Source organism: Spinacia oleracea, chromosome 5, assembly GCF_020520425.1.
Source record: "Spinacia oleracea cultivar Varoflay chromosome 5, BTI_SOV_V1, whole genome shotgun sequence".
Classification (NCBI taxonomy): domain Eukaryota; kingdom Viridiplantae; phylum Streptophyta; class Magnoliopsida; order Caryophyllales; family Amaranthaceae; genus Spinacia; species Spinacia oleracea.
In genome coordinates, this window is record NC_079491.1 from 43014647 (window position 1) to 43086735 (window position 72089).

Below are 72089 nucleotides of genomic sequence, written 5' to 3' on the forward strand. Positions count from 1 at the left end.
ACGCCAATCGACAAGCAAGCACGCAGCCAGCTGGGCCATGGGCCGCGCGCTGCTGCTGCTGCGTTGTCGCCTTTGGCCCGCGCGCACACGCAACCGCTTGGCTTTGGGCCAGCGTTGCTGTGCCATGTTGCTGCGCACCATGCGCCCATGGGCCTAGAATGCTTCGTGCATTCGGCTCGTGGGCTGCTCTTCGTATTCGCGAGTAATATCGTTCCGGATATTATTTATCGTTTCGTATACGACGACTCACCGTCGTACGATACGATTTATTCGTTTCGCCCAGCTTACGAATATTCGCGATACGATATACGATTCCGATGCAAGGTCGTATAGTATAATACGTTTTCCAAAACTAATTCCCGAAAAGTTATTAAATGAATTTCCGATTCATTTAATCCGGTGATCTGTTACGTGCCATTGGTGTGACCTTGTAGGTTCAGTCAAGAGTAAGTTGTAAGCTTAATATTCATTAGAACTCACTGATCGGAAGCATTGCTCCAGCTAGCTGTTCCGATCACTTGATCTCACTGAATTAATTATTCGCAATTAATCTGAACCTTGGTATTAGACTTAATGCACATTGGGTGAAGGACATATTTTCTTCAACATATAACTAGCAGGCTCTCGCTATGTACTAGAAACAATTCCTATCTAATAGCCACATATCAAGAACATCAGATTTATACCTCTCGGCGCATAATCTAAGATTCATCAAACTCAATCAAAATAGTTCGGCCGAACAGAATTGACGAACAATTATAACAAGCTATAGAAATCATAATAAAAAATCAATAATTTAATCCAATCCAATCCCAATCACACATTCATGGATCCCCTAGCCCTAGAATAATAAACTACTCACACATGCTAAACATAAAACAAATTATTGATATTAATGAAAACATGATTATAAGCAATCAATAGAACAATTAAGACAATTGTAATTAATTAATAAAGTTGAGAATGAGATAATACCTAAATGAAGAACGGAAGAATGAATGAAAAATTGAAGCTTTAATTGAAAATAAAAACTAAGTGTTTAACAATTTGAGAGCATAAAACTAAGTTAAGAATAAAACGAAGTGCTGAAAATAAGAGGTCCACAAATAACTAAGGGCTTTAGTTTATATAGTCTTGCCCAAAAACCGAATACAAAACGAATCATTAAAGCCAAAACACGCGCCCAGGTTATCGTCGTCCGATGGGGAAGAAGCTCGCCCGATCGGGCATCCTGCTCGTAAACAGGTCGATCGGAAAGGAATCCGCCCGATCGGGCTCCTATCCGCCCGATCCGACAGCCATTCGCCCGATCGGGCGCACATTCAAACTACACGATCTTCTATCTTCAAAATGCCATATCTCCTTCGTTATTTGTCAAAAGTAGGCGAGTGACCATTCGTTGGAAAGCTCTTGAAGTATAAAATCCAACCCAATTAGAATCACTTTATTTGGAGTTGTAGAACTTGAGTTATGATTAAAATAGTGGACTACAGTCATTTTTCTACTTCTTTCGTTATTCGCTTTGCTTCAAAACTCTTCCAACTTAATGTTTGTGCTCTCGAAAGTACATAATCTCTTGTATGGATTCAAATGAGTAGGAAATGCACACAAATATGCTAATTTCTACAATGATGAACCCGAAACTACAAACACACTACAGAGAGCACATTAGTACTAAGAATCGCTCCGAAGAGCTCATTTAAGATCGAAAAGTACTAAGGGACGGGGGTAAAAACACTATAAAATATGAACATATCAACATGCACCAACCACCCAATATTAAAAAAAATAACACACATAAACATATCCTATTACCTAAGACTAGCCCGTGCCTTGCACGGGTCAGACGACTAGTTTAATATAAAAGAACATAGAATAAAATTTATATATCAACGTGGATTTACATCAATAATAGTTCAATTAATTTACATGAGTCTGCTTAATAACGAGTAAAACTGAATAAGACTCATATTAAATTGGATAAATTTTATCTCGGGTGGCGTTCGTTTATCGAGTTAACCCGAGTCGGATTATTTTCCGATATCGGATTAAATCTGGCCGGATTGACAACAATTTGGTTGAATTCGGATACGGGTCAACGCAAATCGGGTTAAATCAGATATCGTTGTTTATCGTATCAGGTCAATTATGGTTGTTGTCAGGTAAAATCGATTTTCGGTTTCTATCAGATCAGATCAGATGGAGGTTCGGTTCAGTTAAAAATTATTGGATGCAAATCGGATTACATGTCTCCTCCGATTGATATGGTTTAGATATTGAAGTCACGAGTTAATCCGGACTAGATTTAAAGCCCATGCAATGCACGGTTTTGCAAAAGTATACAACTAATATACTAAATAGTTGTTTGATGTAAATTAAAAAAGAAACTAATTATTTTTTTATATGGATTACAACTCATTTGATGTTGTTTTGTCATTAGCTTAACTAAAGCTAAAGATATTTTTATCTTTTTTCAGTCCATCCTTGTCTTTTTTACTGAAGATAATTTTATAAAAAATATCTATCTCCTTTACTATTTTATTTTATCATGGACTCATTTTATCTTTCTTTTATTAATTATAATAATAATATTGTGTGACTGGACATTCCTATGTGGACGTCTCCAATACTCTTGACAAAACTTCCCTTTATATATATATACTAGATTTTAGCCCTGCGATACACGGATTCTAGTAAATTGTTAAGTTAAAATAAAACTGTTATATATATCAATTGCTATATTTTATATATTAGATTAGATAAGTGTTTGATGTTGGATTGAATTTCATTTTAGATTTTTTTATAATTGTTAGAGTGGTTGATTTTGGATGGAGTTGTATATACGTAGTATTCGTAATTAATTAATAAACATATCTACGTGTCACCTAATTATTTATCTATGTGGCACTCGACTTTTTTAATTCATAAATAATTTTGAAATCTTATTTTTCATTCGCAAAGAAGAAAACCATTAGATTCGTGACGCTCTAATATTGGATTAGTGTTTGATTTTGGATTGAATTTTATTTTAGATTAGTGTTTGATTTTGGATTAAATTTTATTTTAGATTAGTGTTTGATTTTGGATTGAATTTTATTTTAGATTTATTTTTTAATTATTAGAGTGTTTGATTTTGGATGGAGTTGTATATATTAGTAATTAATTAATTAAAATATCTATGTGGCATATAATTAATTATCTACGTGGCAATCAAGTTTTTTTTAATTCAAAAATAAATTAGAAATCGAATTTTTCATTGGTCGAAACCATTAGTAATTTTACGTGACGCTCTAATAATTCAGCAAATATACCTCATTTGTATACACATACTAGATTTTAGCCTGTGCGATGCACAAATTTTATTAAATTGTTAAGTTAATTTTTTTTTTGAGGGGAAAGTTAAAATAAAACTCCTATATATACCAACTGCTATATTTATATATTAGATTAGATTATTTTTCATTTTGGATTGAATTTCATTTTAGATCTATTTTTTAAATATTAGAGTGTTTGATTTTGGATGAAATTGTATATTCGTAATTTAATAATTAATTAATAAAAATATATACGTGGCGCCTAATTATTTATCTACGTGGCACTCGACTTTTTTAATTCAAAAATAGTTTCAAAATATTATTTTTCATTGGCCGAAAGCATTAGATTTTCTGCGGGGTGCTCTAATATTGGATTAGTGTTTTATTTTAGATTGAATTTTATTTTAGATTAGTGGTTGATTTTGGATGAATTTTATTTTAGATTAGTGTTTTATTTTGGATGAAATTTATTTTAGATTTATTTTTTTAATTATTAGAGTGTTTGATTGTGAATGGAGTTGTATATATTAATAATTAATCAATTAAAATATCTATGTGACACCTAATTAATTATCTATATGACACTTGATTTTTTTAATTCAAAAATAAATTAAAAATCTTATTTTTCAGCATATATACATCCTTTATATATAGTGTGGTCGATTTTAAAATATTATTTTTCGAATATATTTAGTTCGTATATCGGTCGATTTTGATAGGCTTCTCTTCGTCACTTTCTGAGCACTAGCAAGTAAAAAGTAAAAAACTCGCTGTTTACAACTATTCCTGTATCCCACTCCTCCTCCTTCTCCTCCTTACGCCCAGAATCCAGAACTCCAGAGAAAAAGTGTGCTTGAGAAAGATGACGATGTTTCACTTCTTGAATTGTGCGATACTCACATTCGGTCCTCACTTCGTCTATTACTCTGCCACTCCCTTGTAAGTCAATTTTTCTCTATTCCAATCTTTAGCTTTATCATCTCAAATTTCTGGGTTTATATCTACCTTGGAATCGTAGATCTTAGATAAATGTATTAACTTTATCACCGACTTTGATTGGTTTTTTCCTGAAGATTGTTCAATTGATAACGAGGCATACCCTTAATCGCTATTGTTTAGGAATCTAGTTAGTGGGGGATAAATTAGCTGCAATCTTTTTGCATTCTAAGTAGTATTATGTTGCATTAGCTTCAATTATAATGAAGTTGCGGATCTGCTGATTTTTTACCACTCGGGCAATTTGCAAAAGGCTGTGGGCTTTTAATCGAATTTGTTGTTAGTCAACGTACTCTTCAATATGCTTGTGTACATATACAACATTGTTTTTCAGTAGAAGATTTGTTTCAGTTTTATGTTTTCTTATTCGTCATTAGTGCTTTTAGACCTTTAGTTGGTGTATGACCGTGTGTGGGAATTTGGATTCACTACTTTTGGATTCTCATTACTCTGAAGTCTAAACTAAGCTAATGAAGCATGAGTCAATGCTGTACATACACTATTTTGCGGCTTTTCATGTGCAATTCATCTAGGAAAGGAATGTCTTGGGTTAAGGCTCCGCGAATGCCTACTTGGATTTTGTTCTTTTGACCTGGATTACACTGATCGAAATTTATGTGACCTTATTCGCAATCAGCAGAACTTATTTGAACTTATTGGATTAAAAAGGATTGTAATTGGGTAGCCATATTTTGAACTTATTGGAACTGATTTGAACTTATCTTAACTTGTTAGTAAGTATTTTTCCTGAGCTAACTATGTAAGGTGATGATGTGTACAACCCTTAGTTTTGTAAATAAACATTTAGTAGATTTTCTAAATCAGAATGAATTTAGTAATGCATGACAAAATGACACGGTTATTGGTGGAAATAATGTTGTATTTAGCTTAGTGTTTTCATATTTAGCTCCTTATTTACATCCCTAAGGGCTGTCTATATGACTTTCCAAATACTTAAGGTGAAAATACAATGCCTATGTTATGCTATGTGAATCTGTTTAGAAAGTGTGTTGGGGTTATTATCGATAAGTATGTTTTAGTCTGCTGGTTGCTCACCAACTTGTGTTTTTGCGCAAGGGTTAGTGTTCAAGGATAGCACGGAAAAGAAACTGTATTCAAGTTTTCTAATCGCGACGAAAAAACTGTGGCTGGCTTTTTCTGTTTATGAGAATGAGACAGGGAAAGAGTACAGATGTGGAAATTGCAATCCCTAATTTGGAAACTTTTGACTAACTGTGCATTAGATTAGTGTGTAGTGTTGATTTTCACAATGGTCAGGTTACTTGTGTTCCTAATTAAACGAGTCTAGCAAAGGCAAATCTTAAGGAGCCAAGATTTAAACATGCTTTTACTTAAACTCAAATCGGACTTCTCTGAGGACATAAAAACCAGGCCAAAAAAGTGGATAAAGCGACATTAGTTGGTACACAATTGACACCCTTACTTACTTTAGTGACACTTTTGTTAATCAAATCTGATAACGCTTTGTGTTTATATGATATACTGAGAATGTAGAGATGTCTGCATAGACCAAGCAAGATGCCATGGCAATTTCAAGTGCTTTAGTTGATTAGAAGATCTTTTGTTAGAAGTCAGAGCCCATTAGTTTCTTGTTAGTTCACTTTGTTTATGCTATGCATATGTCCATTTTGTTCTAGTCAAGAACTATGTCAAGCATGCTAAACTAAATATCGGTTAATTATAACAGGGTGTAAGTATTTTTATCCAGAATGTTGGTCGTGGTGTCTTTTATGAAATTTGGCATTACTGTTCTGTGCAGATCGGAGTACGACACACTTGGAACATCCATCAAGACTGCTATTGTTTATCTTGTTACAGCGTTGGTGAAGGTTTGTAAACATTTCCAGACGCAGTTTCTTTACTATGCTAACCAAGGTTTTATTTTTTGTTATTAATTACTGATGCTTTCTATGACTTGGCAGCTTGTTTGTCTGGCAACATTTCTGAAGGTTTCAGATAGTGAGAACTTTGATCCATATCAGGTATGGTTTGTCTCTTTCTCCCATGAGCTTAGGAATTAAATGATGATACGTTTGCCTCTCTCTTCTGTGTAATCATACGTGGCAGACATATTCATGCAGCGGAAGGGTACAAGAAAGTATAGGAAAAGAGGATTAGTTTCTCATTTCAAGGGTCTGTCCTGGATAATTTGGATGCATTCTAGCTATTCAATTTGTCTTTTTTCCAACATATGTTTTGATTGATCATATTCACATATCCGTGCCCTTTTGAATTGCAAATTTGGTTGATATGGTTCTGGTATAAGATATTAAAGAGTTAGATACGTCAAAATTGGAACGCTATTTTTCTTAAGAGATGCTAATGAAATGCTTATTAATTTCAAAGGCTTTTCTGTTGCTGGCTTGCTACATCATCAACTTAGATTTTCAGTTTTCATGACATAATGCAGTCGTATGGAGGACGCCACATTCTAGATTTATGTGTTTTATGGAAAATTGCAAGGGTGATTATCGCACAGTAAACTGTAGACATTTTCACCTTTAGGGTCCAACTACCTTTAACAGTTGTATTTTTGGAATCATGTAAACATGTACACACTTAACTACAACATCTTTTATGAATTTTAATCAAACAAGTGAATAACTAACCATATAACCCATTTATTCAAACAACTACCCTTTGTAATTTTTTTACTTAAATGACTACCTTTTAAGTCACGAAATTGTTACCACTTAACATATTCCATAATAAAACTTAATCTTCCATTAACGTCCTTTTCCTTTTCTCCCAGTTTGACCTTAACTACATTCAAACCATGACATCAATCCCGTTAGTTCCCCCTCCTCCGCTCCTCCGACGACCTTCCTTCCTCCGTCCCTCTTGTGATGATGACCTCTCCCTCCTTTTCCCTTCCGATGACCTCCGCTCCTTCTCATGCTCTTTTCGGTTCTTAGATTCCACTCTTCAATTAAAAGCTGTAGGATCCATTGAAATCTTTATCTTCATTACAATCTTTGAAAGATGGGGATTAAACTTAATTGGGAGAAGGAAAATCTGTATCTTCTCGGTTCTTGTGTGGGACTTTATGTAATCCTTCTTAAGAAATGTAGAAGAATTTATTTTTATAAAGGAAATTGATAACAACAGTCCAAATATTGTCATCTTCTTTATATAATCCCAATTTGTAATACTCAGAGCAATCTCAACTTCAATGGGTATTTTATGAGATTGGTCTTAGACAAAATATGACTTGCTATTGAAGGTTAACTCGTGACTAGCTAGTGATACATGTACATGGCCACTAGGGTTAATTACTCCACCACCGTCAACCAAAATGCTAGAGTTGGCAATGGGTTGGGTTGGGTCAAAATCAGGTCGACTCATTTATAAACGGGTTGAGATATGTAAAACCCAACCCGACCAAACGGGTTGAGATTCTCAACCCAACCCAACCTTATTATAAACGGGTTGATCCGAAGGTTGACCCTTTTAAGTGTTTTTTCCCCTTTAAGTGTAAATCAACTTGACTTAAAACTAAAGGGGTGATTATGTCGAGGCAAATCTCAAAGAAAAAACTAATACTCCAATATGTATTTTACAGGAATCAAAACCTCACATAATTATTCCATAATGAAAAAAATGACAAATGAAATTTTCAAATACTACATATCTATATTACATCCTTGTTTGAATCTTGAATAGTTGGTGAAATAATTTAGCAATAATTTTTTTAATAAATGAATGAAAGAAAGTCAGATGAGTAAAAGTTGGTCATCCAAGTCTAAGAAGAGGCCGCGCTCATAGGCTAAGAAGGGGCTTATTATTTACTTTTTCTTCTTGCCTTCCTTCATTGTTATTTAGGAAATGACCATAGGTCCGATGCTTTATTTTCTGATGTAGAAATACATACGCAGGGAACAAATCTAGGTTGATAATCTTTGAGATGAGTTAGAGAAAATAGATATTGAGAGAGAAGAATAGTTTAAGTTTTTCATATTTATAATTTGTAAAAAGCTAAAAAGACCCAAAATTAAAGTTTTTCATATTATAATTTGTAAAAAGCTAAAAGACCCAAAATTAAACTTTATGTGGGTTGAGCAGGTTGACCTGACCCAATTAGTTAAATGGGTTAATCGGGTTGCTTTCGGGTTGAATATTTCAACATGACCCTAATACTTCCTCCGTTCTTATTTACATGACACAATTGGGTTTTGGAAACTATTCACACAAGCTCCTTTGACTTTCTTTTGTGGTTTATACTTAAGAAAAAACATAGTCGTGTGGGGTCTTGTTAGATTCGTCTCAATAAATATTTTTTAAATATCAATTTTTTATAATTTTTTCTTATCCACAATTGGAGATATTAATGTTTGAAATCGTGCGTTGGCAAACGTGCCTAAATAATTGTGTCATTTAGAAAAGAACAAAGGAAGTAATAGGTTGGGTTCGGGTTGGGTCAACTTTTGTCGGCTCTACAAAATGCTCCCTAATCAAACCCTACCTAGTACCCTCCTTCACCGCTACATGTTGGTTAGCACACAACTACTTTACCCTCGATATCCCCTCTCTCTCCTACCGAACTTGCCAACTCCCTTTCTCCCCCTCTATATCCTCCATGGACCACCACTTAAAGAACCATATATACCACTTTGTTCATGTGCAGAAAATTCAGCTTGGGATGCAAATTGTTTCCAAGTTAGGCATAAATGTTATGGAGATTTATTTTGGGTTTGTAGACATGAATTAAAGGGAGGAAGAATAAAATAAAAAATTGAATTGGTGGGGTGGGGTGGGGTGGGGCTGCAACTAATTGGTTTAGTGGTGCATCAAATTCATGAGAAGTAAGCTATGGTTGTAGACCTTTTACACTTCCTGTTAAATGCAAATCATAAGAATGGAATTGATGATGGATTGGGTTGACTATGGGAAAATTCTTGTTGAAACAAAAACAGAGGGTAGCGATACTGAATTGACGACGATACTGATGAGATAAATGGTGATGAAAGTTTGTGTTGGTCATGAGTTTCTGCAATTAGGGGACTGCAGTAGCCCAAGTTCAGTGTTTTTGCGCTGGAACTAGGGATGACAATGGAATCCGAAACCGACCCGAATCCGAAGCCGCTAGAAAAATTCCTAGTCCGAATAGGAGGCGGGTGAGATTCAGACCCTGCACAGGATTCGAAAATCTGACCCGAGTCCAAATAAAATAAGAACATTTAGTTTTGATATAAAACCCCAGTAAAACCTAAATTTAAAAGTCCCAACTGCTCATTTCCTCAGTCGCCACCCTTCCTCTCTCTTCCTTGCTCCTTCCATCTCCCTCATGCAGTCAAGCCAGTGATGCTTACTTCTTCCATCTAACTTTTGTACTTCTCTCCTCAACATAAGAATAAAAACAACATAACAAGTGTATCTTTGTGAAATCAAGACCCACATCAGCAAGGTTAAATCAACAATTGCAGAAAACATCATTTCTTTGTTCATTTCATTTCTTAATTTAATCAATTGATTTGTCATGCAAATTAATGGTTGGTAGATAGTTTTGAGAATTAGATGTATGTGTAAGTAGATATAAATGTTTCCATGTTTATTTTAAAATCAAATGCGTAAATCCCCATAACTATGCTTTGATTCAAACAAGAATTTATTTATGAAGTAATCGTTATGTTTGATTTTGATTTGAGTTTTTTTTTCTTCTAAAAAATGAAAGTGATTCTCATTTCGTTGGATGTGAATTTGTGATACATGAGGAAAATTTGAGTGAAATTCCGGTGTAATGGGTTGGATCGGATTAACGGATTTGAAGTCGGAGATTATGGAGTGTCGCGGACTCGGATTCGGACCCGAGTCCGACCCATTGCCATCCATAGCTGGAACTGGGTTGTAATCAGTGTAGTGTCTTCGTTCTGTCGAAGATGGTGGTGGGTCAAAGCCATGAAGTGGAGCCGGGGAACAGTGATGGCCGAAGGAATTGATAAAGGAAACTTAAGAAAGAGAAGAAAAGAATATTAATTTTGAGTCTAGGTCATGTATCACGTGCTTGTCACTTGACGCAAATTTACCTCCAATGGCAGGTCACTTTTTGTCAAGAACTAGTGACTACACTTATAAAATACCCATTGAAGTTGGGACTACTTTTAGTTAATTAAAATCTGGGACCGTTTAAAGAAGGAAGACAATAGTTGGGGCTGTTATGAATTTTTCCTTTAACAAGTTTCAAAGACTACTCTGTCACTACAAACATAATCAACTTGAAATTTCAGTTTTCAGCAAACAGTGCAGTAGTGTAGAGACCATACTCTAGATTTCTGCATTTTAGAGAAAGTTGTAAGTCAAGTTATTGCAGTAGACATGTTTAAGCCTTTTTGGGTCCAATCTGTGTTCTAGTAAGCATGTTTTTGTTTCTGTTTCCCATCTGTCTGCTTGTGAGAAGAACAGTAGAACACATGTACTAGTAGGTTTTAACCATATAACTATTTTTGACATCTAGTATTACTTGAGAGCGTATCATTTTTTTCTCCTCCGTGAAATAATTTCCCTCATTCTTCACACTTTTCTTCAAGGGGGGATAAGAGCATTCTTTAACTTTATGTTATGTCATTTGATATCCTCTTCGCTCTATATTAATATAATAGCTTTCTCATTCCATACTATATCTTGTATATCAATGCATGTTTGTTTGTATCTGAATATCTCCACACTGTTATTTGCTAGTTTAAAATTCTAATGCAACAACAAAAACTTACGCACTTTAAATGGTGTGCATAGCCTTAGAGACAATAATACATGGAACGGATACCACAAAGGGAGTACTATCTGAATCATTGTGAATAGCTAGTCATCAGTTTGCTAAGCATCATGGGATTGAGGCACTTTCAGGAATACAATGTACACTTATAATTAAGGGCTCGTTCGGTATCACCGCCAGTTTCCAGTTTTAGATTTTGTAAATTTGTAAGTAATGTGCCTTAAGGGGAATCATGAACTAAAAGTTAGTCATACCCATGCGGTACGAGTATGGATACGCGATTCGCTACCTAATTATGTTAAATTAGTCCAAAGTGTTCCAAAATACTAATACGCAGTACGTAATACATGTATACGGTAAATGATTGTGTTAGGTAACAATGGTCGTACCCATAATAATCATGTATATTTTGAAAACTGACAACAAAACCAGAAACTACTTTGCGTGGTTTCCATATTTTGGTTTTCAGTTTTCTAAAAGACAAAATTGGAAACAAAATATAATGACGAACGGAGCCTAAATTGTTTGTAGCTTGAAAAAGATAGTGAGTTAGTGTAGACTATGTAAATAAAGAAAATGAAAAAGAGACAGAGAAATCATATCGAAGATTGATGGAGTTTTACTTAGCTTTAAGGTTGTTACTCCCTCCATCCCCATCAAACTCTCCATTCTTTCTTGTGGGTGACTGGGTGGGTCCACAAAATAAAATATTGTTTTCAATCCTCTCACTTCCTCACTTTGGGTCCCAACTTTCTCTCACCTCGCGTTAAAAACATTGAACTATAGCCATAACCTTATTTTTTTTATTCACCTTTACAAAACAAAACCCACTATAATCTCTCTCCTAAAGACATGTTCCCACTCCCAAGGGAAATTGATGTTTAATGGGTGACGAAGGGAGTAACTGGGAGAGAATCAAGGCTCTCATAAGCTTGATATTCTTTACTTTTTCTGTAATTTTAGATTATTAAGCAAAATCACCTTCTTCTTCCCTTATATTCTCCCATTAATGGTGTCCAAGCTAAGTTGATTCGTAGCCATTTGTGCTTAGGATTTCAGCTATATGCGAGCTTTCTTTTGTGTGTGGATGTTCGTTAATATTATTTTTCCTTTAAGTTTGTTTGGGAAAAAGGGAGTAGTTCTGATATTCAAGTTCGGGACTTCTATATCTTGTGCCTTATCCCCTTTTATTATTGGGGCGTGAAAACTGGGTTGATGACTGGCACTTTGCCGGTAAAGTAACCAGATATTTTTCTTTATTCCTCTCTTCTTTTCTGTTTCTTTTCCTTTCCTGGTCTGCATTTGATAGGAAGCTCACTACTTTTGCATTCATTTTCCAGGAACTATTAAAGGCATCAATCGGTTTTGTAGATGTTGCTGGCCTATACTTTGCGTTGACTCAATTGACACACAGGAACATCTCCCAAAATCACAAATTTCAAGCTGTTGGTCTTGGTTAGTGATGTTTTACCTTTCTGTTTCTCAACTTTGTGTCCTCTATAGATTTGCATTAAATATTTGTAGTTGATAGAGTATCTTCTTATGTTTCAAAGATCAGCATGTTAGATCCTTGATGCTTCCTTCTGATATTATTGGTAGATTATGTTTCAATTTATACAGTTTTTGCTCCAGTTTTCTTAATGATTTATTTAATCAAGCTAGCTTTGATTTGACTATTAGTAATGTAGGAATTTACATTTAACTACGACACTTTGACAAGTCCTTGTTCGAAATTCAATTATCCTGTCTTCACATATTTGTAGACAAGTGTAAAAAATAGAGGGAAATCAGAATAAATTATGCGATACATGCTTATAGAAGTGCTTGAGATCAGAATTTCGCATGATTAACCAAACACATCAGTCTGAAATGTGTATATATTGGATATTTGAACTAGTTCATGTCTTTCTCTTGCCCTCCCCTCCAGAATGCTACCCCAAGGCACCTCTTATTTGCGATCCCAATTATGGGGTTCTTACCTCTCTCTTTCCTCTGAAGAACCCCGCCTTATCTTTTGTGGATAAGTTTCTTAGGTTTGGATGAAAATGTAGTTTATGGAAAACGTAAAAGGATCTATACACATGTTAATTATGAATCTATCATGATATTAATATACCTCTTGTAGCGTGCTTTCTGCTTCCATTAGCCGATTCAATCAGGTGACATACGAAGTATTGAGAACCTAAATTGAAGCTCCTTTAACTGGTATGAACACCGTACGGCGTACGATCAAACCACAATAAGAGGTGACATATTATATCACAAAGCATGAAGAGACTTTCATGTTGCTTTGTGTTTCCCGGGGAAGAATGGAGTGAATGTGTCAAGGTTGCTAAATGTGATATAACGTCCTTTAGTGCATGTATGTCTTGGCTCTAAGCCCAACATTCTTAGCGATTCAATCTGTGTAAGAGGATTTGTTACGGTTAAGTCGCTAGCCTAAACATATCAATTGGTTAAAGTTAACTATAGTTTTTAGGATTGGTTGTAGATGACAATAAATTAGTTAAATTAAGTAACCGATATGTTTAGCTTGGAACCGCTATCAATTAGCATGAAAAATGTAATTGAGCTAGCGGCCTAACCGTAACTAATCATATAGGGTCACACAATATAGTACGGATCAAATCGCTAAGTATGTCGGGCTTAGAACCCGAGACATACATGCTCTAAAGGAAAAAGCAGACAATGGAGAACTCGTTTGAAGTAGAATCATCTTGTGGGAGAGCTCGGCTCTGAAGTTAACCCTGCAGAAACTGTGAAGAACAACTGTGATCCCGTATGAGATTTTTAGGTTTGTTTTTTAAAAGAATCCTTGGAGTAGCTCCGGTGAAACGTCAGATTACATTGTCTTTCGCTGATTAGCAGCAGAATAAGATATCTATAGGCCAAAGGTTTTTATCTGTGCAAGATGCAACCGTGTCACCTATCTCTCAAAGTTGTAGCTACAATATTAGTCATGTTCTAATCTGCATTGTCTAAATATGGTGAAAACTGTTATGATTATATATATATATATATATATATATATATATATATATATATATATATATATATATATATATATATATTCCTGGATTGGCTGTTAAAATCGACTTCCTCTGTTTTTCTTTTTACTTACCTGTTTCATCTATCACGCTCGCCAGCGCATAAGTTTAAAAATTAATATCTTTAATTATCAGTGAGTAAAATTATAAAAATAGATATTTTGATAGTATTTATCGAGACGCAGTAATAGGATAACACAGGCCCATGTGGTCAAAAGAGAGTGTGAAATAATACAAAAGTCAAACTGGGTCAAGTAAAAAAGAAGGAAGTATGATGTTCCGAACCTCTTTGTCTGAGTTCGTTTGTTCCAATAGCTTGCCTTAACCAGTCCAATGAATGCAAGACTTACCCGGGTGATTGGTTGCTGTTAGCAGGTGGTGAGCTAATCAGCTTAACTAGTTGGCTGTACCTATTGAAGAACTTTGCACTTGAGCATGATGATCTTACCAATGATAAGAGTTTCCTTAGACATTTCAAAGCGTTAGCAATAACAATTTAGATGCCAAACCGGGGACCAATCAATATACCTTTATAGTGTTGTGGGTTGGATCAACTGATTAAAGACTACTCAGATGATAAGTCTCTTTATATTGATGACGCTATGATTATTTGCTGAAATCAGCTAAAAAGAATTTTAAACTTATTGTAGGCTTAGTAAACCTCACCTTCTCCAATTCCCCAAATTACAAATAAAAAACCGAATTGTACCCAGCTGATCTGGTTTGAAAGTTTATAGAACTGTCATTTTCCAATCCGTTGATGCTATCCTTTCGAATCAGACTCCTGCAATCATCACAATTTCCATGGGAAAACCATATCCCTGTATAGTTTCTATAAAATCTCCTAAAGTTAGCGTAGTCAGCATCAAATCCTAAAAGCACTAGTTTCCCAAGCTGATATACGATCCTTAACATATGATTGTCATGGGCTTGTTGTCCTTTTGTAGCATTGCATATGGCAGTCTTTCTGTTTCTGTCATGTTTCTTTGTGGCTGAGGATACATTTGGGTGTTTGGGCTTCATCTGCTTTTGGAATTTAATTGGTTTACTTCTTCCTATATGCAGGATGGGCTTTTGCGGATTCTGTTCTACACAGGTTAGCTCCTCTATGGGTGGGTGCGAGGGGATTGGAATTCACATGGGAATACGTTCTGCAAGGTCTTGAAGCAAATGCCAATCTGGTATAATTTCTTTTTCCTTTACTTTGAAATATATGCATTGCAATTTTCTTGGCTAAAAAATAAGCTTTCATTTTCCATGGAAGGCTAAATAGAAGTCAGTTAATCAATTTCAAGTGCCATGTCATTTTAATCTAAATAACTTTCATGAAAAACGCAACTCCTGTCATTGGTTGGGGAACACATAGGTATTATGTTGGTCTTGGGAAATCTTTGATTGGGTGGCGGTGTTGAGATGGTTAGAAGTTAGAATACAAAGGCGTCATGAAGATTTCCCCTGCAAACTGGCCCCTGGTATTATAATCACCATTCCAAAATGGTTCAATCTTTGAAAGGAAAGGAATAGTCTTGTGGAGGCTTCACTTTCACAATGACCATAATTTCTTTTCTCCTTCATTTGCTTCACTGATTCAAGATTCTTCTTCAGGTGTTGTGCATTTCTCTGGCTGCATTGGGGTCCTTGATGTGGCTCAGGAAAAACAAGCCAAAGACGTTGATACCTATAATATACTTGTGTGCTGGGATAGTGGCCACCATGCCGTCTATCACAAGGTTTGTTTGATACTCTTTCTTGATACTTGAAAGCACAGCATATATGACATTGGTCTCGATGCAGCAACTTTTACTCCAACTATCCATATCAAGTTTCTTTAAAAAAAGTTGGAAGATAAAGAAAATGCATAGTTATCCATTAAAATGATTCTTTTGGTTGATATTTCTCAAATCTTCCCCCCACCCACCCTCCTTAAAAAGGTATCAATCAGCATAACATATTTTGAGATTAATAAGAAACAACTTTTCTTTCCAACATTTGCAATTTTAGAACCTTACTTAAAACCAAGGTTGACTCCGAATACTAAGTGGTGAAGTCTCCCCGGCTAGTGGCAACATTGTAAACAAATACTAAGTGGTGAAGTCTCCCCGGCTAGTGGCAACATTGTAAACAAATTACCACCAACCAGCAGGATACTATATGATGACCGATGAGTCGGTGACTATGGAATAGAAGGTGGCTCTAAAGCCTCTACAAACACCTAGATCTGAGTCCAGATAAAAATGCACATATGTGCAAATGGCTCTAGAAACTCCCTAGAAACACAACAGTATCGAATTTTTCTTGTACGCCACTTGAGAATAGGAAGAAAGCCACGTTTTTCAATAAGCCATGTAGATTGCATTTCAATATTCTTGATTGCATAATGAACTAAAATATCAGACAAGTACTAAAGCAGTAAAGCTAATGTACATATATAAAAAAAAAACCTTGATTTGCCAAAGCTTGCTGCTGCATTGTTCGTGCTATAACTTTTTCAGTGATCAGGTAGGTATTCTGCTAACTCTTCCTTATGTTTCTGCTGTACTGCGAGTTTCAGCTATTTACGGCGAGGTATGGGATGGAAACTTCCAGAAGTTGTCGGCTTTCAGCTGCTCGCTTCTTTGGTGATCGCTTTTATTAGCTGGCAACTCTTTGCAGCATGTCAAAGACCATCTTTTTGATGACATTTAGATACCAATTGTTCTCCCAGAGATGGTTTTACCAAGATTCATCAAGGGAATTAATTTCTTGAGGAGAAGCCAAGAATCAGCAAGGGAATTAATTTCTTAAAGCAAAGCCATTTCAGCATGTATCCTTTTCTTTGAAGCTTATTTTATTTATCACATTGACTTGGTAGCAATTAGTTAGTTCTGGCTACCACTAGAATCTCCTTTCAGCATTCGACATTTTGTAAGGTGGAAGATAAATAGGCTTATTTCTAAAAGCATTGGGTGTATGAACGATTTTGTAACGGAAATATATATCCAACGTATTTGGAAGTGGTGAGTCGTTGAAATTTTACGCGCACAATCCTAACCAATTGGGGAGCATACTGTTTTGACTGTTGGTTTAATTTTTGAATGTTCTCTCTATTTAGGCACTGATTTGTCTCATCCCTTTCAAGTGATGCACTATTTGTTTTTGAGATCTCTACTGTAATTGAAATTTTGGGCACTAAATTAGCATTATTCTATTGCCTCCAGGAATCGAATTTTAAACTAGTATTTTTGTATGCTGAATTATACTTGCACCTGATGTACCAGCTCTGGCAAAACTTAATTGCGATATCAACCGATGTCCTATATTAAAATGAAAGAAACAGCAACTGTATATTCAGTGGTTTTCAGGTATGCAGTCAGGTGTGACTTATTCATAGTCTCAAACTCCACAATATTTTAAGAAGTTTTTACTGTAAACGCGCAGATTGGATTGGAAGAAAATGCTTATTTTCACTGATGAAGATGATTATCCATTCAGAGTCGGCCAATCTCAGGTGGTTTTATTCCCAAAATAATGTCAGAATTTCCTAAAATTTCCCGAGTGAACCGAACCATATTCGTCAGATGAATGGCCTCTGAAAAGATGTTCCTACTTGTGAAAGATTGGAGGTTACATTTTGAAAAGGGAAATATAATGCTATGAAAGGAAAATAATGCAGGAGTTTGAGGTTTATAAATTGAAGTTACAAAATGAACACCAGTTCCCAATTCATGAATCAGGGAGGCACAGTGGCGAGTTTATATAACTATATTCAAAGTAGAAAATGATTAAAGTTTACTCTGCCTCCTCTACGGTGGCCTCAATCCGCAGAAGAACGAAACCAATAGCAACACCAACAAGTGTAAGTCCATTCATAACAGCAGCAATCCTGAAAATCTCAGCAGCAGCATTGCAGGTAGAAGTCAAGGCACCACCACCAGCACCACCACCACCACCTGATCTTCCTTTCTTGGTAGCAGTACTCCTCAATGAACTCACAACATTGGCGAAACACTGCTCGGTACATACTGCCTGACCGAGGCCGAGCACAGCATTGTTTGCCTTGAGACCTCCATAGGAGTTTACTCCACTCATGTAAACAACTTTGTTCATTTTCCTCTGACCCCTGCTGCCTGAGATTGCCGGTACAGCTGCGGAGGACAAAGTAGTTGATGCAGCTGCTGTTGCCATCTTTTATTTTTATCTGAAAACAAGAATTAAACAAGAAAACGATGAAATAACACAAAAGATAAACAAACACAGGATGATTGTAACAACTTTAGAGCTTGTTATGGTGGGAGATTATTATTATTTGGTTAAACGAAACAGAAGCATAGACAAACTTTTACTTGTGAAAGTAACAAATTGTTGAGGTGTAACTTTTATTTTTTGAAATAGTATAGATACCTTAGTGGTGTCAGATTGAGTGATTGTGCAAAGGAAAATGGACGAAATGAAGGAGTGGTGCAAGTAATGAAGAGACTAGAGAGTGTGGTGAAGGTGGGTTACTTAGGATAAGGTAAGATGAATAGATGATGTTTGGTTGGCTGATAGAGTTGATGCTGCTGTTTTTGTGCCACCAAATGAAAGTTGGTGGGGTACACTTCATTTTGGTTCGTATCTTTCCATGTGGCCCATGGGGTCCTAGACCCTAGTGTGATAATTTGATGCCCAAAAGAAAGGAAAATTTATACTTAGAAGAGGCAAAACTGGGTGGAAGATGGATTTTGCCCATTTAACCGTTTCTGTCCAAAAACCACTTTGTCATTTATCCTTCTATTTTTTCACTATTTTTATTCGTTTTTCCCCTCAATTCATACACAAAAATCAATCTTCCGCCTTCCCTTTCACACTTACTAGTGTTTATGCAAGCTATGCGCGCGTGACATTTTATATAAATATTGTTATCTATTCAGCTAGAGATGACTTTGAGGCGGGGTAGGGCCTCCACACCCGTATCCGCTTAAAATTCTCATCTCCATCCCCCCACCTACAATATGAATGATACATACCCCGACCCTTCCAATCTCTGTCTTGAGTGTAAAAAGTAAAATTCGAACCCGCTCCATCACAAGCCTTTTATCCACACCCATCTCAAACCCACCCTCTAGATTAACATTTATTTTTTCTCTTGTAAGATATTTTTGAATTTTAAAATTATATTCTAGAGTGTTTGACATTACAGTTGTTTGATTAGAGTAATTGAGTAAATAAATAAAACATTATAATATGTAGGTTAGTAGTAAAAAATGTGGATATTATTCATAATCAATCAGATGAAGGATAAACGAGACAGGCAGATCCAATCAAAAAGTCATCCTCGCCCAGTGACCCGCATCAAATATTTTTTTTTAACCCTATCAGGCTACCATCCACCAAACTTTCCTCCATCCCCACCCCATTCGGGGCGGATGTGCACGGGATCTCCCAAAAAACCCGTCCCATAGACAATTTGACATCCTATAATGCTTTGTTTATTTGTACTTAAGCCTCTTAGGTTTGATGATGACATGCAATTTTTACTAATGGTTTATCAAGTAAATGTGCAAGGTGATCATATTGTTTGTAGTAAGACATGCAGATGGTCAAGCAAGGAACTTGGAGAACTATCAAATAATCAAGAGTGTTCTACGTTCCAGAGGAGGAACTATGAAGGGGTAATGTAAAGGAATACATGACTTAAGCTGCTACAAATGAGCTTCAAGATAAGAAGACTGGATACTAAAAATAGAGTTATTTTTAGGATTTGTGTAAGTGTTTAGAAAGAAAGGCTGACATGAACTTTGTAGTATCTGATCTCTATGAGCAAAGAAGCTTCGGAGTATTTTGAAATTAAATAAATTTGAATTATTATTTTCTGGTCGTATGTTTTTAAATAAATTTCAGTTCGAAAATGATGAGTTTTAATCTAAGAAAAAAGTTTAATTGTTTTTATAAAAATCTGATTTGTTTGTTCTTGGATTTACTTGGGTCATCTTTCTATCAAGTAAAGATGAAACCTTTAATGAGTTTGTTTAATAGGATAGTGGGTCATATAGTATATTAGATGTATTATTTAATTAGATGGTGGGGTTGATAAGTTACTAAAAATGGCAAGTGTATCTCTTAAATAAATACGGCCGGTAAAAACAAGTGTATCTCTTAAATAAATACGGCCGGTAAAAGCAAGTGTATCTCTTAAATAAATACGAAAAAGACAAGTGTATCTCTTAAATAAATACGGAGGAAGTAAGATAATCAGAAAAGTATGATAATAAAAATAAAATTAAAAGCTATTGAAATTAAGTTTAAAACGTCAAATACCAATATCAAACAAAAAGTAAGAACACATAACATTTTGGGTGTAAAACAAAATTTTAAGTTTTGTAGTATATGAGTATCAAACTCAGGACATTGGGTACCCAAATCTCCAGTGATGTATCTTCCAACTCGTCCAGCTTCTTACTTGTTCAATTTATATAGAAGATAATTGTTAACTATAGATTTTGTTCTTCGACTTCTCGACCACCCCCACCGCCTACGCCTTCGATCTTCACCATCGTCTTCCCCGACCACCAGCCGCCGTCCCACTTCTCTCCCCCTTAACTGACCACCCAATTGCCGCCCCTTCTCTCTCCCCTTTAGCCGACCACCAAATCGTCGCCCCTCCTTTTTCACTATTTTCCTTCCCCGACCCTCTTTCCCGATCTCCCCTCTCCACCGCCCCTTCCCTCTCTCCCTCGTCCCCTTCCCCGACCACCAGACCACCAAAGCCACCCCTCCTCTCCCCCTCCGCCGACCACCAAAGTTACCCCTCCCCTCTCCCCCTTTGCCGACCACCAAAGCTACCCCTCATCCTCTCTTTTGCCGATCTCCGGCCACGACGGTGGTGTTCCGGGCCGGATGCAAATTAATTAGAGCGGGGATTAGTGTTTTTAATTTTTTGGGATTTTGTTTTTACATAAATATATGTATTTTAGAATATTTTTTTTCAAATATTACAAATCATTTAACAAAAATAAGAAAATGTATTTATTGAAATAAAATAAAATAAAATAAAATAATAAAAAAAATACTATGGTAATCCTCAATAGGAGTATCACCTTAGAATTCTCAGGAATTCACATTATTACTAGTATTTGATTTTGTTTATTTTGCAATAGTACAAAAAAAAAAAAAAAAAAAGGAAACGGCCTAATTATTCTTTTATTCACGTGTGCACTGCATCATCATGACAGACAATTTGGTCTTTGAACCACCAACTATAGGGAACTGCCGCCATGAATCCCTAAGAATTCGCCAGAGTAGCCTTATATACAAGACGTTGTCTTAGGGGTGATGCAACCAAGTTTGCACTTGAAATTCATCAACACTACTACATTACACTGAAAATACTGAACAATGCAGTTCACTTTGCTCTTGATAGAAAGTACAACTGAGCAAAGAATATACTATGGTGTCCATCAAACGACTCCTAGAAAAATAAACCCCGGAACAAGATTATCAAAGGATACCCTTACTCATGACTTTGAATCATATTCTTCAGGTTGAAACTTGGATAGTGCCCTACCTACACATGCAGAACTTCATCATTGCACCAGTGGAGATTCTCACAGGATACCACATTTTATTTTTATGTATCCGGAAGAACACCACATTCTGTAGACTCAACCGAAGCTGTTGAGTCATCAGCTATAACTTCATCATATACACACTCTGGTCCCTTATGGCTACCCTTAAACACACGCACTTGCAACACCCTCTCATCAAGAAGTTCAAAGACACATATATCCTCAAGTTTCACATCATTCATAGTTACAAATGACATCCAGCCTCCATAAAACTTTGTCCGCTGTCCATAACGAGCTGCAATAACATTCCAAGAGTCCCCTCTCAAATTGCACAGAACTACCTCCGCCTTACAAGACGGAAGATATTCAGCTGCAAACTTATTAGGGACAGCCTGTTAAAGAGAATAAATAAATCAAATATTCAAACCTTAAAAACAAAGGAAAAAGAAACAGAAATTTAAACAGAGAGTGAATATAATAAAGTATTCCGTATCTATGTTACATGGACTCTCCATTTTACCTCAAGTACCCGTGTCGGATCCTCGACACCCTGACATGGGTATGGAGTGTATAGACCCTGGACACTTCATTTAGGACCGCATCATGAATTGTTTTAACAAAATAGTCAAGTCGGACACTTGGACACATACCTGTGTCTGACACAAGTACCCGAGTTTGAATAAAATAGCTCCGTAGTTATCTAATTAGATTTTAAGATGTCCTCATTCTTGTTGAAAAAACATCGATCTAAGATAAAGTTGGAGCTGAGTGGCCTAAGTGAAAATGGAGAAACAAGAAAACAAAGTATCTTGTTATTGGTCATCCTGATGTTGTGGTATTTATTTATGTATTTCATCTGAAAAGATGATTTGGGTTGGAACTTCTTAGGCAGTTTTTTTGTTTCCTATTCGAGAAAAAAGACATTGTACATAAAAGTAGGAAAGGAAATGCTGCAAGAACAAAAAAACAAAGGTGGGTAACCAAAAGATAAAGAAAAATTAACCATTTGTTTAGATTAAATCCTAGTACATTGGGATACTACATATGAGTTCTGTATTCAAAAATTCCTTGGGGAAAGTATAGTTATCAGGAGCATAATTAGCATGTCACACAGAGCAAGAGAACAACGAACAACAGGCATAAAGTATATCCTGAAAATTGAAAGGTTTTGGACAGTCTCAGCATAAGTACTAACCATTGTGAATGATCCACCAACATTGGAGCTCGTCATAACCTTCATAAAGCTAGGGAAAGGGGAAGTAAAAGATGGGGCATAACTGCCTTCTCCAGCTGTAGGCTGCATGTGCATTACCTGGTTGTTTCCGCTTGTTTGATATGACATAGTTCCACCAGCATGACATACTAGATGCTTATCTGGCAGCATGAATCAACAAGAATGAATTTGGAGGAAGACAAAATTATAATGAATTCATTTACATTTTTTTTTTTTTGAGGGGAAATGGATTCATTCACATAACCACAAACTATTGACAAAATGTTAATAAAATCACACAATGTCATTACTAGTATGTACATATATCATGTGGTAATCATAAAATACCTGGCGTAAAATCATAACTGGTACCAGTGGATGATGCGGAAGCACAAGCAGGAACTTGTACTGCAGTAGAGTCATCAACTGTACAAGCGGAGGATGCTGCCTCTTGCTGCATGTAAGGCAATTCGTCTGTTATATTTCTATACTTTTCGTTGGGAGTTGTGCATGGCTCATTCGTTTGATCCGTATCTTTTAAAAGACGGGCTCCTGTATCTTGTGCTACATTTTCAGCTGTTTCAAGGTGCCTTCCACCCAATCCAAAGCCTTCAACATCAACAGAGTTGCTTTCAATTTGACAACCTAACCCTTCCAAACCATGCCGTTGAACATGTACACGCATTTCAAAATCACCCATGAGTTCAAAAATACACACATCTTCTATCTTGATACTGTTACCACGAACAAAGGCTAACCAGCCACCACAAAGAGTATGTAATGTCGTCTGTCTCTTCATAGTTGGAATTGAGTTTACCATCCAGCAGTCTCCATTTAGATTCATGAGGGTGACTTTTATTCGGGATTTTGGAAAATGTGCTGTTGAGAAATGAGTAGGAACTTTCTGCAGGAAGGTTAAGCAAAAATAGCAAGAAAAATCTTCAAATATAGGCAACAATAGCAAGAAAAAACTTCAAATATTTTAGTAAATCTAGCATGTAAGAATCCTGAAGGGCAAGGGTCAAGCAAACAAGTCCGATTCTACACGCTCCCGTCACTCGAAAAGACCACAGAAATATTATTCACTTCCCATGACATACGTCAGAAATCAACACGAGAACACAATGTGGCCCTTTCTCATTATTTCCCAGCGGACAATCAACTTCAAAGTCTGCAAATTTGATCCCACCTATTGATCGGTAAACTAAGATATACCCACGGTAATAGACTTCCAGTGGGTGAAGGAAGCAACACTGACGTAGAAAAAAACCACCAACAGGAAAAATACTCACCATTGTACCGTTGCCACTGATATTTGAATAACACATAACTCTGGCAAAATATGGGAAAGTGGACGTGAAGTGATGAGCAACTCTTGACTGTACGAACTTTGATATGCTGGCCATTTTTTGGATGTCAGTCCCTGATTCACATAATATGATAAGAAGAGTCCTGTTAGTGGGGAAAAACAGAAATAAGGCAGTTTTCTCATAAATGAAGTAAATGGACTAATATGTCACATCAGAAATTTTCAGCATAGTTAAAATTCCGCTCAGCAGAAAAGGGGAAGTCTACTGAAACAGACTGGCATGATTCGGGTGTTCAATAATAAAAAGCTTACAGAAGTCCATGATAACCCTTGGATCTTTTGAAAACAGCAGAGAAGCAAAATATTCATGAAAGATATGAAATTTACAAAAGGCATAAGAAAAGAAATCCTCGTTTCCTCTTTCAGCCTTCATCCTTCTCTCCTCTGCTACTCTAGTTACCCTAGATTCCTCAAACCTCCCTCATCTCAACCAATTTGTACTGAGGATGACATCAGTAACTGACCTTACAGTGCGGTTTGTGAATTCTCATGAATTTCAGCCACATTTTTTCTTGAGTTCGTTCATATATATTACTTTGATGTGATTCTACGTTAATATCTTTGAACAGCTACAACATCTGCTCATCTCCAGTAATGGGACCAGCAAATTTAAAATGGCAAACCCAATGGGAAGTTGACGAAATGAAGAAATTTGGTTAACCCTATTGGGAAGACGAAATAAACTGACAAAAAACAGTTAAATGACAGTTCTAATTCTCAAATCTGTAAAAAAAGGGAAAAAAAGAATATCAATCATTGATGCCTCAATGGCTTTATGGCCACTGCTCGGCCATTCTATTACGAAACGAGAAAAACTAGGTAGTTTTTTTTCCTCTTTAGTAGTCGTTTATGCCTCGTCATTTTTTATGATAAAAACAATCTCAGCCATTTACTGGAGATCCAAGGATATCACTGTTCATTCCGCAGTGCTTACTTAGAAACCCCCTTCTCATTGATGTTCCTCGTAGACATATGTACATATATTTATGGTTGATTACAAACTAAATTGGAAACCATGTGCATGAGGCTCCAGTCAAAAATCAAGGTTTGGGAATCAGAAGCATCAACAAACATAAGCAGCCTTACCCATACTCTTGTGGAAGCAGATTCTCTAACTTGAATCTCAATGGGGAACCTCTCCATAAACAGAGCAACCTCTTCAAAAACTAATTAAATTTTATTCTAAAATTCTGAAAATAATATAGCTTAGTGTTTAGTTTTGTGTAAAATGCTTTCCCGGAAATTTTCCCATTCTGAATCACTTCCCGCTGCTTATTTCGGAAAGGGGTGGAAAATAATTCTATCAAGGTGGAAAACATTTCCCATTTGAAAGGAAGGGAAACCACTTTTCCTCCCTCCCCCTTGCGTCCCTTTTTCTTTGCTTCCATCCATCTTCAACCTTCAACCTTCCACTTTAATTTTCCTTTTCTCTACAACTTTTCTTGTAAGAGAACAAACAAAGGAAAACTAATTTGGAATTGTGTTTTCAATTGAAAAATGTTTTCCGTCAAACCAAATGGGGCCTTAGCATAACCTCTATGTTACTTGGACTCTTCATTTTACTTCAGTACCCGTGTCGCATCCTCGACACCCGGACATGGGTGTGGACCCTGGACACTTCATTCATTTTGGACCAAAATCGTGAATTCTTTTCGAAAAATAACCGAGTCGAACACTAGGACACGTACCTGACATGGGTATCCGAGTCCGAGTAACACATGGTAACCTTACTACTGTCACTTAAATTCTATTTAAGCGACCTGAAATATATATTAGTCAAACTTACTACCGTAACCGTAACATAAATTCCATTTACAAGTAGTATAAAGCAAACATTTGATCATCTGTATCCAACAAAATATAACAAAATATTCTAAGAAAATAAAAAGTATGTCAAACTATGATCACATATTACCACTAGAAAATTAGTTAGACTTAAATATAAATCCTAATTACTACCCTATCGAGCAATTCACACTCCTTTCGTGAACTGGAAAGTTAAATTCATCAACAATTTGTTAGACAGTAAGTTTGTAAATTTAGGCTTCGTTCTATTCACCTGATTTCCACTTATTTTTCCTGAACTTATCTTATCAGAACTTATCTGAACTTATTAGAACTTATCAAAACTTATTTTAGTTATAAATTGTACTTGGCCAACCCTTATTTTTCCTGAACTTATCTTATCTGAACTTATCTGAACTTAACTGAACTTATCCGAACTTATTTTTCCTGAAATAAGTGGAAATAAGGTGAACAGAACAGGGCCTTAATCTTGTGCAATTCACACTCAGGGATTGATCATATTATTTACTGCAATGCAAAATCAAGTTGTTAGATTTATAAACGGGTGGGAAGAGAAAATCAGCAAATCAATCTTCAACTTCAAATGTTATCCTCTTATGCATTCCAAAAGAACCAGTTATTTACAAATCAGAACGTGAAAATATAATACTTGACCGAAGATCAATTTTTTTTTTTAAATCTCAACATAAAACATAATTCCACTGCCTAGGGTAAGGGGGTTTGAAGTATGCAGCCATGTGTCACTTTTTAAACAACCCTTAGGAAAGTCAATACTGCTGCCACTTCAAAACACACACGGATCACAAGTAGTTCAATGGGCCATTATAACCCATCCAAATACCAAAACAATAGTGAACCTTTGACTCAATTTGACACGAAATTCCAAATAACTATAGCTACTAAAAAATAATTGGGGGGATGATAGGCCTCTGTACATAACTAAATAAAAGCGAAGTAAGAATGCTTACTTTGATCCTTCTTCGAGGATTTCTTCGACTTCTTCACTTTTGAAGAAATATTCATAACTTTAAAATTTACTGCACTTGTCATTCTGTCAGGTCCGTTAAGAGAAGGCATAGCCAAGACAATTTCATTGTCGGACGCCTTGGCAATGATTTTTGTCATATTATCACACCCACTCGTTGTTTCCTTGAATTTCTGACTTTTCTTGGTAGACATGTTTGATTTTTGTTCTCGGTTTCCAGCAGGCAACTCGAGATGAACCGGCATCCAGCTGCCCTTAATTTTCTTATCCGCAACTAAATTTAGCATGGAAGCTTCCGTCTCCCTTTCTCTTTTCCTTCCCAAGTTTTCATTACACTCGGAAGCTTCTTGACTGCAATTTGCATAAAATGCTTCATCTTTCTCACATGAGCTTTGATCAAAAATTTGTATGTTGAAATTTGAATCCCAGTTGTATCTGAAGATTAGAGTATCGCCACACTGTAAAGAGTGATCGTTCACAAATGTGGACCAGCCATCACGAAAATACAAGTGACCATTGATCTCAATCAGATCGACATGCCATATGTTACCACTTGGTCCTATTAGTGTGAAAGATCCAGAAGTTCGGCTCTCAAGGTGCTCAACAAATTTAGATGGAACTTTCTGCAAGGAAAAGTTTAATGACCATCAGCTTAGTGGAAAATTTATGCAAGATATGCACTAAGGAAAGAACCATAATAACATCGACACAACAAGAAAAAGGATATAGCTTATATTATACCACACTGCAAACAATAAGTCATCCTGATTTCGGTCATGCTTTGATATATTCCCAGCTCAGTAAACAAGCCACTGAAGTAATGTACGCATCACAGAAAATGATAGAAAACTATTTCAAGTTACAATTAGACAAGTGTTATGACAATCAGCTTTGAAAAGTGTGCACAAGGATTCTAATGAAAACTATTCATTCACCATATATTTCCTCCTCGTCAATATGTTCAAGATTGTGGCAACAATTTGAGCTAAAGTTAACATTTAACATTTTTTTTTCCGGCTAATATAAACAATTTGTATAGTTGTAGTTGTTCCAACAATGCTGTAAATACTACTATGCAGCTTTTTATTTATTCTAGAAAGGCAAAACGCAGTCAAACATCGAAAATTCCAGACAATTACACAGCTGGTAAAACAAAACTAATGTTCGTTCAGATAGAAAATCAAGTCTCCAAATCATAGGGTTGCATTAGCATCTCATATCTTAAACAGACACATACTCTAAACAGCTTTGAACACAAATTTTCCAAACGCGGGCACAATCTAAAAGTCCCCACAAGCTGCATTGTTGTTTTCATCTTCCTTTTTCCCCCTTTCCCTTTGATTTCAGTACTTCACTCTTAATGAACTTATGTGTTCAAATTCCACTGGTAACCTAATTACTTACAGATATTCAGCATGCAAATGATCCCCTCCTTGCCTTCAACACTAGACAACTATAGACCAAATCAAGCAATAACTGCTTCGTATATAAAAGTTAAAAAAAAAAACACAATTAATAGTATTGTAATGTCAATATCAAATGACAAATTAACAATCAAAATAATAATTACAATTATCAATATTATATTCAAGAAAATGAATTAATAAAAATAAATTAACAAAGGTAATGTGAAAAAAGATCAAATATGCAAACCCCAACAAAAAAAAATTAAACTTTAATATCTCGAATTAAGGGGTAGGTTCAAGAACAATTAGTCATGCAAAGAAATGGAGAAAAATGGGGTAGAAACTACCAGCCTCTCAGAACTCAAATTAGGAAGAAAAACTTCCAGAAAATGTGGCATCCTCTTAGTCATCATTAGAGATTCTGTTTTCAACAAACATAACCCGAAATTGCTGCAAAGAAACCATAAGAAATAATTTGGAAGCTAATTAGAAAAGGAATTCATGGAAATATTTGGAGAGATAATATCAAATAGAGTGGTTTTCAAGAGCTCACCTGAAACGCTTTCCAGCAACTTCGCTTCACCCGAGGAAGAGAGAGAAAATGAAATAAGGAGGAGTAGTAACTAAGAGGAGAGAGAGTGAGATTACAGAGCTTTTATTGCCCGCGCAGAAATGAATACACTTGTGTACATAAATGTGAGCAATTTCCGGTAAATGGTTAAAAGATGTTAAAATTTCTGAAATACTCCCTCCTTATTTATTTAAGAGAATGGTTAAAAGATGTTAAAATCTCCAAAATACTCCATCCGTATTTATTTAAGAGATATACTTGGCCGGACACGTGTATTAAGAAAAAGAATTGAATGAATTAAAATAATAAAACAACGAGGGTTGGGTAAATATTTTAATAAGTAAACAAGTGGGGACCATATCATTTTGGGGGGTGGGAGGTGGGGTGAGTAAATTAAATGTATTATTTAATTAGATGGTGGGGTTGATAAGTTACTAAAAATGGCAAGTGTATCTTTTAAATAAATACGGCCGGAAAAGGCAAGTGTATCTCTTAAATAAATACGGATGGAGTACAACCTTACTCCCTCCATATTTATTTAAGAGATACACTTGGCCGGACACGAGTATTAAGAAAAAGAATTGAATGAAATAAAGTAATAAAACAAGTGGGGTTGAGTAGATATTTTAATAAGAAAAACAAGTGGGGACCATGTCATTTTAGGGAGTGGAGGGTGGAGATGGGATGTAGATATATTATTTAATTAGGTGGTGGGGTTGATAAGTTACTAAAAATGGCAAGTGTATCTATTAAATAAATACGGTCGGAAAAGGCAAGTGTATCCCTTAAATAAATACAGAGGGAGTATTTATTAAAACCAGCTTTTAAGACTGTTCAGTGAGCGGGTAATTATATAGTGGTTGTTAAGCTTTATTTTAAAGTGCTAATTTTATTGAGGTCTTGTGATTTTAGAGGGTAAATATGATTTATATAGAGGTGAAAGTTGAAAAATTTATTAATCAGGTGGTGAATTTATATTGAATGTTAAAGAAGGGGACGGAGTGGAAGGGGTTAAATGAATATATGAATTAAATGGTGAATTGATGTTGAAGGAGGAAGATGAAGTGGAAAGGGGGTTGAAGCTGTAAAATACTTCGTATAACAAACAACAAAAAGAAAAAATTGGAAAAAAAAAAACAAATTTATGGATGAAAGATGGGGATGACACATGTCATCTAATCATCTATGGTTATCCTTTTTAAATTGGAATTCGTATTTGAATTTGTACTTGTGTCGGGATTTGTAACCCGTTGGAAATATTTGGAGACGAGCTTCATTCTTTTGTGGAGGCTACCTTCCTTTGAATAAGAATTTGAAATATTTTAGGGGAATTTCAACCCGACAATGGACTTGGAATATTTTTGGGGAATTTCAACCCGTAAATAGAACTAGGAATATTTCAAGGGGATTTCAACCCGTCGTAGAATTTGGAAATTGACTTTGTATTATTTCGAGGGACTTTCAACCCGGGATAGGATTTGAAATATTTCAAGGGAATTTCAACCCGTTGGAGTTTGTATTTGGAGGAGAGGGTTTGGATTATTTCAAGGGAATTTCAACCCATTGATATTGAATTTTCTATTATTTCTAGGGAGTCTCAACCCATTGGATTTGAAATTGAGCTTTGTATTATTTCAAGGGATTTTTTCAACCCACAAGAAATGAAATTGGATCTTGTATTATTTCAAGGGAATTTCAACCCGATAATAGGACTAGGAATATTTCAAGGGAATTTCAACCCTTTGTAGAATTTGGAAATCGAATTTGTATTATTTCAGGGGATTTTCAACCCGTTGAAATGTTTTTGGAGTTTTGTATTATATTTGGGGATTTTAACCCGTTGGAAATGTTTTTGGAATTGGTATTTGAGAGTAATGGTAGACAAGAATCTTTGTAGCTTGAATATTGAATTTTGACACTTGACTTGGATTTGGAAATTGAATTTGGAATTCGAAAAGAGAAGTTTTGTATAGAAAATGAGACCTTGAATTTGGAATTTGAAGAATTTGGACTTGAAAATCCGGCATTATGCCGCCATAAGTTTGAGGCTTTTGAAGTCGGATTTGGAACTTGATCTTGAAAGGTTTTGAGTAAGGGCTTGAAAATTGGACATTTGAAATTAGGATTTTGTGTATAGAACTTGGATTTGGAAACTTTGGCTCGAGAATTCGGCAATACGACGCCGTTGGATTGGATTTTTTGAAATTTAAATTTGGGAACTTTGACTCGAAAATCCGGCATTATGATGTCGTTGGATTGGGTTTTTGGAATTTGAATTTGGAAGTTTGACTCGAAAATCCGGCATTATAACGCCGTTGGATTGAGTTTTTGGAATTTGAATTTGGAACTTTGACTCGAAAATCCGGCATTATAACGCCGTTGGATTTGAATTTGAATTTGGCATTTGTGCGTGAGGCGTGTTTAGGAGTTTTGAATCAAATGGAGTGGCACTCCTAGAAGACCCTAAATCGGCGATTTTAGATGAATGAGGTTTGAATGATGCTCCTAGGGGTTAGGTTTCCTAGTTGGAGGCTAATTGTAATCCCCCGTAAATTTATAAATTTTATTAATATATTTTAACGTATATTATTTATATTTAATTAGAATTTAGGAATTTTGAGTAATAAATATATAATTCACGTATACTTATTTATTACATTTTAATATTTTCAACGATTTACGAAATTGAAAATGATTTTAGAATTTTAAGTTAAAACGAATTCGAATTACGAAAACACGATCGATTGAATTTAGAAAACAATCCTAATCATTTTGGATTCAAACAACCTTAAATCCTACTCCTAGCCCAATTGGGAAAAGCCCAAACCAAAAACAAAAATTAAACCCAAACCAATACTCCCTCTCTCTTTTCAAATTCACGTGGAAACAAGGCAAACCAAAACCCCTCCACCCTCCTTCAACCTCACGCACAACACCAGCAACTCCTCTCCTCTCCCTTGTCAGCCGCCGCACCACGCTCACTGCCGGACCACCACCTGCACCGACGACCACCGTCGACCCTCGTGGTAACTCCTTCTTCCTCTCTCTTCTTTCGGTTGTCTTGCCCTGCTCCTCCTCTCCCGTTTTCCTCCTTCTCCTTACTTGTTTCTCTTTTTGTTCACGTACGGCAGTCATCGCCGCCACGTTGCCGCCCAGCCTGCGTCGCTGCGCCGCCGCGTTCCTGGCCCACACCGACCAATGTCTTCCTTCTCCTTTGTATTTCATTTTTTTTTTTTTTTCTGTTTTCGTTCATGGCTCATTCGTGTTTTGTTTGTGCCGGCAGCCACCTCCGGTCGCAGCCACCTCGCCTAGCCGCGCCACCCTGTCCGCCGGCCAGCACTCCCCTCTCCCTCTTGAATTGGTTATTTCTTAAACCCTAAGTAACTAATTATTTTAATTAATTATAATTGTTAATTTAAATTATGTTCTTGATAATAAATTTATAATTTTTATGGTTTGAACATGATTTTCAGATTTGGGTTGAGATTATAAAAGAATTAATTTTCAGTTTTTGTGATTTAAATTATAAATTTGAGATTATATGGATTTTATAATAAAGTTATTAATTTTCAGATTATCTAATTACAATGAAATATTGATTTTTGATTATTTAAAGTATGAAATTCAAGGTTTTTATGATTATTAATCATGATGGGTTGAGTATGGATCATTGAATTGGTTGTGTTGAGATACTAGGAACGTAGATTGACCATGGTGAAGCTTTTAAATGAAATTATATTGCTGAAAATTTAAAGTACGATGTTTGCAAAAGTTTTCAACGAATTTCAATCACTAATTCAATAATCATGATTCTAGGAAATCAAATGTTTAAGTTTTGATATTGGGGAAAGTTCTAAATATGTTTAGGATGCATTTAGAATGCTTTCTTATGGTTGTCAATGATTAGGAATTTATTGGGATTATTTGTTGGTTGTTTTAGGCGGAGAATTCTCTTTAGGCGACTTTTGAAAGTGTTAAAGTGGCCTATCAGTTTGTTTACACAAGGTACGTACATACCTGTGTGCTTGGAATGTGTGCTAATTGTTGAAACCATGTTGAATCTTGTTGTTGAACTTGGTTATGTTGATATTATTGTTGAACTTGGCGATGTTGATATTATGGACGAACTTGGTTATATTGAATGTGCATGTTTAATACTGTTGGACAAACTTATTGAACTTATTTTGCACTATAAGAACTGTAACATGTTAGTATGGATGTTTGATACAAACATGTTGGTTGGGGACACTAGATTATTCTATATGATTGGGTTGGATCAATTGGTTGTTGTTCCCTTTCTATCTTTTCACTACTTTATAAGGGCGGAGGACCTTGTTTAGTAAGTTGAAACTTTATGCCCATATACAGGGTTGCTCATGGTTAAAGGAAAGGTTGGTTAAGTTGGAATGAGTCTTGATTGATGCTTTTATGATCACTTACTTAATTCCAAGATAAAAACAGTTGTGAACAAATGTGAATTGTCTGTCTTATGTAATGGTTGAGTCATAACGGAATCTCAATTTGTAAATCATGTAAAGTGAAACTGAATAGCAATAGCTTTAGACTGTGCACGTCTGAAGTGACGGACAAACAGGAGTTGGGGTTCATGGTGGTAGCCCATGGCCTTTTCTGGGACCGGATTGATCACCGTGTCCTATTTTTATTTAAACGTTCCTCGATATCGCAGGTCACTGAGGTTACGGAGTCGCGCCCGTACCTCGTCTTCCTTAGTGAAGACTTCTGGATGGTCAACTCGGTCCATTGTCTATTTCAACTAAAATAATATTATGGTTATTAAGCCTAGCTTAGTCTAGTCAAGTATAATCGTCAATTTATTATGTTTTGCCTGTCCTTACTTATATTTATTAGTATCATGTTAGGGTTGTTGGTTTGATAGTATCATGCTAGGATCGTTGTTGTTTTAGTATGTAGTACTCAGCTTTGCTGATTACGTGCTTTGTTTGTGTGTGTTGATCATGGCTATGCCTTATTGATCCTGTGATGACCCATCTTTGGTGAGCAGTCTCTAAGGATCAATAAGCGTTGCCCATCTACAGGTTTGAAGATGATGCATCATTGGGATCGGGATTAGAGAGCTTGTAGTTCTATTCGTTTAATTAAGTGATTTAATTTGTTAACTTGGATTTGAAATTTGTCGTACTATTCGTATTTCTTTAATTCAGTTAATTGGTTTGGACCTAATATGTAATAGATTATTTATGAACCTAAAAGTTAGTTTTATGTTTTCCGCTGCAAAATTCTGAATAAGCCGTAACGTTTTCACACGGGCGATAATACTTTGATAATTCTCTATGTTTTATATTAAAAGGTTATTTTAGAAAAGAGAGAATTGTCGGGGTGTTACAAAGTGGTATTTTTGAGCTAAAGGTTTTACTGACTTTTCGTGTCTGCTTTTCAAATTATTAGGCGCCTAAACTAGCTAGGTTCCTAAAACAAATTTCCTAGAATTGAGCTTCTACTTATTATATCATTCAAAAAATGCGTACTTTTTTTTGGGGGACCAAATTCATTTTAATTTTGTTTGAAATCATATTTATATTTCTTATTTAAATTCGAAATTAACTTATTAATTTGAAACTTTTCATTTATTCGAATTAAGTACGTTCCTTTTCTTTTCGAAATTTAATTAAATATATTCGAAATATATATATATATATATATATAAAAATCGTTTTTATTATTCATTCTCGTTTTATTCTTTAAACGTTTCAGTGTTTTACTATGATTTATTATGAGAGATGGGTAGTATAGGAAAGGGCATATAGAATAGAAGCATTGTGTTTGCATTATATCAACATGATTGTACTTTATCTGCCTACTAACTGTTTGTGTCCTTCCTATGCTTTACGATTACTATTATTCTTACTTATGGTGTATTGTGGGATCGTACGGTAAGTGAGAGTACTAATTACTAACATAGAAACTATGTTTAATCGTCATAGATCACTAATCATGTCTGACATAGAAGAGAATAGAGTAGGGAGCAACTATCACCCTATCGTTCTGAGTGATGATGACTCCAGCCCTATCGTTCTAAGTGATGGTGACTCCAATCTTATTATGAGTGATGATGAAAAGGTGATGAATTATGAACATGACAGTAGAATTCGTAGTCTAGAGCACATTTGTCGTGAAGTAATGAAAACAAGTGCATATGGTAGTGATGATGAGGCAATTCGTGAGTATGACCGTGCTGTGGGTCAAACAAAAATGGATATCTACAAAGCCTTTCTGAGGGTTGAATCTGATTCTGAGCCTGAGATTGAGTTTAAGTTTGAGCCTGAACCTGAGCCCGAGCCCGAGCCTGAGCTAGAGGAAAATAATCATCAACTTCAAGGTCTACGAAGATCCTCAAGGCCAAGAAAAGAAGCTTATTATTTTGATATGGATGATGAAGATGAACTTAAGTATGAGTTGTTCACCCTAGACGATTATAACGAATCAAAGGACAAGTTCGATGATGTCTCCCTTTAACTTTGCTTACATATTTAGTTGCGTGTCAGAAAATGTTGGACAATTCGCCCAACCATAGTTTATGTTTATATCGTAGAACCTTTTTACTTTATTTTGAGAACAGGTGTGTGTTAATATTTAGGATTGTTATCGACATTCTTTTGAGGAATAAAAGTTAGATTATGGATTATCCAAAGGATCAAAGTTTATTACGGGCACGCAAGGGGAATATTTTCTTCTTTATTCTACCTTATTATTCGTGATGATTGAAGTTATTCCTTGTTTCTCAGCTGAATGTTCTGCATGCAAATATCATTCGTAGATGATTGTTCATTTTATGTGAATTTTGGATGTTGGTGTGATATTACATTGCTAGAGGATAATATAAGTAAAGTTTTGAACCTGAATTAGAGTATATTAATTTCAGGTCGCGTTCTAGGATGACCAACAGTAATGACCTAGCTGCTGTCTTTCGCCTCTTGGCGGAAAAACTAGCCCAGGAAAGAACTGAGCGCCCCGATTCTGCAGGAGACATGTTTGAAAGGCTTGCGAAAGTTAAGCCACCATACTTCAAGGGGCAAGCAGACCCGACCTTCCTAGAAAACTGGATTAGGGAGTTTGCAAAACTATTTTGGGTGGTAAACTGTCCTGAAAATATGAAAATAGGTCAAGCTGTCCTTTACCTAAAAGATGAGGCCGATCTATGGTGGAAAGAGAATGGAACTAGGCTAAGTGTTGTTGAAGGATTTAATTGGGACTCATTTGTTGTTGCGTTGAGGGAAAAGTTTTATCCTCCTTTCATAACAAAACGAAAAGCGCAAGAATTCATAAACCTTGGGATGGGGAGTATGACTATCGCTGAATACTATAGTAAGTTTATAACTTTGTCGAGGTTTGCACCTGAGGTGGTAGCTACTGAGGAGCTAAAGGCTCAGAGGTTTGAGCAAGGGTTGACCGATGAGATTCAGTTGGGATTAGATGGAGAAACCTTTACATCCCTAGATAATGTGCGTGAGAAAACCACCCATATTTATGAATTGCAGTCTAGAAGGGACAAGAAAAATGTGGTTGGGGAGAAAAGAAAAGAGTTTAATGCTGGGAAAAACCAAGGGAGTTTCAAGAAAAGTACGAAAGTGAACAGGAATGAGGGTGGAAATGGAAATTTTCAACAGAGGAACAATCAGGGGCACAACAATAGCAACCAATCTGAGAGAGTGCATCACTGTAAGAGATGCAACAACAACCATCCTGGTAAAAACTGCAAGGGAGAATTAGTGACATGCAACTATTGTCAGAAAAGGGGCCATAGGGAGTATGAGTGCTTCACCAAGCAGAAAAAGGAACAAAATGGTAATGGAAGTGAAAATCAAGTGAGGTTTAACCAGTCTGGAAGACAAGATTCAAAGCCTGGAGGGGCACAAAACAATCAAGGAAACTATAATAAGCCCGCAAATGATAACAACAACCAGAATAAGACTCCGGGCAAACCGTTCTTGATGACTAGAAATGAAGCTGAATATTCTGCAGACGTAGTTCATGGTACTTTTTCTATTAACTCTGTGCCAGTTAAAACATTATGTGATTCGGGAGCAACTTATTCTTTTGTTTCGTCATCTGTTGTTAAGAGTCTGAATTTGGTAGATTTTGAGTAATTGATTTACCTGTTAGTATACCTACTGGTGTAACCATAAGGTGTACCAAGTTGTTTAAGAATCCGCCTTTGAAGATAAAAGATTGCGTTTTCTTTCCGATTTGATAGAGTTTAATCTGGGAAACCTATATGTAATTTTGGGGATGGATTGGCTAAGTTTGTTCAGGGCCAAGTTAGAGTTTGTAATTCAGAAACTAAGTATAAGGAACCCTATTGGAAATTTGACCTCATATAAACGTTTTGGGAAGACCAAGAACCTTGGGGTTATTTCTGCAATGCAAGTGAGGAAATTGATGATAAGGAGTGTGAACTATTTTTCTGTAGGAGCTAGATGTGAGTTAAGAAGTCGGAATGAAGATCGAGGATGTTCCAACTGTGAATGAATTCATGGATGTGTTTCCTAGTGAGATTGCAGGTATGCCACTTGCTAAGAGCCGTTGAGTCCCCTATAGACTTAGTTCCTAGAATGACGCATATATCTAGAGCACCATATAGAATGACACCTCCTGAAATGAGCTAATTAAGACACAATTGCAAGAGTTGTTTCGTTAAGGGGTATATTAGGCCTAGTGCATCACCGTGGGGAGCTCCTGCGTTGTTTGTTAAGGAGAAAGATAAGAGTATCGAATTATACATTGATTTTAGGTAATTAATCACCATCAAGAACATGTATCCTTTGCATAGGAGAGATGAAATATTGGATCAATTGAATTGGGCGAGTGTGTTCTCGAAGATTGATTTGTGTTCGAAGTATCACCAATTAAGGATAGCTGATAAGGGCCTAAGACCTCATTAGGACTCGTTATTGTCATTATGGGTTTAGAATAATGTCTTTTGGGTTAAACAATGCACCTGCCATATTTATGGATGTGATGAATAAGATTTTCCACGAATTCCGAATTAAGTTCGTTATTATATTGATGATATCCTGATTTATTCAAGGAATGAGAAAGAGCATGTCAAACACTTGGGAATTATATTGGAGACGCTTAGAAAGAATTTATTTTATATGAATTAAGTATACGGATCTTGAAGTCATGTGTGTATAAGTAACATCGACGGAAAAGTGACGACTAAATTGATTGAAAACTACGTTACTTAAGGGAATAAAATTAAGAGAAGATTCGAGTGGTCCAGGATCGTTAGAAATCATTTGTTGTCTTGAAAAGATGAAAATGTATGAATTGGTGGAAGTGCTAAGAGTTAAGACCAAGAGTTATGACATAAGGAGGTTTGGTAAAAAGGAAAAGTTGACCAGAAAGAGTCTCTGTAGATCCTGCTAAGATTCAAGATGTGAGTGAGTGACCTACTCCAAAGAACGTGTCCGATATTTGAAGTTCTCTAACCCTAGACGACTATTATAGGAAGTTGTGAAAGACTTTTCGAAGTAAGCAAAACCAATGACCAACTTGATGAAAAAGGAATCGAATTTCAAGTGAAGTGAGAAATGTGAGGAAGCTTTCTAGATTTAGCTGTTGTCGCGTCAATTGAAACCTTATAAGGCTAATTACCAAACCCATGACTTAGAGATAACTGTTATGGTGTTATCTACGAATATTTGGAGACATTACCTTTATAGGGCAACTTGTAAGATCCTTACCGAAAAAAAAAGTCCGAAATTTTGGCAATAAGGTCCAGTTGAATCTTGGGGACAACATTGAAAATGAGTATTTCTTTCCACCCTGCAAACGATAGACAAACTAAGATTACTAACGGAATATATGTTGAGAACGTGTGTTATGGATTTTAAGGGTAATTGGGAAGGCCACCTAGGTTCGATTGAATTTTCGTGCATCAATAGTCACCATGCAAGCATTACGATGACACATGTTGAGGCATTGTATGGAAAGAATTGTAGAAGTCTTACTTGTTGGAATGAGTTTAGTGAGAATATTGTATTGAGGACATAATTCGTTGAGGAGAAATATCCAAAGTTATTCCCTGAGATGAGTTACGAGGGCGTAACTCGTTTTCTTTAAGAGGGGTAGAATGCGATATAAATTCGCGCTTTTTACCTATTTTTATGGTGTTTTTATGCATTTTTATGCTTATTTTAGCAAATTATACATGTTGATGCAAGTAAATAGATTCTCCGCATAAGAAAAATGTGTTCATGAGTAACACAAGCAGCTTTGAGTTGGCAAAAGAGTGCACATAGGTGGCACAAGTACTTCTTTAGTAAGAATAAGTTAAAAGCTTTTGGGGAAAATGTGGTAAATTTCGTGTCAAGTTTCGGGACGAAACTTCTTTTAAGAGGGGTAGATTGTAATCCCCCGTAAATTTATAAATTTTATTAATATATTTTAACGTATATTATTTATATTTAATTAGAATTTAGGAATTTTGAGTAATAAATATATAATTCACGTATACTTATTTATTACATTTTAATATTTTCAACGATTTACGAAATTGAAAATGATTTTAGAATTTTAAGTTAAAACGAATTCGAATTACGAAAACACGATCGATTGAATTTAGAAAACAATCCTAATCATTTTGGATTCAAACAACCTTAAATCCTACTCCTAGCCCAATTGGGAAAAGCCCAAACCAAAAACAAAAATTAAACCCAAACCAATACTCCCTCTCTCTTTTCAAATTCACGTGGAAACAAGGCAAACCAAAACCCCTCCACCCTCCTTCAACCTCACGCACAACACCAGCAACTCCTCTCCTCTCCCTTGTCAGCCGCCGCACCACGCTCACTGCCGGACCACCACCTGCACCGACGACCACCGTCGACCCTCGTGGTAACTCCTTCTTCCTCTCTCTTCTTTCGGTTGTCTTGCCCTGCTCCTCCTCTCCCGTTTTCCTCCTTCTCCTTACTTGTTTCTCTTTTTGTTCACGTACGGCAGTCATCGCCGCCACGTTGCCGCCCAGCCTGCGTCGCTGCGCCGCCGCGTTCCTGGCCCACACCGACCAATGTCTTCCTTCTCCTTTGTATTTCATTTTTTTTTTTTTTTCTGTTTTCGTTCATGGCTCATTCGTGTTTTGTTTGTGCCGGCAGCCACCTCCGGTCGCAGCCACCTCGCCTAGCCGCGCCACCCTGTCCGCCGGCCAGCACTCCCCTCTCCCTCTTGAATTGGTTATTTCTTAAACCCTAAGTAACTAATTATTTTAATTAATTATAATTGTTAATTTAAATTATGTTCTTGATAATAAATTTATAATTTTTATGGTTTGAACATGATTTTCAGATTTGGGTTGAGATTATAAAAGAATTAATTTTCAGTTTTTGTGATTTAAATTATAAATTTGAGATTATATGGATTTTATAATAAAGTTATTAATTTTCAGATTATCTAATTACAATGAAATATTGATTTTTGATTATTTAAAGTATGAAATTCAAGGTTTTTATGATTATTAATCATGATGGGTTGAGTATGGATCATTGAATTGGTTGTGTTGAGATACTAGGAACGTAGATTGACCATGGTGAAGCTTTTAAATGAAATTATATTGCTGAAAATTTAAAGTACGATGTTTGCAAAAGTTTTCAACGAATTTCAATCACTAATTCAATAATCATGATTCTAGGAAATCAAATGTTTAAGTTTTGATATTGGGGAAAGTTCTAAATATGTTTAGGATGCATTTAGAATGCTTTCTTATGGTTGTCAATGATTAGGAATTTATTGGGATTATTTGTTGGTTGTTTTAGGCGGAGAATTCTCTTTAGGCGACTTTTGAAAGTGTTAAAGTGGCCTATCAGTTTGTTTACACAAGGTACGTACATACCTGTGTGCTTGGAATGTGTGCTAATTGTTGAAACCATGTTGAATCTTGTTGTTGAACTTGGTTATGTTGATATTATTGTTGAACTTGGCGATGTTGATATTATGGACGAACTTGGTTATATTGAATGTGCATGTTTAATACTGTTGGACAAACTTATTGAACTTATTTTGCACTATAAGAACTGTAACATGTTAGTATGGATGTTTGATACAAACATGTTGGTTGGGGACACTAGATTATTCTATATGATTGGGTTGGATCAATTGGTTGTTGTTCCCTTTCTATCTTTTCACTACTTTATAAGGGCGGAGGACCTTGTTTAGTAAGTTGAAACTTTATGCCCATATACAGGGTTGCTCATGGTTAAAGGAAAGGTTGGTTAAGTTGGAATGAGTCTTGATTGATGCTTTTATGATCACTTACTTAATTCCAAGATAAAAACAGTTGTGAACAAATGTGAATTGTCTGTCTTATGTAATGGTTGAGTCATAACGGAATCTCAATTTGTAAATCATGTAAAGTGAAACTGAATAGCAATAGCTTTAGACTGTGCACGTCTGAAGTGACGGACAAACAGGAGTTGGGGTTCATGGTGGTAGCCCATGGCCTTTTCTGGGACCGGATTGATCACCGTGTCCTATTTTTATTTAAACGTTCCTCGATATCGCAGGTCACTGAGGTTACGGAGTCGCGCCCGTACCTCGTCTTCCTTAGTGAAGACTTCTGGATGGTCAACTCGGTCCATTGTCTATTTCAACTAAAATAATATTATGGTTATTAAGCCTAGCTTAGTCTAGTCAAGTATAATCGTCAATTTATTATGTTTTGCCTGTCCTTACTTATATTTATTAGTATCATGTTAGGGTTGTTGGTTTGATAGTATCATGCTAGGATCGTTGTTGTTTTAGTATGTAGTACTCAGCTTTGCTGATTACGTGCTTTGTTTGTGTGTGTTGATCATGGCTATGCCTTATTGATCCTGTGATGACCCATCTTTGGTGAGCAGTCTCTAAGGATCAATAAGCGTTGCCCATCTACAGGTTTGAAGATGATGCATCATTGGGATCGGGATTAGAGAGCTTGTAGTTCTATTCGTTTAATTAAGTGATTTAATTTGTTAACTTGGATTTGAAATTTGTCGTACTATTCGTATTTCTTTAATTCAGTTAATTGGTTTGGACCTAATATGTAATAGATTATTTATGAACCTAAAAGTTAGTTTTATGTTTTCCGCTGTAAAATTCTGAATAAGCCGTAACGTTTTCACACGGGCGATAATACTTTGATAATTCTCTATGTTTTATATTAAAAGGTTATTTTAGAAAAGAGAGAATTGTCGGGGTGTTACAAAGTGGTATTTTTGAGCTAAAGGTTTTACTGACTTTTCGTGTCTGCTTTTCAAATTATTAGGCGCCTAAACTAGCTAGGTTCCTAAAACAAATTTCCTAGAATTGAGCTTCTACTTATTATATCATTCAAAAAATGCGTACTTTTTTTTGGGGGACCAAATTCATTTTAATTTTGTTTGAAATCATATTTATATTTCTTATTTAAATTCGAAATTAACTTATTAATTTGAAACTTTTCATTTATTCGAATTAAGTACGTTCCTTTTCTTTTCGAAATTTAATTAAATATATTCGAAATATATATATATATATATATAAAAATCGTTTTTATTATTCATTCTCGTTTTATTCTTTAAACGTTTCAGTGTTTTACTATGATTTATTATGAGAGATGGGTAGTATAGGAAAGGGCATATAGAATAGAAGCATTGTGTTTGCATTATATCAACATGATTGTACTTTATCTGCCTACTAACTGTTTGTGTCCTTCCTATGCTTTACGATTACTATTATTCTTACTTATGGTGTATTGTGGGATCGTACGGTAAGTGAGAGTACTAATTACTAACATAGAAACTATGTTTAATCGTCATAGATCACTAATCATGTCTGACATAGAAGAGAATAGAGTAGGGAGCAACTATCACCCTATCGTTCTGAGTGATGATGACTCCAGCCCTATCGTTCTAAGTGATGGTGACTCCAATCTTATTATGAGTGATGATGAAAAGGTGATGAATTATGAACATGACAGTAGAATTCGTAGTCTAGAGCACATTTGTCGTGAAGTAATGAAAACAAGTGCATATGGTAGTGATGATGAGGCAATTCGTGAGTATGACCGTGCTGTGGGTCAAACAAAAATGGATATCTACAAAGCCTTTCTGAGGGTTGAATCTGATTCTGAGCCTGAGATTGAGTTTAAGTTTGAGCCTGAACCTGAGCCCGAGCCCGAGCCTGAGCTAGAGGAAAATAATCATCAACTTCAAGGTCTACGAAGATCCTCAAGGCCAAGAAAAGAAGCTTATTATTTTGATATGGATGATGAAGATGAACTTAAGTATGAGTTGTTCACCCTAGACGATTATAACGAATCAAAGGACAAGTTCGATGATGTCTCCCTTTAACTTTGCTTACATATTTAGTTGCGTGTCAGAAAATGTTGGACAATTCGCCCAACCATAGTTTATGTTTATATCGTAGAACCTTTTTACTTTATTTTGAGAACAGGTGTGTGTTAATATTTAGGATTGTTATCGACATTCTTTTGAGGAATAAAAGTTAGATTATGGATTATCCAAAGGATCAAAGTTTATTACGGGCACGCAAGGGGAATATTTTCTTCTTTATTCTACCTTATTATTCGTGATGATTGAAGTTATTCCTTGTTTCTCAGCTGAATGTTCTGCATGCAAATATCATTCGTAGATGATTGTTCATTTTATGTGAATTTTGGATGTTGGTGTGATATTACATTGCTAGAGGATAATATAAGTAAAGTTTTGAACCTGAATTAGAGTATATTAATTTCAGGTCGCGTTCTAGGATGACCAACAGTAATGACCTAGCTGCTGTCTTTCGCCTCTTGGCGGAAAAACTAGCCCAGGAAAGAACTGAGCGCCCCGATTCTGCAGGAGACATGTTTGAAAGGCTTGCGAAAGTTAAGCCACCATACTTCAAGGGGCAAGCAGACCCGACCTTCCTAGAAAACTGGATTAGGGAGTTTGCAAAACTATTTTGGGTGGTAAACTGTCCTGAAAATATGAAAATAGGTCAAGCTGTCCTTTACCTAAAAGATGAGGCCGATCTATGGTGGAAAGAGAATGGAACTAGGCTAAGTGTTGTTGAAGGATTTAATTGGGACTCATTTGTTGTTGCGTTGAGGGAAAAGTTTTATCCTCCTTTCATAACAAAACGAAAAGCGCAAGAATTCATAAACCTTGGGATGGGGAGTATGACTATCGCTGAATACTATAGTAAGTTTATAACTTTGTCGAGGTTTGCACCTGAGGTGGTAGCTACTGAGGAGCTAAAGGCTCAGAGGTTTGAGCAAGGGTTGACCGATGAGATTCAGTTGGGATTAGATGGAGAAACCTTTACATCCCTAGATAATGTGCGTGAGAAAACCACCCATATTTATGAATTGCAGTCTAGAAGGGACAAGAAAAATGTGGTTGGGGAGAAAAGAAAAGAGTTTAATGCTGGGAAAAACCAAGGGAGTTTCAAGAAAAGTACGAAAGTGAACAGGAATGAGGGTGGAAATGGAAATTTTCAACAGAGGAACAATCAGGGGCACAACAATAGCAACCAATCTGAGAGAGTGCATCACTGTAAGAGATGCAACAACAACCATCCTGGTAAAAACTGCAAGGGAGAATTAGTGACATGCAACTATTGTCAGAAAAGGGGCCATAGGGAGTATGAGTGCTTCACCAAGCAGAAAAAGGAACAAAATGGTAATGGAAGTGAAAATCAAGTGAGGTTTAACCAGTCTGGAAGACAAGATTCAAAGCCTGGAGGGGCACAAAACAATCAAGGAAACTATAATAAGCCCGCAAATGATAACAACAACCAGAATAAGACTCCGGGCAAACCGTTCTTGATGACTAGAAATGAAGCTGAATATTCTGCAGACGTAGTTCATGGTACTTTTTCTATTAACTCTGTGCCAGTTAAAACATTATGTGATTCGGGAGCAACTTATTCTTTTGTTTCGTCATCTGTTGTTAAGAGTCTGAATTTGGTAGATTTTGAGTAATTGATTTACCTGTTAGTATACCTACTGGTGTAACCATAAGGTGTACCAAGTTGTTTAAGAATCCGCCTTTGAAGATAAAAGATTGCGTTTTCTTTCCGATTTGATAGAGTTTAATCTGGGAAACCTATATGTAATTTTGGGGATGGATTGGCTAAGTTTGTTCAGGGCCAAGTTAGAGTTTGTAATTCAGAAACTAAGTATAAGGAACCCTATTGGAAATTTGACCTCATATAAACGTTTTGGGAAGACCAAGAACCTTGGGGTTATTTCTGCAATGCAAGTGAGGAAATTGATGATAAGGAGTGTGAACTATTTTTCTGTAGGAGCTAGATGTGAGTTAAGAAGTCGGAATGAAGATCGAGGATGTTCCAACTGTGAATGAATTCATGGATGTGTTTCCTAGTGAGATTGCAGGTATGCCACTTGCTAAGAGCCGTTGAGTCCCCTATAGACTTAGTTCCTAGAATGACGCATATATCTAGAGCACCATATAGAATGACACCTCCTGAAATGAGCTAATTAAGACACAATTGCAAGAGTTGTTTCGTTAAGGGGTATATTAGGCCTAGTGCATCACCGTGGGGAGCTCCTGCGTTGTTTGTTAAGGAGAAAGATAAGAGTATCGAATTATACATTGATTTTAGGTAATTAATCACCATCAAGAACATGTATCCTTTGCATAGGAGAGATGAAATATTGGATCAATTGAATTGGGCGAGTGTGTTCTCGAAGATTGATTTGTGTTCGAAGTATCACCAATTAAGGATAGCTGATAAGGGCCTAAGACCTCATTAGGACTCGTTATTGTCATTATGGGTTTAGAATAATGTCTTTTGGGTTAAACAATGCACCTGCCATATTTATGGATGTGATGAATAAGATTTTCCACGAATTCCGAATTAAGTTCGTTATTATATTGATGATATCCTGATTTATTCAAGGAATGAGAAAGAGCATGTCAAACACTTGGGAATTATATTGGAGACGCTTAGAAAGAATTTATTTTATATGAATTAAGTATACGGATCTTGAAGTCATGTGTGTATAAGTAACATCGACGGAAAAGTGACGACTAAATTGATTGAAAACTACGTTACTTAAGGGAATAAAATTAAGAGAAGATTCGAGTGGTCCAGGATCGTTAGAAATCATTTGTTGTCTTGAAAAGATGAAAATGTATGAATTGGTGGAAGTGCTAAGAGTTAAGACCAAGAGTTATGACATAAGGAGGTTTGGTAAAAAGGAAAAGTTGACCAGAAAGAGTCTCTGTAGATCCTGCTAAGATTCAAGATGTGAGTGAGTGACCTACTCCAAAGAACGTGTCCGATATTTGAAGTTCTCTAACCCTAGACGACTATTATAGGAAGTTGTGAAAGACTTTTCGAAGTAAGCAAAACCAATGACCAACTTGATGAAAAAGGAATCGAATTTCAAGTGAAGTGAGAAATGTGAGGAAGCTTTCTAGATTTAGCTGTTGTCGCGTCAATTGAAACCTTATAAGGCTAATTACCAAACCCATGACTTAGAGATAACTGTTATGGTGTTATCTACGAATATTTGGAGACATTACCTTTATAGGGCAACTTGTAAGATCCTTACCGAAAAAAAAAGTCCGAAATTTTGGCAATAAGGTCCAGTTGAATCTTGGGGACAACATTGAAAATGAGTATTTCTTTCCACCCTGCAAACGATAGACAAACTAAGATTACTAACGGAATATATGTTGAGAACGTGTGTTATGGATTTTAAGGGTAATTGGGAAGGCCACCTAGGTTCGATTGAATTTTCGTGCATCAATAGTCACCATGCAAGCATTACGATGACACATGTTGAGGCATTGTATGGAAAGAATTGTAGAAGTCTTACTTGTTGGAATGAGTTTAGTGAGAATATTGTATTGAGGACATAATTCGTTGAGGAGAAATATCCAAAGTTATTCCCTGAGATGAGTTACGAGGGCGTAACTCGTTTTCTTTAAGAGGGGTAGAATGCGATATAAATTCGCGCTTTTTACCTATTTTTATGGTGTTTTTATGCATTTTTATGCTTATTTTAGCAAATTATACATGTTGATGCAAGTAAATAGATTCTCCGCATAAGAAAAATGTGTTCATGAGTAACACAAGCAGCTTTGAGTTGGCAAAAGAGTGCACATAGGTGGCACAAGTACTTCTTTAGTAAGAATAAGTTAAAAGCTTTTGGGGAAAATGTGGTAAATTTCGTGTCAAGTTTCGGGACGAAACTTCTTTTAAGAGGGGTAGATTGTAATCCCCCGTAAATTTATAAATTTTATTAATATATTTTAACGTATATTATTTATATTTAATTAGAATTTAGGAATTTTGAGTAATAAATATATAATTCACGTATACTTATTTATTACATTTTAATATTTTCAACGATTTACGAAATTGAAAATGATTTTAGAATTTTAAGTTAAAACGAATTCGAATTACGAAAACACGATCGATTGAATTTAGAAAACAATCCTAATCATTTTGGATTCAAACAACCTTAAATCCTACTCCTAGCCCAATTGGGAAAAGCCCAAACCAAAAACAAAAATTAAACCCAAACCAATACTCCCTCTCTCTTTTCAAATTCACGTGGAAACAAGGCAAACCAAAACCCCTCCATCCTCCTTCAACCTCACGCACAACACCAGCAACTCCTCTCCTCTCCCTTGTCAGCCGCCGCACCACGCTCACTGCCGGACCACCACCTGCACCGACGACCACCGTCGACCCTCGTGGTAAGTCCTTCTTCCTCTCTCTTCTTTCGGTTGTCTTGCCCTGCTCCTCCTCTCCCGTTTTCCTCCTTCTCCTTACTTGTTTCTCTTTTTGTTCACGTACGGCAGTCATCGCCGCCACGTTGCCGCCCAGCCTGCGTCGCTGCGCCGCCGCGTTCCTGGCCCACACCGACCAATGTCTTCCTTCTCCTTTGTATTTCATTTTTTTTTTTTTTTTTTTTTCTGTTTTCGTTCATGGCTCATTCGTGTTTTGTTTGTGCCGGCAGCCACCTCCGGTCGCAGCCACCTCGCCTAGCCGCGCCACCCTGTCCGCCGGCCAGCACTCCCCTCTCCCTCTTGAATTGGTTATTTCTTAAACCCTAAGTAACTAATTATTTTAATTAATTATAATTGTTAATTTAAATTATGTTCTTGATAATAAATTTATAATTTTTATGGTTTGAACATGATTTTCAGATTTGGGTTGAGATTATAAACGAATTAATTTTCAGTTTTTGTGATTTAAATTATAAATTTGAGATTATATGGATTTTATAATAAAGTTATTAATTTTCAGATTATCTAATTACATTGAAATATTGATTTTTGATTATTTAAAGTATGAAATTCAAGGTTTTTATGATTATTAATCATGATGGGTTGAGTATGGATCATTGAATTGGTTGTGTTGAGATACTAGGAACGTAGATTGACCATGGTGAAGCTTTTAAATGAAATTATATTGCTGAAAATTTAAAGTACGATGTTTGAAAAAGTTTTCAACGAATTTCAATCACTAATTCAATAATCATGATTCTAGGAAATCAAATGTTTAAGTTTTGATATTGGGGAAAGTTCTAAATATGTTTAGGATGCATTTAGAATGATTTCTTATGGTTGTCAATGATTAGGAATTTATTGGGATTATTTGTTGGTTGTTTTAGGCGGAGAATTCTCTTTAGGCGACTTTTGAAAGTGTTAAAGTGGCCTATCAGTTTGTTTACACAAGGTACGTACATACCTGTGTGCTTGGAATGTGTGCTAATTGTTGAAACCATGTTGAATCTTGTTGTTGAACTTGGTTATGTTGATATTATTGTTGAACTTGGCGATGTTGATATTATGGACGAACTTGGTTATATTGAATGTGCATGTTTAATACTGTTGGACAAACTTATTGAACTTATTTTGCACTATAAGAACTGTAACATGTTAGTATGGATGTTTGATACAAACATGTTGGTTGGGGACACTAGATTATTCTATATGATTGGGTTGGATCAATTGGTTGTTGTTCCCTTTCTATCTTTTCACTACTTTATAAGGGCGGAGGACCTTGTTTAGTAAGTTGAAACTTTATGCCCATATACAGGGTTGCTCATGGTTAAAGGAAAGGTTGGTTAAGTTGGAATGAGTCTTGATTGATGCTTTTATGATCACTTACTTAATTCCAAGATAAAAACAGTTGTGAACAAATGTGAATTGTCTGTCTTATGTAATGGTTGAGTCATAACGGAATCTCAATTTGTAAATCATGTAAAGTGAAACTGAATAGCAATAGCTTTAGACTGTGCACGTCTGAAGTGACGGACAAACAGGAGTTGGGGTTCATGGTGGTAGCCCATGGCCTTTTCTGGGACCGGATTGATCACCCTGTCCTATTTTTATTTAAACGTTCCTCGATATCGCAGGTCACTGAGGTTACGGAGTCGCGCCCGTACCTCGTCTTCCTTAGTGAAGACTTCTGGATGGTCAACTCGGTCCATTGTCTATTTCAACTAAAATAATATTATGGTTATTAAGCCTAGCTTAGTCTAGTCAAGTATAATCGTCAATTTATTATGTTTTGCCTGTCCTTACTTATATTTATTAGTATCATGTTAGGGTTGTTGGTTTGATAGTATCATGCTAGGATCGTTGTTGTTTTAGTATGTAGTACTCAGCTTTGCTGATTACGTGCTTTGTTTGTGTGTGTTGATCATGGTTATGCCTTATTGATCCTGTGATGACCCATCTTTGGTGAGCAGTCTCTAAGGATCAATAAGCGTTGCCCATCTACAGGTTTGAAGATGATGCATCATTGGGATCGGGATTAGAGAGCTTGTAGTTCTATTCGTTTAATTAAGTGATTTAATTTGTTAACTTGGATTTGAAATTTGTCGTACTATTCGTATTTCTTTAATTCAGTTAATTGGTTTGGACCTAATATGTAATAGATTATTTATGAACCTAAAAGTTAGTTTTATGTTTTCCGCTGCAAAATTCTGAATAAGCCGTAACGTTTTCACACGGGCGATAATACTTTGATAATTCTCTATGTTTTATATTAAAAGGTTATTTTAGAAAAGAGAGAATTGTCGGGGTGTTACACTAATGGTTTTGGCAAAGCTAGAACTCGAGGTTAGTCATTCACGCGTGCAAAGACGTCCACACAATGCACAAATAGCACGTTGTCACACTAGCATGAATATGAATGCGACTGCAAAGTTCTCAACCTTAGGTCGGTCTAAGTTTTGTATGATGCAAGATGTCGGCTTGAGTGTCAAAAGTGAAGGAAATATGTCCTTCACCCAAGGTGCATTAAGTCTAATACCAAGGTTTAGATTCATTGCGAACAATTAATTCAGTAAGATCAAGTGACCGGAACAGCTAGCTGGAGAAATGCTTCCGATCAGTGAGTTCTAATCTATATTAAGCTCACAACTTACTCTTGACTGAACCTATAAGGTCACACCAATGACATGTAACAGATCACTGGATTAAATGAATCGGAAATTCATTTAATAGATTTTCAGGAATTAGATTGGAAAACGTATTATACGATACGACATTGCGTCAGAATCGTATATCGTATCGCGAATATTCGTAAGCTAGGCGAAACGAATAATCGTATCGTACGACGGTGATTCGTTGTATACGATACGATAAATAATAACCATAAGGCGTTAGTCGCGAATACGAGCCGCATCGGAGCTGCCGGCCCGTCGAGCCAAGCGCGCATGCGTGCAAGGCCTAACGAGCCAGCGAGCTCGCAACGCAACAAGCAAGCCAGTCCACAAGGGCGTGGCAGGGCGCACATACGCGCAGCAGCGAGCACGCGAGGCCCACGGCCCATGCTGCTCGGCTGCGCGCTTTGGGCTTCGGCCTGCAGTGTGTTGGTTGTGCGCAGGGGCCTGTGCTCGCGGGTGTGAGTTGTGGCCGGTCAAGGCCCTTGGTCTTGGCCGGTTACACTAATATAATAATTAGGTTATATTATTTCACACACTCCAATAATCAGTTTTCCAAGTGACATAAACCTAATTCCTAAATTACGTTCTTCAGTTTTTCTCTCTGCTAAAAAACTGTTCATCCCGAAAAGCAAAAATCTTGTGCGTTGTCTAAGCTACAATAATCAAGACGGTGCTGAACGTGTCGGTGAACCAAATAGAAGAACGACAAGTGGAGTTCTTTGTTCGTGTTTGTTGATACAATACTCGGGAAAACACGCTTCAAATGTAAGTATGCTTAAACTGTGCTTTATACATGTTTCCTGGCTTTGGGGATGTTACGCACATGTTATGTATGTTTAACTGTATTCCCCTACAGTGGTATCATGAGCCTTATGTATTCAAAGCATTTTTAGCATGATTTATTGTTTTTGCTGGTTGTCGAATTTTTTGGAATTTTTGTTAAATTTTTCGAATTATTATGAATTATCGGATGAATTGCGTAATAGATCGGAATTAAAAAAGTTTCGTATTTTTGACTTTTCTGACCCTAATCTGATTGAAAATTATTTTCTAAGATCAACTCATGAGAAAGGAATTGCAAAAACAGGCCTCGAAGTATGTGTTTTTTGGCGTTTTTGTTAATTTTCGTGTTAAAATTAATAAATTTGGAAAGTTTTTCAATAAATTGGTAGACCTAAACTAATTGGAATTGATTGAAATTTTGACACAATGCTTTTGGGCATATTATATAATTATGGTAAAAATTTCAGCCGTTTTTATTAAGCATAAACCGTAACTTTTCTTTCCCCAAATTCGTATCTTTTAGATCACTAATTGATTTTTTAAATAATTTGGATCTAGTAATTTGGTTAATTAGGAAAGGGAATATAATTTCATGTTCAGTGGCGGATTTTAAAAATTATTGGATTAAAATTTTGATTAGATTCGTTAATTTTAATCAACACCTAAACCAAATTCGTAAAAATATGAAATTTAAATGTTTAGAACGATTTAAAGTTTTAGATTTGATTATTTAAAAGTTCAAATTTTTGGTTGAAATTGTTCGTTCTTAAAATTTGAATTAAGTTAGCCAAGATTTAATAAATTTAACGAAATTTGATTGTTGTTAAAAATTAATTAAATCGTAAAGTCGTTATTTTTCGAAAATAAAAACCGTAAATTTTGTGAAAAATAACTTAATGCAAATGTTCGTGATTTTTTTTTTTGTTTTTTTTTAATTAGTTGGTCCGTAGGCACGAACACGAGGGGTGTGGGTGGACGTGTGGCTCGTCGAGCCATGCGGGCTACCACATCACTGCCGAGCCGCAGCGACGCGGGCAGCAGCAAGCGTGCTGCGTGCCGCGCGCGCTGGGCCAGGAGGGGCGCAAGCAAGGCAGACACGCCTTGGCTTGCGAGCTGCGAGCAAGCAAGGGCTGCCTTGCCTTGCGCGCAGCATCGAGCACATCAAGCAGCACGGGGCAGTGACAACTGCGGTACATGGGGCGCGTTGGCTGCGGGGGCATGGGCGCATGCTCGTGTGCCTCGTAGGCCACACAACAGCGTGCATTGCTGGGCTGGGCGCAAGCCTAGCCCGCATTGCACTCGAACAAATTTTTTTTTTGTTTCGTTGGGCTTGAAATTTATGTTTGCATTAAAATTGGCTAACGGGATAATTAATAATTATTTTATTTAACTTGGGTCGGGCCGTGAGTTTAATTTAATATTTAAATAATTAATTATCCGGAATAATTATTGGTTTGAGTTGGAGCCGCTAAATGAAATTAAAAATGAAATAATTATTTTAGTTATTTTCGTAGGTCGCATTATTTTAATTAAATTATAGTTTAATTAGAATAAAGTCTAAGGATTAATAATTTGGAAATTGATTAATCTTTTAGGACGCGTTTACGTGAACGTGATTTTTAATTAATTCACGTAAATACTTGCATAATTATATGGCCATTCGTTTTAGCATACGAATGGGTGAATGCATAGAATGTATATTTTATGTAATGCAGGTACTCCAAGTGACTTGTATGGCCATTCGATGATAGTTAAATACGGTCTGCGAACCGTTTTATCTTTGAATGTTAAGTTTTAAATATGGTCTGCGAACCATTGAAATTTTGATGTAATTTTTATTATTTCAAGTATTTCTAGTTTAGAACTTTAAGTTAGAATTGAATGAAGATTCAAGACGATGCCAAGCTAACAAGATGGTGAAGAAGATTGGATGCTTCAAGACAAAGTTTTGGGCCATACTAGTTCACCAATTTATTTATGCACTATACATATATTATGCTTGAATGAATGTATATTATGCATGAATATGTTGTTTGTATGACTCGATGATTTAGTTCACTAAATAATCGAACCAACATAGAAACAACTAGGTCCAAAGTAATATTGAGTTCAAAAGTTGCCTTCCAAATCAAGCACTTACAAAAATCTAAGGATCTAACGTAGCAGGTTTACGCCAAAGCGAGGTGCTATATTAGTTGACTTAGATGGTAAGGCGTCCCAAAGGAGCACGTTGATTGTGGTTTCAACTCAAAAAACAATGGCATTATGTTGTGGCAATGGGATAAATTATGGTATTAATTTATTAACCAAGAGTAATTTGGAGATTACTAGCAATTGGTTTTGCTTACCTAGAATCTTAAAATACTCGAGACATGCCAAAGCTGCTTAAGGATTTAGGACTTTTAGGGTCTTGGAATCGTTTCATTCATTTTGGACCATGTTTTTGCTTTTGCATGAATAAAATGTTTAATAGCTTTAATGATTGCATGCTAGCATTTGTTTTAAAGTTATTAAGTTATGAATGGTTATTTATTGCGAATTCTTTTCAAATGTAGTAATCAAATGGCCGAAATCAAAACAACACTCAAAGTAACCGAAATTCTGGATGTAAAATTGAACCTATCAAACTTTCTTGATTGGGAGAGGAAGCTTCGGCAAGTCCTCAGGTGGAACAACATTGAATATGTAGTTGACCATCCCATCCCAGCTTTTACTCAAAGGATATGACTCCAGAAAAGCGCTGTGCGTGGGCGAACCACATGTCGCTAGTGATGGATCTTATTCTTGGCTCAATCCCCAAGGATTGGAGTGCAAGGTTCATTGCATATGAGCCATGGGCACTCCTAAGGCATCTTAGGGATATATATCGTGGTAAATTCCAACATGGTGGTCAACATGTCGACCAAAATGTCTTTGAATTGGTACATTCGTTTGGGGATCTAAAGCTTAATGCTCCACGGGGTTGTTTCTTTGACGTAGAAAGACAAAAGGCAAGGGAAAGGGTCATTGATCTTGAAATGACAGAAGGAACGCCAATTAGAACTCATACAAAGAAAATGGTTGGGCTTCTCAACGCCTTGAGTTACTTGGTGAACCATTCCCAGATTCTGCAGCTGCGGGAATACTTTTGAATTCTCTTCACCCTGGTTATAAGAAATTCAAATTACTCTATTTCTCCAAGAAAAGGGAAAACACTATTAGTGAGCTAATTTATTTGCTTCATCAATATGAATTGGACTTTGTAAGTGATAAGCAAGCATCGCTAAAAGTAAAGAGTAAGAAAATCAAGAAAAAGGTTCCGGGGAATATCCAAAGCAAGGGTGCATCTCCATCTACTCCAGGAGGGCAAGTGGCGCCCTTCAAGAGGAAAATGAAGAAGGACCGTTCTCCATCTACATCGCAATGCTTAAATTATAATGAAATTGGTCATTACAAGCGAGATTACCCCAAACTAAAGGAAGAGAAGAAGGACGGAAACGTTGCTTCTCCTTCAGGTATGTATGTTATACATTGTAATCTTGCTAATTCTACTTCTTGGGTATTAGATACTGGTTGTGGCTCACACTTATGTTTCGATTCACAGGGACTAAGGAGAAGTAGAAGGATTGATAAAGGCGAGATGGATCTACGCGTGGGAAATGGAGCACGAATTGTTGCATTAGCCGTAGGATCTTATTTTATTTCTTTACCTAGTGGTTTTGTTTTGGAACTAGAAAACTGTTACTATGTTCCTAGTATCACCAGAAACATTATTTCCGTTTCAAGTTTGGATTCTAAAGGTTTTAGTTTTTAATTTAAAGACAATAGTTGTTCTTTTGCTTTGAATGGAATGTTTTATGGTTCAGCACAACAAGAAAATGGTCTATATGGGCTAGATACGAGCAAACACACTTATAACATAATACTAAAAAGGCTAAAATTGGTGATTCTGATCTTACATTTCTGTGGCATTGTCGATTAGGCCATATAAACACAAAACGCATGGAATTACTTCAACGGAAGGGAATTCTAGAATCATTGGACTTAGAGAAGATTGATCAATGCGAATCTTGTTTACTTGGCAAAACGACAAAGAAACCTTTCTCAAAGGTGGGAGAAAGAGCAAGAGAACTACTAGGGCTAATACATACGGACGAATGTGGGCCAATGAGTATGAAAGCTAGAGGTGATTTCAGCTATTTCATAACGTTTACGGACGATTTCAGTAGATATGGCTATATTTACTTAATAAAACACAAGTCTGAATCGTTTGAGAAATTCCGAGAATTTCAAAATGAAGTAGAGAATCAACATGGCAAGAAAATCAAAGCTCTAAGATCAGATCGAGGAGGTGAATATCTTAGCCACGAGTTTGATGACCATCTAAAAGAATGCGGTATTCTTTCTGAATTGACTGCTCCGGGGATACCTCAATGGATGGAGTGTCGGAACGGAAAAACAGGACCTTACTCGATATGGTCAGGTCAATGAAGGGTCAAGCCGAACTTCCTTTACAATTTTGGGGACATGCGTTGCAAACAGCAGCACTCACACTGAATCGTGCTCTGTCAAAAGTTGTTGAAAAGACTCCATACGAATTATGGACTGGGAAACTTCCAAAGTTGTCTTTTCTAAAGATTTGGGGTTGCGAAGCATATGTAAAGCGATTAATTTCGGACAAGCTTGAACCAAAATCTGACAAATGTTTCTTCGTTGGGTATCCAAAAGAAATAAAGGGGTATTACTTTTACAACAAGTCTGACAACAAGGTATTCGTTGCTCGTGACGGTGTCTTTTTGGAAAGAAATCATATTTCCATATTGACAAGTGGGAGAATAATAGACCTCGAAGAGATTCGAGACGAACAACGAACCAAGAACTCTTTAGAAGCAGTTCAGGACGAAGAACCTCCAAGATCTTTAGAAGAGACAGTGGGAGTAGTTCCTCAAAACGTTGTTGCCCCTCGTAAGTCAAATAGAACTAAGGTTCAGCCGGACAGATGGACAGGCGTCCTCTTGACTGAAAACTTAGACGTTCTCATATTAGATAGTGATGAACCGAAATTTCTATGTTGGAGTCTGTAAAGACTTGGCTTGGAAAGTGTTTCTCCATGAACGACTTAGGAGAGGCACAGTACATATTGGGCATCAAGATCTATAGGGATAGATCTAAGAGGATGATTGGACTAAGCCAGAGCACTTACATTGACAAAGTGCTAGCAAGGTTCAATATGATGGAAGCCAAGAGAGGCCATCTACCCATGTCACATGACACATATCTAAGCAAGACTCAGTGTCCCAAAACATCTGATGAGCGTAGAAAGATGAGTGGAATTCCATACGCTTCGGCTATTGGTTCCATCATGTATGCTATGATTTGTACAAGGCCGGATGTTTCGTTCTCACTCAGTCCAATGAGCAAGTACCAGTCAAAACCAGGTGAGGCACATTGGACTGCTGCCAAGAATATCCTAAAGTACTTGAAAAGGACTAAGGATCAGTTTCTGGTTTATGGTGGTACAGATGAGTTGATTGTTAAGGGCTATACGGACGCAAGATTTCAAACCGACATAGATGATTTCAGATCATAGTCTGGGTTTGTGTTCTGCCTTAATGGCGGAGCAGTAAGCTGGAAAAGTGCTAAGCAAAGCACTGTTGCGGATTTTACAATTGAAGCCGAGTACATTGCTACCTCAGAAGCAACAAAGGAAGCTGTTTGGATTCGGAAGTTCATTGAAGAACTTGGGGTTGTCCCCTCCATTAAAGGACCAATGGCTTTGTATTGCGATAATAGCGGAGCCATTGCCCAGGAAAAGGAGCCTTGGAGCCACCAGAAGTCCAAGCACGTACTGCGGCGATTTCATATACTTCGAGAAATAGTTGAAAGAAAAGAAATCGAGATTTGCAAGGTTGGAACTGACGACAACGTCGTGGATCCATTGACTAAACCGTTGCCACAGCCGAAGCACAACGCACATGTAGCAGCCATGGGAATCAAGCATATTGGAGAATGACTTTGATTTTCTAAATTTTGTTTTAGAACATCTGTTAGATCTGTTAGGTTATGATACATATGACAATACATAAATCATGCGGAAACAACCATTAATCCAGGAATACATATTATTTACACATAATCATATAGCATAATTTAGATGCATACTCTTTGTTGCGTGCCTTCCCTAGCTGCGCCCGAACCGAACAAGAACAAGTCTTTAGGACTCCAAGTGTCGTCCCTCCGTAGATAGTCCACAACACGTCCGGATCCGCCTTAAGATTGACCAACTAGAATCGCCCTTAAGGTACTAGAATTTTCGGCACTCTTAGGTAAGAAATATGGCTGAATTTTTCTCTCAAAACTCACTTTGAATACTTGAATTAATCTCTGAAAATATGTGACCCTAGGCACGTATTTATAGAGTTATGGAAAGGGAATTGGAATCCTAGTAGGACACGAATTAATTAAACTTAGAATCCTACAAGAACTCTAATTAATTAATTTATCCTTTTAGGAATAGGAATTTAATCATATACTAACTCTAATAGTTTTAGGAATCATGCATGAACACAAACTCACACACACACGGCAGTCACGAGGGCCGCCCATGCGTGGGCGTGCGAGCAGCAGCCCACGCAGCGAGGCCATGGCCTTGGCGCGCGCTGGGCCTGCCTTGCGGTGGGCCAGGGCGCTGCCTTGGCTGTGCGCGCGTTTGGCTTGCTGGGCGATGGCCCGACTTCGTGCTGGGCCTTCGTCCGGCAGGCCTCGTCCGATGCTAATTCGTACGATACGCTTCCGATTAAATTCCCGGTTCCGGAATTCATTTCCGATACGAACAATATTTAATATTTCCGATTCCGGAATCAATTTCCGTTTCGAACAAATATTTAATATTTCCGTTTCCGGAATTATTTTCCGATTCCGATAATATTTCCGATTCTGACAATATTTCCGTTTCCGGCAATATTTCCGATTCTGGCAATATTTCCATTTCCGATAATATTTTCCGATACGTACCATGTTTCCGTTTCCGGCAACATCTACGACTTGGATAGTATTTATATTTCCGATACGATCCATATTTCCGTTTCCGGCAATATCATCGTTTCCGGAGTATTCATTTCTTGCCTGTGACGATCTCAGCTCCCACTGAAACCAAGATCCGTCGATTCCGAATATCCATAGATGGAGTATCTAATGCCATTAAATACTTGATCAGTTTACGTACTATTTGTGTGACCCTACGGGTTCAGTCAAGAGTAAGCTGTGGATTAATATCATTAATTCCACTTGAACTGAAGCGGCCTCTAGCTAGGCATTCAGTTCACTTGATCTCACTGAATTATTAACTTGTTAATTAATACTGAACCGCATTTATTAGACTTAACATAGAATGCATACTTGGACCAAGGGCATTATTTCCTTCAGTCTCCCACTTGTCCTTAGGGACAAGTGTGCATTTCCTAATTCCTTTGTCGCTCGATGCTTGCTCTTGAACATAAGGTAAGAGTTGTCATCCTTATTATGTCCAGAGGTGTTCCTCGGTTTCAGAGTTCAACTGATCAAATAAACAGATAATCATAGCCTATGATTCATCCGAGCACGGCCATGCATTTCACAGTTTCTAGCTCTCCGAGTGGCCTTGTACAACTTTTAGGCATCTCATCCCGATTTATTGGAGGACAATCCCAATCTTGCGATCTTGAGATTAGACTTCGTTTGATAGGTGATTACCTGAGCGTTGCCTTTATAGCCTCCTTTTACGGTGCGACGGTTGGTCAACGTCAAAGCAACCAGTTCTCAAACAAGTAATCTCAAATCACTCAGGTATTGAGGATTTAGTGTCTAATAATTTTAATGAAATTTACTTATGACAGATTTTCATCTCTTACAGTAAAGTTTCATAGGTCTTGTCCGATACTAGTCTTCCCAAAGTAAGTATCTATGCAAATGATTATGACATTGCCATGTCCACATAGTTCAAGAAACAGAACTACTAGTCATCTTGCATTCTAATCGTCTAACGTTTTCTATGCGTCCAATTTTATAGAAAACTCCGATTATGGACCATTTTCAACCTTTGACATTCAAGTTCACTTGATAGACATTTCTTAGTCACAGGACTGGTCCTGACAGTCTATCTTGAATATATCGTCAAATTGAAGGGACTCATCATTTAATACTAAACCAAGATTAAATGGAATATGAAAATTCATTTCATATATGATAAATGTTCAACCCCAATGTTTTACAACCATGGGCCTCGAACCCATCTTTAAAACATTTCATGGAATTCAAAGCTATGCTTGATTTCCAGTGCTACAATGTGAGTGTTGCTTTCTCACTTGTTGCATAGGTTTAGTTATCATGCTTTGCCAATCTTAATATCTTTTTCATCGAATGATATTCGAGATAGGATGATAAGATATTTTGAGTTTGTTTATTATGTGATCTAGTCTTTCTTACTTCGATAGTGGTTCTACGCATTTTGCAATGAAGAGCCATCAAGTTAGCAGACATGTGATCCACCAAAGTTCAATGAAGAACTCATTAATATAAACAACTCTGTTTTATTGCTTCTTAGGCAATAAGTACTTTTACTTCAACTGTTTAGGTTGCTAGTGATGCTTTGTTTGGATTTACTTATCCAAGCAGTTCACAGACATGTGGAAGACTTTCCAGCTGTATCTTAGAACATAGAAATTAATATTTCAATTTCCCACGCAACAACTCATGGTCTCCAATCCATGTTGCCATTTCAAAACACGATGCTCTATAGCTCGTCCTTATCAATGGTTAACTCCAAAGGGTCTTGCTTGATCCTTTGCCAGTGTTTATGCGTGTAGCATCAATATTTAGCATATCTTTATTTCCTTGAATCAAGAACTATTCCTATGTACCATTTCAAGTACCATAAGTATTCTTGATCTCAATCTAGTTGATCTTCACTTAGATCAATAGAGATTGGTATATGTTCGTCATGCCTAAAGTCATACGATACGTTTTTGGCGATCCTCATATTATATCATACATGATAAATTCTTTTGCAGAATATTTCCCAATTGAATTCTATTCATGTAACTTTAGCTTATCTAGTTTCAGTAGATACTAAATTCAGATAAATTCTTTGACATATAATATAGGTTAAGAATCTCATTTAGACTCTTTGATGTTTAACTTAGTAAATGCTTATACATAGTTCAAACATCCTTTACTTAGATTTATTCACATGGGTCGAATATCTCCAATGGAGACTTTCGTGTTTGATTTAGTAAATGCCATTACTTAATCTAAAACAATATCATAAGATCTTTGTAAATAGATCTTAATACCCAGTATGTACTAAGTTTCGCCATGGTCCATCATTGATGAATAATTTCAAATCTAAGTCATTAGCATTTGAATGTTATTTCACAATAGAGAGATATGTGTGTAATACACATAGGACCAATTAAGTTTTAAGTACTCCCACTAAACTTCTTATATATCTATAAGAATCATGTATATTTTATGAAACTAAAATACTTATTAGCTTCATTAAAATATAATTCCAATTCCCAATTGCTTGCTTAAATCTGTACTTAGATTTTATAAGCTAGCTTTCTCTTTTCAAGCATTTATTTGGATCCACAAATCCTATGACATACCATGTACATAGTTTATTCCAACATTTGATTGAGGAATACGTTTTGTCATCCAATTGCCATATGTACCAATATGCAATCATTTGCTTGAATTATAGACTTGAGCATTACGATTATGCATGAGGTTTCAACACAATCCATGCCATGAATTTGCTTGTAACCTTTAGCAACTAATCTCGCTTTGTGTGTAAACACAATTTCATGTTTGATGGTTTTTATCCTTAAAACAAACTTGCAACCAATAGGTGTGAACCTATTCTTGCAAATCAACAAAATTTGAATTTTGTCATCAAAACATTGAGTATGTTTTATGGCCTTTTAACCAATTAAACATATAGTCTATATATGGCCTCTAACCATTTTAGGGAATCTATATTTCGTCATAGCTTTCTTACAAGTCACAAACTCATTAATCTATATGATAATAGTTTGACTGCAAGTTGTAGGTTTCTTCACTATTTAATAGAAGAATCTCATAGTTTCATTGACCTGATCTCTATGTTTCTTCACTATCTAATAGAAGAATCTCATAGTTTCAGTGACTTGAATTCTATGCCTACTTGGGTATAGAACATCAAACAATAGAATATCAACAGGCACTTTGAGAGTCCTTTGAATATTCTATTCTCTTTGAAGCACTTGTAAAGTCTTCTAAGAGATGTCTATTCTTTAAAGCCACTTCTAAAGTCCTTAAAGAATAAGTTCGGATTTTCTGAAGCACTTCGAAAAGCCTCCGGAATGTCCGTTTATGTTTGTTGTTCGCCTCGAAGACTTTCGAGGTCTATTTTCTCCCACTTGTCATTTTGGAAACAAATCTCCAAAAGGACATCATTTCGAGCAAACAAACATTATGTTCTCAAAAATTCGTGGTAGAAACAATACCCTTGTGTCTCATTTGAATAAATCACAATGAAACATATATCTATACTTGGGCCTTAGTTTGTCGAATGACAAACACTAAGCTCCCACTGAGTTTTGCAACTCTCAGATACATTTTATGAAAAGTTATTCTGAAATTACTTTTCAATAGCTTTGACGAATTTGGTTTAGTTTGGTGGTAGTTGAGCATTTTGTTTTAGAAATTATAGGAAAAGTCTTTATGATTCATCATTGATCGAATCAAGTGCTAATTGACTTCGATTATTCCAACTAAGATATGCCATATCTTATGGACCTAGATTGTGAAATTACAACACACAATCATTGATGATCATATTTGGTCTCAAGTAATCATCAACATGATCTAACCTAGATCTTTATGATTTCTTGCCAAGTGGATTTTATACTTCTGAATCTTTGAACTAGCCAAACAGATTCAACTTATATCACATTTGAGTAAATAAACCTATATTCACTCAAATCCATGTGAAATAATAAAGTCATAAAAATCTTTCTTTAGCTTTGAACTCTATTGTCTAGGCGTTCTAACAATAGTTCATATCTTTTGTTACTTTCAACAAGTAAGACTAGTTGTCTTAAAATGATCTAGAAATCAATCAACTTTCAAAAGTTCATCAAAATAGAGCTTATGAATGTTAACTTGTTGATATGGTCTAAGCAACAATGCCAAAGATTAGTGGAACTCAAATCAAGGGGTTGATTTGAACCTAGTAAAGTTCTTTAAAGAGTTGTTTGTTTTAATCAAGCATATTGACTCAACCTGTAATTGACCATTTCATTCAAATAAACAAACAAACATTGTTTTTGTTTTTCTTGAATGTGAGTCTTTCTGTGTTTGAAGCAGAAATTTAGGTATGCTGATTATGGAACAAAATAGCCATTAAGTTCCAGCCTTTGAAAGGACTTAAAACAAACTTAGATGACCCTACAATTAATGTAGCAATGCCATGCTTCATTTCCCACTTGTAGGTCATTAGTGTATCTTAGCTTCCATTGTTTGAGTTATTACCGAAGTAAGAACCTCAAGCGGTATATGATACCAAGGAAGTTTGATTGCTAGGTCACTTCTCTTTAAACATAAACTTATAGGTAGAAACGGAATCGTAAATTCCTTTCATTTGTTCCTCGTTTTCCTATTTCTTATACACTTTCTTATAGTCTTAAGAGTTGAATTCTTTAGTGTTGACTTTTATACTTTGTTAGACATGTCCAATGTCACCCCAACAAGGTTCTTACCATTTATGTTGAATATTAAGTTTCAACTAGATGATCTTACCAGAAGCTTCTAAAGTTCTCTAAGCATCGATCTATTCGAATGTCTAGGGACTAGACTCATTCGAGAATTAAATGGACAAAGATATTAGGTTGTTAACCATTGGTAAAGCTGAGCGTATTAAACTCAATGCTTTATGATCTCAAAACTACAGTGTATTTTGAATTCACAAGCAACAATTGGTTTGCCATTCGACTTTGATATTCGAAAACAACCATAAAAGTCGCTATAAGAAACGTACATTTTAAATTGCTCACTTTCTCTCTTTTCCGTGAATCGTTCTTGGATTCACTACCAATCGAGGAAATTTACTGTTACCTTTCTAAAAGGATTTATTGCAGTGCAAGATATTTAATTATAAACAATAATTAAAACATACATTGAAGCATGCAAAGTCTAAACATTTATCATGAGTAATAACTTGAAAATTAAAGAAATCATGCAATTTCAACAAGTCATTAGCATTTTATTCGAATTATGTGTTCCGACAGGTGTGAATAAAATGATTCCAAGATCCTAAAATCATTGAAGAACTAAGCACAGTTTGTCGACTTAATCCTAAAACTTCTTAGGTAAGCAAAAGCCTTTTGCTAATAGTCTAGAAACTATTCTTGGTTGATAGGTACGTCTAAGAACTTATTAGGTAAACCTATCGATTTTGCCACGACATAAAAGGACTCCTTACTTATATCGTTGAGTTTCACCAAAACTAACATGTACTCACAATTATTTGTGTACCTTGCCCCTTTAGGACCAATAAGTAACACCTCGCTGAGCGAAAACTATTACTAGATTGATGTAAAGGATATCCAAGCAAGTGTATATTTTGGCATGGCACCTTTTAACTCAATTTTTAAGTTTGGAACTTAAGGCTCTTACTATGTTGGTTAGATTTTAAGTGAACTAAAATCCTTAATCATGCAACATAATCAAGCTTTTGATCTCATGCATTTTAAGACATATTTAAAAGCAATAAATAACTTAAAACATGCATAAGATAAATGTGATCTAGTATGGCCCGACTTCATCTTGAAGCTTTGACTTCAAAGTCCGTCTTGAAAATCTCCGTGGGAGGCACCATTTTCTTCAAATAGGATAAGCTATAATTAAAACTAATTACAACTATTTGATGGTACGCAGACCATATTTGAATTGAAAAACAACTTTGGTACTTTAGACCAATTACATTCAAATTAATGGTACGCAGACCATATTTTCTATCCTATTTGGGCCATACTAGTCACTTCATAACCTGCAAAACAGTACATATACAATATATACCATTCACCCATTCATTATCATGAATGGCCCACATAGCTGGTTAGTAAAACACATTATGCATCACGTAAACATTTGCAGCAATTAATCAAGGGCACCAATAATCTACCAATTATTCAGTCCTTATTAATTCTAATCAAGTTGTTTTAACCTTAAGGATTTGTAGACCTAATCAAGAGTTTTATGACTAAAAGGGCTCCCACTTAAACCAATAAATTCATATGCTTTACTAATTTTAAACATAAAAATGTATTTCAAGTCTAACCGGAAACATACAAATTTAATTAAAATTTAAAGCTCATATAAATTTATAATTGAATCCAAAAAGTTAAATTTAATTTCAGTCGTATTTAAATTAATTCATGATTTTAATTTTAGTAAAATAATTAGAATAAATAAAATTTATTATAATTACAATATTCAAAATTAAAATCCAAGAAAATAATTTAAATTATTAATTTTAAAATTAATTAAAATTACGTAAACTGAAAAATTTCAAATTAAACATTCAAAACGATTTAATCGCAACGCAAACACCCTACGCATTGCACGCCCATGGGCCGCACGCACACAGCCATTGCTGGCCATGTGCGCGCAGCCCATGCGCTCGTCGCATAGCTGCTGCATCTTCCATCGCAAGCCATCGCACGCTGTGGTGCTCGCTGCGCGCGCGCCAGCGCTCGTCGCACGCGAGCCATCGCTCGCTGTGCGCGCTCGCCAGCGCTCGCTGCGCGCGCGAGCCATTGCTCGCTGTGCGCGCGAGCCATCGCTCGCTGTGCGCGCGAGCCATCGCTCTCTGTGCGCGCGAGCCATCGCTCGCTGTGCGCGCGAGCCATCGCTCACTGTGCGCGCGAGCCATCGCTCGCTGTGCGCGAGCGATTCCGCGCGATCAACGCTGGGCGCAGCGCTCGTGGCACGTGAGCTTGCGCTCGCTGCGCGCCCTTGCGTGAGGCAGTGCGCGTTGTGGCGCAGCTCGCTTGCAGCCCACACGCGACTGCCATGGCTTGCCTTTCGCCCATGCCCATTCGTCCATAGCTCGTGGCCCACGACACAAGGCAGGGCTGCTGCCTTGTGCTCGTGCACCATGCCCTTGCTCATTGCATTCGTGCCGCACGGGCGACGAGCTCCCTTGCTCGTCGTCGCATGCCCGCACTATACAACACCCCTTAAGGGTAACACGAAGCGTCCATTGCTTTGTGCGTGCAAGTTATATGAACGAATCGCATAAAAATTTAAAATTTATATTTAAAATTAATGACAAATTAATAAATAATATTAATTTCATAATTTTAGGGCGAAAAATCGAAAATTTATTATTCAATTGATTTCCGATTGTCATGGATTCAAGTCTAGGTCATAAAAATTTAAAATTTATCATAAATTTACAATTTTTATGGTGGTTTTTAATCATAGGTTTCTAATTAAATTATAATTAATTATGAAAATCAAATTAATTCTAAATTATTCTAATTTTCAACAAATTAATCATAATTACAAATTAGATTGCATAATTAACAAGGCTAGGCATTCAAACTTGCTAAACATATACAGTAGGTCAATCAAAAATTCAAGATTTATCAACAAGAATCGCAAATATTTAATTTAACATCTTAAATTTACGAAATTTTGCATTCGAAAAACTAAAACCTTCGAAAAGTCATAGTTAGGCTTCGAATTTGAGAATTCTGGGTTCGGCAGAAAAATAATATTTTTGTCAAAATTTTAGAATGCCTTTTACATGCGGAATTGACACAAAAATCACTCGATTTGGATGAGTAACGAAGAAACTGCCGAAAAACTGCGTACGTATAATTAAATAAACGCAATTTGCAATTAATTAACAATTACGAAAATTAATCACCCCTTTTAATTCTTGCAAATTTGTAATATTTAACCATGTTCATGCAATTTAGATTATGAAAATAATAAGGGGCTCGTGATACCACTGTTATGTTATGATACATATGACAATACATAAATCATGCGGAAACAACCATTAAGCCAGGAATACATATTATTTACACATAATCATATAGCATAATTTAGATGCATACTCTTTGTTGCGTGCCTTCCCTAGCTGCGCCCGAACCGAACAAGAACAAGTCTTTAGGACTCCAAGTGTCGTCCCTCCGTAGATAGTCCACAGCACGTCCGGATCCGCCTTAAGATTGACCAACTAGAATCGCCCTTAAGGTACTAGAATTTTCGGCACTCTTAGTTAAGAAATATGGCTGAATTTTTCTCTCAAAACTCACTTTGAATACTTGAATTAATCTCTGAAAATATGTGACCCTAGGCACGTATTTATAGAGTTATGGAAAGGGAATTGGAATCCTAGTAGGACACGAATTAATTAAACTTAGAATCCTACAAGAACTCTAATTAATTAATTTATCCTTTTAGGAATAGGAATTTAATTATATACTAACTCTAATAGTTTTAGGAATCATGCATGAACACAAACTCACACACACACGGCAGCCACGAGGGCCGCCCATGCGTGTGCGTGCGAGCAGCAGCCCACGCAGCGAGGCCATGGCCTTGGCGCGCGCTGGGCCTGCCTTGCGGTGGGCCTGGGCGCTGCCTTGGCTGTGCGCGCGTTTGGCTTGCTGGGCGATGGCCCGACTTCGTGATGGGCCTTCGTCCGGCAGGCCTCGTCCGATGCTAATTCGTACGATACGCTTCCGATTAAATTCCCGGTTCCGGAATTCATTTCCGATACGAACAATATTTAATATTTCCGATTCCGGAATCAATTTCCGTTTCGAACAAATATTTAATATTTCCGTTTCCGGAATTATTTTCCGATTCCGATAATATTTCCGATTCTGACAATATTTCCGTTTCCGGCAATATTTCCGATTCGGGCAATATTTCCATTTCCGATAATATTTTCCGATACGTACCATGTTTCCGTTTCCGGCAACATCTACGACTTGGATAGTATTTATATTTCTGATACGATCCATATTTCCGTTTCCGGCAATATCATCGTTTCCGGAGTATTCATTTCTTGCCTGTGACGATCTCAGCTCCCACTGAAACCAAGATCCGTCGATTCCGAATATCCATAGATGGAGTATCTAATGCCATTAAATACTTGATCCGTTTACGTACTATTTGTGTGACCCTACGGGTTCAGTCAAGAGTAAGCTGTGGATTAATATCATTAATTCCACTTGAACTGAAGCGGCCTCTAGCTAGGCATTCAGTTCACTTGATCTCACTGAATTATTAACTTGTTAATTAATACTGAACCGCATTTATTAGACTTAACATAGAATGCATACTTGGACCAAGGGCATTATTTCCTTCAAGATCTGTGTTTAAAACAATTGGTTTAACCATTTCATATTTATGAAATTTATTATTTCATATTCATTTAATTTTGGTTTAGTATTAAATGATAAGTCCATGTGGTTCAAAACATTCAAATGGGATGTCAAGATGTATTCTTCGACAAAGAAACACCCATAAGTGAACTTGAATGTTGAAGTCACAAAGGATCCCTAATCCAGGTCATTGAAAGGTGGACGACCAATGACTAATGAAGATTAGATTGCAAGTAGATTTGTAGTTCGGTTTCTTGAACTAGATTGACTGGATGTCAGAATCTTTTGCATAGATACTTATTGGATCTTGTATCGGATTGACCATGAGAACTGTAATCCCCCGTAAATTTAGAAACATTATTTATGTATTTTAACGTATAGTTAATTATATTTAAATAGAATTTACGAATTTACGAATCAAATATGTAATTAACGAATATTTATTTTTATACATTTTAAATATTTCAACGGTTTATGAAATTAAAATAATTTTAGAATTTCATGTTGAAAAGAATTTGAATTCCGAAAACACGATTGAATTTAGAAAACACTCCTAACCGGCTTTGGATTCAAATTCTAAAACTAAATCTTAATCCTAGCCCGATTGGGTGAAGCCCAATAAAATAAAGCCCAAAATCTCTCCTCCCTTCCCTTCCAACTTCACGTGAAACTCAAAACCAAATACACAAAACCCTTCTTCTTGCCATTCACGTGAACCTGTAAAAAAAAAAAAAAAAAAAACTCTCAAGCCTCCTCCTTCTCCAGCCGCCGCACCAGGCACCGCTGGCCGTCGACGTTGTCACGCCACCGTTCTTCTCCGCCGTCGGTAAACTCCTCCCCTTCTCTCCCTCGTGTTTCCTTCTCTCTCTCTTTCGTTTTGCTTTCTTTAATCATGGTTCTGTTTCGTTTTTCTCCTTGCTCGCAGCCACCGTGCTGCCACCGCACAACCACCGAATGCCACCACCACTTGCGCCACCATTTTGCGCCGCGCCACCAGCCACCCGCGTACCAAATCGTCGCTGCTGGTCTTTGGCCAGCGTTCTTTTTCTCTCCTTCCTCTTCATGTTCTTTCGTGCATTGCTTCCCCTTGTCACGTTGCTGCATACGTACTGACTGCCGACCACCACCACCAGTGCGTGCCACCAGACGCCGACAACGCTGCTGCCGCGCCGCCCTGCCGCCGGCCGTAGATGTTGCCGGAAATATAAATATTATCCAAGTCGTAGATGTTGCCGGAAACGGAAACATGGTACGTATCGGAAAATATTATCGGAAATGGAAATATTGCCGGAATCGGAAATATTGTCGGAAACCGAAATATTGTCAGAATCAGAAATATTATCGGAATCGGAAAATAATTCCGGAAACAGAAATATTAAATATTTGTTCGAAACGGGAATTAATTCCGGAATCGGAAATATTAAATATTGTTCGTAGTGGAACAAGTGGGCTGCGACGGACATGGGCTGCGAGCAAGAGTAGCTCGCGTGGGCCGCGAGGCTTGCGCGGGCTGTGCTCGTGCTCGTGCTCGTGTGCGGTTGTGTGCAATACGAATCCTAAAGCTATTAGAATTCGTTCTATGATTAAATCCTAATCCTAGTAGATAGAATTTATTTAATAGAGTCCTAACAGGATTCTAATTAAACTAAATTGGTATTCTAATAGGATTCTAAGTCCTTTTCCATAATCCTATAAATATGTGCCTAGGGTCACAAATTTATATACAAGTTTTCAAGTATTCAAACGTAAGATTTTCAAGCAAAAATCAGCCAAACACTTGCACCCTAATAGCCGAAAATTCTAAGAACCTTAAGGGCGATTCTAGTTGGTCAAGCTTAAGGCGGATCCGGACGTGCTGTGGACTATCTACGGAGGGACGACACTTGGAGTCCTAAAGACTTGTTCTTGTTCGGTTCGGGCGCAGCTAGGGAGGGCACGCTACAAAGTGTATGCATCTATATTATGCTATATGATTATGTGCAATTAATATGTATCATGGCATCTAAGTTTTTCCGCATGATTTATGTTTTTCATATGTATCATAACCTAACACCAGCCACTGGAGGCCACTGTGCTGATGGCAAGCAGCAGCACCAAACGCAGAGGCTGCGCCCAACGCTACTGCTGGCACTCAACAATTGAACGCAACAGTGGCAGGTTGCTCGTAAGGTGCTCGTATACTCGAATTTTATGTTTGAAACTCACCAGTGGAATCGCCAGATTCAAGGGGGTGTTTTTTATTTCTCCGTTTAGGATTATTTCCCTACGGGTTTTGAAACTTTGAACTTGACGGAGTCGCCACCAAACATTTTTAAGCGTCCGGTTTGGAAGGACCAAAAATTGACTCTTTTGGATAAGGCATTAAATCTTGAAACCAAATGTGTGAGATTCGGGTACGGGAACAAACCGTTTATTTTGGCAAACTTTGGAAGTGCATTCAAATACAAGACAAGGATCATTTTTGTAAAAAATATCCTAATCACGAGGCTAGGTTGGTTGGATCATGCATTTAGAACATTGTATTTGCTACTTGTACGTGGTCACTTTGCTTTAAAGTTAATTAAGGGAACCTAAGGCCGGTTTGTCCAAAAATTATCTTTGTTAAGCGTGATGTAACCTTTGTATGTTGTTGTATTTAGCATGTTAGGTGATGAAAGTGATAAACATGTAAAGCATCATCAGAAAGTAAAGGAATTATCGAAATGCGTAGAAAACCACATCACCTTAAAAAAAAGGTGAGTAAAGAGTGCGGAATTGAAATAGAAAGCATATGAAATAAAGGTGCGATATTGAAAGTGCGTTATTGAAATTGCGGTATTGCAAGTGCGATATTGAAATTGCGATATTGAAAGTGCGGTGTTGAAAGTGCGATATTGAAATGACGATATTGAAATTGTACTATTGTATTTGAAATCCGAACGCCAAACAATTACTAAATCATAAGTGTGCCCGACACGGATTCAATTCTCTAAAAATCTAAACTTTAGATGAGTTTCTCATCATAAAGCATCATGGATTTTGATTATTGAAATAGAACTTGAAATAGAACTTGTATATAAAACTTGAATATTGAAATTAGGAGACTTGATTCTTAAATATTATACCTTTTCATGCTTAAAAGGCTTCACCTTTAATATGCTCCATAACTTGAAATTGATTCTAGTTTAAGGAGAAGTTGATCTCACTTAAACATCATTGAATATTGAAAACAGAACTTTTATTTGAACATAGAAAGTTGAATGTTCATGTGTTCTAGTTTGAAAAAGGGTTTGCACTTTTCCAAACACCCTTGAACTTTGAAAAGATTTGCATTTTGTAAAATTGTATGATGATTGTTGTAAAAGGGAAAAATTTCAAGTATGAAAGTTCCTACTTAACTAATCGTTTTCGAAAATAAATATTGAATCTTGCATATCTATTCTAATATTTAATAGCAGGCCCATTTAAGAGAAATTTAGAGTGACACGTGGCCTCCTTTAATATTTCCAAATTCCTTTTTTCATTTTTATGAAAAACCGCCTTTTCATCTCATCTTTCTTATTTCAACCGTTTCAAAACCTGTCTTTTGGTCTCCCGTCACTTCAGAATTCTGTCAGTTAATAGGAAGCTATTTCATCAACATCCAAACCAATCAAATTAAACTGAGGTAGAAGAAAAAACAATTAATTTGATTTGTGCAATTTACAAATGGAAGGAGAATTTGGTTCCATGCATATCTGTCAATGTCTTCGATAATCATGGCTCATACCATGGGAGAGTCTGCGAGAATTTTGATCCATTCCAGAATTTCTTGTAATGATTGGTTTTATGGGTTTTGATTTAGTTGATTTGTTGATATTGATTTCAAATACTTTCATAAGAAATATTTTGATTTCCTTAAATTTTCTTAGGTTCTAAAAATTATGAAATTCAACTGCAACCAACAATGCTATTCAATCTTTCCAATTCTCCTCCTTCTTCTTTCAATTTCGCTTCAAACGTTTTTTTGGAAATCACGAAAAGAAAAAAGTCCGAAATTCAATTTCTGGGTTTTTTGGGAAAAGGGTGTATGCATGCGTCTTTTAGTTAATTACAGTAAATGTTTCTATTGTACCTTTTTCTTGAATTCTTCCACTTACTGTAATTATTTTACTCCTCTATTCTCCGCCCTTTTCTCCTTTTTCTATGAATATCATACTTTCATACCCCCAATTCAATTTGTGATGGATTTTAATGGTACTTCACAGTATTCTTCCATTTTTATTGCCTTTTCTTTCATACTTTTTTTGTCTTTGGATTTGTGATGCTCGCCTCTCATGTTGTGGGTTCGCTTAATCTTTCATTTTTACATTAGAAATTGGGTAGAATTTGAAATAATCATGTATTGGTTTCTGGTGTAGCATTCATCCGAAGTAAATCAAAGTTCCATGGAGAGTCACGTGGAGGTAAGAGGGTTTTGTTTCTTGAATTCATTCAATAGTGGATTAATCAACTTCTATTTGACTCCTTCTACTTTAATTCTCTACTCTGT

General features: G+C 36.4%; 5 protein-coding genes across 6 annotated transcripts; 3 read left to right on the forward strand and 2 right to left on the reverse strand.

Moving 5' to 3' along the window:
- The first annotated feature begins 4038 nt into the window (after positions 1-4038).
- LOC110795547 (uncharacterized) lies at positions 4039-17097 on the forward strand. Its single transcript, XM_022000564.2, has 7 exons — positions 4039-4253; positions 6091-6160; positions 6254-6313; positions 12381-12495; positions 15153-15268; positions 15693-15817; positions 16639-17097. The coding sequence occupies exons 1-7, from the start codon at positions 4177-4179 to the stop codon at positions 16760-16762; spliced, it is 687 nt and encodes a 228-aa protein (XP_021856256.1). The 5' UTR covers positions 4039-4176; the 3' UTR covers positions 16763-17097.
- Positions 17098-17720: 623 nt separating this feature from the next.
- LOC110795548 (uncharacterized) lies at positions 17721-18628 on the reverse strand. 2 transcript variants are annotated; one of them, XM_022000565.2, is made up of 2 exons: positions 18468-18628; positions 17721-18264 (listed from the first exon to the last, which is right to left on the reverse strand). In XM_022000565.2, the coding sequence occupies exon 2, from the start codon at positions 18249-18251 to the stop codon at positions 17856-17858; it is 396 nt and encodes a 131-aa protein (XP_021856257.1). In that variant the 5' UTR covers positions 18252-18264; positions 18468-18628; the 3' UTR covers positions 17721-17855. The 2 variants fall into 2 exon arrangements, with proteins under 2 accessions (XP_021856257.1, XP_021856258.1); XM_022000566.2 differs by lacking the exon at positions 18468-18628 and adding an exon at positions 18410-18434.
- A 2521-nt stretch (positions 18629-21149) lies between these two features.
- LOC110795550 (B3 domain-containing protein Os11g0197600) lies at positions 21150-29091 on the reverse strand. The gene is made up of 7 exons (XM_022000567.2): positions 28943-29091; positions 28737-28839; positions 26967-27606; positions 24116-24246; positions 23172-23727; positions 22806-22984; positions 21150-22002 (listed from the first exon to the last, which is right to left on the reverse strand). The coding sequence occupies exons 2-7, from the start codon at positions 28800-28802 to the stop codon at positions 21673-21675; spliced, it is 1902 nt and encodes a 633-aa protein (XP_021856259.1). The 5' UTR covers positions 28803-28839; positions 28943-29091; the 3' UTR covers positions 21150-21672.
- A 912-nt stretch (positions 29092-30003) lies between these two features.
- On the forward strand, positions 30004-33350 carry LOC130461476 (uncharacterized). The gene is made up of 5 exons (XM_056829589.1): positions 30004-30044; positions 31852-31986; positions 32092-32160; positions 32244-32321; positions 32901-33350. The coding sequence occupies exons 1-5, from the start codon at positions 30004-30006 to the stop codon at positions 33298-33300; spliced, it is 723 nt and encodes a 240-aa protein (XP_056685567.1). The 3' UTR covers positions 33301-33350.
- A 1583-nt stretch (positions 33351-34933) lies between these two features.
- On the forward strand, positions 34934-41202 carry LOC130461477 (uncharacterized). The gene is made up of 6 exons (XM_056829590.1): positions 34934-35318; positions 37001-37082; positions 39704-39838; positions 39944-40012; positions 40096-40173; positions 40753-41202. Exons 1-6 carry the CDS (start codon positions 34934-34936, stop codon positions 41150-41152), a joined length of 1149 nt encoding a protein of 382 aa, XP_056685568.1. The 3' UTR covers positions 41153-41202.
- The last annotated feature ends 30887 nt before the right edge of the window (positions 41203-72089 follow it).

Excerpts from the sequence above, each read along its gene's own strand:
- LOC110795547 (XM_022000564.2), top strand. The coding sequence starts at position 4,177 with ATGACGATGTTTCACTTCTTGAATTGTGCGATACTCACATTCGGTCCT. Across the intron at positions 6,314-12,380 it reads AGAACTTTGATCCATATCAG|GAACTATTAAAGGCATCAAT; the intron begins GTATGGTTTGTC and ends TTCATTTTCCAG. Across the intron at positions 15,269-15,692 it reads TTGAAGCAAATGCCAATCTG|GTGTTGTGCATTTCTCTGGC; the intron begins GTATAATTTCTT and ends ATTCTTCTTCAG.
- LOC130461476 (XM_056829589.1), top strand. The coding sequence starts at position 30,004 with ATGTTGAAGGAGGAAGATGAAGTGGAAAGGGGGTTGAAGCT. Across the intron at positions 31,987-32,091 it reads GACCACCGTCGACCCTCGTG|TCATCGCCGCCACGTTGCCG; the intron begins GTAACTCCTTCT and ends CACGTACGGCAG. Across the intron at positions 32,161-32,243 it reads CCTGGCCCACACCGACCAAT|CCACCTCCGGTCGCAGCCAC; the intron begins GTCTTCCTTCTC and ends TTGTGCCGGCAG.
- LOC110795550 (XM_022000567.2), bottom strand. The coding sequence starts at position 28,802 with ATGATGACTAAGAGGATGCCACATTTTCTGGAAGTTTTTCTTCCTAAT. Across the intron at positions 23,728-24,115 it reads TCAGTGGCAACGGTACAATG|AAAGTTCCTACTCATTTCTC; the intron begins GTGAGTATTTTT and ends ACCTTCCTGCAG. Across the intron at positions 22,003-22,805 it reads TTGGTGGATCATTCACAATG|GCTGTCCCTAATAAGTTTGC; the intron begins GTTAGTACTTAT and ends TCTCTTTAACAG.
- LOC130461477 (XM_056829590.1), top strand. The coding sequence starts at position 34,934 with ATGTCTGACATAGAAGAGAATAGAGTAGGGAGCAACTATCACCCTATC. Across the intron at positions 35,319-37,000 it reads AAATAATCATCAACTTCAAG|TTAAAACATTATGTGATTCG; the intron begins GTCTACGAAGAT and ends ACTCTGTGCCAG. Across the intron at positions 40,174-40,752 it reads CCCCTCTCCCTCTTGAATTG|GCGGAGAATTCTCTTTAGGC; the intron begins GTTATTTCTTAA and ends TGGTTGTTTTAG.
- LOC110795548 (XM_022000565.2), bottom strand. The coding sequence starts at position 18,251 with ATGGCAACAGCAGCTGCATCAACTACTTTGTCCTCCGCAGCTGTACCG.